Source organism: Oncorhynchus mykiss, chromosome 24 (genome assembly GCF_057628025.1).
Source record: "Oncorhynchus mykiss isolate SJ-2025 chromosome 24, ASM5762802v1, whole genome shotgun sequence".
Lineage (NCBI taxonomy): Eukaryota > Metazoa > Chordata > Actinopteri > Salmoniformes > Salmonidae > Oncorhynchus > Oncorhynchus mykiss.
The window spans coordinates 18,102,356-18,174,444 of record NC_143045.1 but is presented as its reverse complement, the minus strand read 5'-3'; the positions used below and the strand labels follow the sequence as shown (position 1 = coordinate 18,174,444).

Below are 72,089 nucleotides of genomic sequence, written 5' to 3'. Positions count from 1 at the left end.
TCCTCACTTCCTCTCATTAGGGCTGGCTCTCGTTATAACAAATGCTAAAGTAAAAATAGACTTCCTATCGCTCTCTCCCCCAGTGTACTTGCTGTGAGGCTAGGGAGAGGGGGTGTGTGTCAGCTCATCATCAACATGTACAGAAGAGACTTGGAGAAGAAGCAGCTTGCATGGTGGTGATAAACTTGGAAACCTACACTGGAATGTTGGGTAGTACTTTACATGAGCCCTCTGCCATAAGGGCAGGCTACATTATATTTTAAACTGGGTGGTTAGAGCCCTGATTGCTGATTGGCTAACAGCCATGGTATATCAGACCGTATACCACGGGTATGACAAAACATTTATTTCTACTGCTCTAATTACGTTGATAACCAGTTTATAATAGCAATAAGGCACTTTGGGGGTTTGTGGTAAATGGCCAATATACCATGACTAAGGGCTGTGTCCAGGAACTCTGCGATGCGTTGTGCATAAGAACAGATCTTACCTGTGGTATATTGGCCATATACCACACCCCTCCATGCCTTATTGCTTAACTATACACATATTATTATTATTATTATTATTATATAGGGCTACTTAAGTCATTGGCTTTACATAGGAGTGTTAAAGTACCATGTTCCTGAATATTGAATGATGAACTCACCGTTTGCCTTTATCTACAATGTATAAGGATGTATTAATATTTGATGTCATTAGTGACAATAGCTAATGATGTGTGTGTGTATGTCTCTCTCTGTGTGTCTGCATATGTCTTTGTGCGTGTGTGTGTGGTCTCCAGGTGTAAAAAGGCCAGCTTCCCCAGGGATCTTCCAAACATCTCCCTTATCTTCATTTTTGTCAATGAGGCGTTGTCAGTAATCCTCCGCTCCGTCCACTCAGCTGTCAATCACACACCGGCTCACCTCCTCAAAGAGATCATCTTGGTGGACGACTACAGCGATGACGGTGAGGAGAAATACACACACACACACACTGCCATACGCACACACACACGCACACACACACACACACACACACACACACACACACACACACACACACACCTGAAAGTGCATGTGAACACATACACACACATCCAATATACATATTCATACAATATACATTTTGTTTATGCATTTAATTTCATTATATTCTATGCTTTATAAAGACATCCTTGTCCAACATGCTGTTTTGCTGCACAGACAGGACAGTCAGATCAAGGCAAGAGAAGATGTCTGTTTGACAAAATCCATCCAAGGAGAGGGACAATTGTGAATAGAGTAAGCAGTGAGCAGAGAGAGAGGTGGTTAGAGAGAGGAAGAGAGACAATTATAGGCACAGAAAGGTGGATTTAGAAAGGAAGAGGGAGAGATGTGGGTAGAGGGAGAGAGTGAAAGGGTGGAAGAGTTTAGTAGAAAGTGAGGGGCAGAGAGTGAAAGAGAAAAAGGAGAGAAAAATGGTTCAATTTCCCCCACGTTCCTGGCACGGCAGGATGGCAGAGGGCCAGCAATCCATCATGGAGGGGGGGACATAAGATATTGCAGTGGTTGAGATTGAGAGGCATGCAAACAAATAACACACACCCTCTTACTGTCTGCATAAGTCTTCTCTCAGCCACACATGCACTGCACATCCGTCAGCACATCGAGAAGGGCGTTCCTGCATGTGGACATACCTGCATCTGCAGGAACGTCTTTTTATACTATTTGTAAATGTTTAAGCTAGGACAGGCTGGAGGCAGGGGCGCTCCAGTATAGTAGGTAGCATTAATGCACAATAATGTTGGATCCCAGCCGCCGATAAACCCCACAGAAGGGGCAGGGGCGACAATGGTAGCTAGCTAGCCGTACACCGGTAGACAGTGACCTTCACCCCCGCCTATCAGGCACTGTTTTTCCACAGTTCAGGTAACGACGGCAAGGGCAGGTGTTCAGCAGGCGGGACCGAAGGACACTGTGTGCTAGCTTAGCCAGCAAGTCTGGTACTCATGAGGCGGGGGCAACACCGTGTGCTAGCTAACTAGCAAGATAGCACACGGTGTCACTAACTAGTAAGCTAGCTAGTTAGCTAGCACACAGTGTCCCTCCATCCTCCCACCTGATGTGCTAGCGGTAGGCGAGGGCGACTCCGATAGACAGTGTCCTTCGCCCCCGACTGTCAGGCACGGTTTTCTCCGGAACACAGCAGGAGGGAGGTGGGGGCGACACTGTGTGCTAGCTAACTGGCAAGCTAGCACACGGTGTCGCTAACAAGCGAGCTAGTTAGCTGGCACATGGTGTCGCCCCAGCCTCCCGCCTGCTGGGGAGGCAAGGTCAATCGGTAGACAGTGTCCATCGCCCTCACCTGTCGGGCACTATTTCCTCGCAGTTCTGCTAACGACGGTGAGGGCAGGTGTTCGGCAGGCGGGAGTGAATGACACAGTCTAAACTCAGATAATACTTTCATTTCCATTTTTACCCACATTTAAAAATATCACAAGAATGAAGATGTCGTGCTCGTTCATGTAGGAGCCAATGGACTCCATTTGCATACTATTGAGCAGATCTGCCAGTGTGTGTTTGAGTGAAGGCTGTGGGGGTTCTGAGAGTGTGTCCAGGGGGAAAAAGCTCATAGCACAGAAGCCAATAGCTCAGGAAGCACCCAACTCTCCCTGGTGTTGTTGTGAGACTGTTAGAAAGCACTGCAATGCTGGGGCCCATGAAAACAGATACATCTCTTCTCTGTGTGTGTGTGTGTGCACATGCGCTTAAGTGTTTTTCTGAAAGTGTTTGTGGGTGTGCTTCTGTGTGTGTCTGCTTGCTTATGTTTGTCTGTGTGTGTTGCTCAGTTATATTTGGTTGTGTCCCAGAACAACTGAAAGGGCCGTTGGAGGATTATGTAAACAAGCGTTACCCAGGTATGGTGAAAATCGTGAGGAACCAGAAGCGAGAGGGACTGATCCGTGCCCGCATCGAGGGCTGGAAGGCAGCCAGTAGCGAGGTGACGGGTTTCTTCGATGCCCACGTTGAGTTCACACCCTCCTGGTGAGTGTATGTGTGGGTTTCAACTCGATGGTTTAATAAACTTTGACTTAAAGGGGGGGATCAGAAGGAATACTTCAGCAGTTGGTCAAGCAGCAATGTGAGATTTTCCAGCTGAAAGAATTGCATACTACTTCTAGCCATCTAGAATATCTGCAATACCATATTTGTAATAATAGTCTAAAGATCTGAATTGCCATAAGCTTTTATCAACTGACAGTATTAAAAGTAGGCCTAGTATTCAAGTACAGTCACGGTGTTGGTATGTTCCTTATGCATACACTAGAGTTGACCAGGGCCCACAAATACACAGAAAAACTACACTACACAGGGAGCTGCTTCTGACTCAACTTGACTCAACTCAACTCAGAAGAACTAGGGGGACTGCCTTGGAGGCTTAGGGAGGCAGAGGGAGAGAGAAGGAGACAGTAGATCTTAAGAAACCTCCGGCCCCATCTTTCTGTCTCTATGTCAGGGCTGAGCCGGTTCTGATCAGAATCAAAGAGGACCACAAGAGGATCATCCTGCCCTCCATCGATAACATCAAGCACGAGACTTTTGAGCTGGAGCGCTACGAGAACTCTGGCCATGGCTACAATTGGGAGCTGTGGTGCATGTACATCAACCCCCCCAAACAGTGGTGGGATGACGGGGACACCTCCGCACCCATTAGGTAGGCTACACACACATATATACACACACACAGGCATGCGTACACACACATACATACATACACACAACTAAATAAACACTTGAATTTAGAGAACCCAATTGCCAAAATAAGGAAAACAGAATCACCCTTCCCCCCTCAGAACTCCTGCAATGATTGGTTGCTCCTTTGTGGTCAACCGGGAGTACTTTGGGCACCTGGGGCTGCTGGACTCTGGCATGGACGTCTACGGAGGAGAGAACATCGAACTGGGAATCAAGGTTTGTGTGGCACCCATTTCTCTGTGAAGGCTGAGCATAATTGGGCTCTGGTCAAAAGTAGTGCACAATAAAGGGAATAGGGTGACATTTAGGATGCAGATTTGTATGTTAGGGTGGCGAGAGGCAGGGTGACTAGTTTGTGAATAGTGCATTCTGTATCCTGTATTGTCTTTTGTCCGATTTCAGCAAGTATGTAATTGTGGTTCTTTGAGTAGAGCTAAGCATTGGGTTGTTTGTTCGTGTGTTTGTCTACTTGCTTTCTTAATTATTTGTGTTAGGCCTGCAGAACATTTGTTGTGTGTGAAGGTATGTGCTCTGTTCTCATACTATTTCTCCACCAACATGCACTACCAGGTGTGGCTGTGTGGGGGCAGTATGGAGGTGCTGCCCTGCTCCAGAGTGGCTCACATCGCCAGGATGAAGAAGCCCTACCACAGCAACATAGCTTCCAGCACGCGGCGTAATGCCCTGCGTGTGGCCGAGGTCTGGATGGACCAGTATAAGTCCCAAGTCTACCTGGCCTGGAACATTCCAATGGAGGTTAGTTTCTCCTACATACTGATTTGAAGTCATTTTGGGGGGGGGGGCATATGAACATGTATGTTCAGATAGAACTCCAGGTCAGGGAGTCAGGTGAAGTTGAACCCTATACACTGATCTATGATCAGTTTTGCGTACATACATTACCATCCAAAAGTTTGCGGTCACTTAGAAATGTCCTTGTTTTTAAAAAAAAGCAATTTTTTTGTCCATTATAAAATAACATCAAATTGGTCAGAAATACAGTGTAGACATTGTTAATGTTGTAAATGACTATTGTATCTGGAAACGGCTGATTTTAATGGAATATCTACATAGGCGTACATAGGCCTATTATCAGCAACCATCACTCCTGTGTTCCAATAGCACATTGTGTTAGCTAATCCAAGTTTATCATTCTAAAAGGCTAATTGATCATTAGAAAACCATTTTGCAATTCTGTTAGCACAGCTTTAAACTGTTGTTCTGATTAAAGAAGCAATAAAACTGGCATTCTTTAGACTAGTTGAGTATCTGGAGCATTAGCATTTGTGGGTTTGATTACAGACGCCTCACAAGTCCTCAACTGGCAGCTTCATTAAATAGTACCCGCAAAACACCCGTCTCAATGTCAACAGTGAAGAGGCGACTCCGGGATGCTGGCCTTCTGGGCAGAGTTCCTCTGTCCAGTGTCTGTGTTCTTTTGCCCATCTTAATATTTTATTTTTATTGGCCAGTCTGAGATATGAATTTTTCTTTGCAACTCTGCCTAGGTCAGCTTCCTGGAGTCGCATCTTCACTGTTGACGTTGAGACTGGTGTTTTGTGTATACTATTTAATGAAGTTGCCAGTTGAGGACTTGTGAGGTGTCTGTTTCTCAAACTAGACACTCCAATGTACTTGTCTTCTTGCTCAGTTGTGCACCGGGGCCTCCCACTCCTCTTTCTATTAGGGCCAGTTTGCGCTGTTCTGTGAAGGGAGTAGTACACAGCGTTGTACGAGATCTTCAGTTTCTTGGCAATTTCTCGCATGGAATAGCCTTCATTTCTCAGAACAAGAATAGACTGACGAGTTTCAGAAGAAAGGTCTTTGTTTCTGGCCATTTCGAGCCTGTAATCAAACCCACAAATGCTGATGCTCCAGATACTCAACTAGTCTATAGAAGGCCAGTTTTATTGCTTCTTTAATCAGGACAACCGTTTTCAGCTGTGCTAACATAATTGAAAAAGGTTTTTCTAATGAACAATTAAAATTATAAACTTGGATTAGCTTACACAACGTGCCATTGGAACACAGGAGTGATGGTTGCTGATAATGGGCCTCCGTACGCATGTAGATATTCCATAAAGAAATTGGCCGTTTCCAGCTACAATAGTCATTTACAACAATAACAATGTCTACACTGTATTTCTGACAAATTTTGTTATCTTAATGGACAAAAAATGTGCTTTTCTTTCAAAAACAAGGACATTTTTAAGTGACACCAAACTTTTGAACGGTAGTGTGTTCAGATAAAACACCTACTTCCCTACCTAGATTTTCACTAGTCTATTTCAATTAATCTCTTCATTATCCTAACTACATTATGCAGTATATGTACACCATCCATTTCATTGCTAATGTTACATATTTGTAATTGTGTGCGTCTCAAATGGCACCCCATTCCCCATATAGTGCACTACTTTTGACCAGAGCCCTACGGTGTTAGCCTCGCGGGCCACCTGGCATTCCTTACAGCGAACCATTATTGTAAACTTGCGAGATCAGGATGGCTCACGAGGCTACTTTGGGGTGCCATTTGGGACACAATCTGTAATCAACCACTCCCTGTTCCAGAACCATGGGATAGACTATGGGGACATTTCTCAGAGGGTAGCCTTGAGGAAGTCTCTGCATTGTAAGAACTTTGAGTGGTACCTGGACAACGTCTATCCAGAGATGAGGAGGTACAACAACACTCTCTTTTATGGGGAGGTGAGTTTTACTAGCAACAGGGCCTATATACAAAATTTTACTAAACACTCATCAAACACTCATAAGATGCTTTTAGCAGCCAAGTAGCCTTTTCCCCCCCATAAAAAGTTTCCCACCCTTTTTTCTCTTTGTCTTTTTCTCTCTCTACCCCCTCCATCCCCCTCTCGCTCTCTCTCTTTCTCTCTCCCTCCCTCCCTGTAGATTCGTAGTAGCAAAGCGACCCATCTGTGTATGGACCAGGGAGAGAAGGTAAACCACACGGCCACCCTGCACCCCTGTCACGGAATGGGACCTCAGGTAACCGATTAAACTAGGTTTACAGTATGTCCCAAATGGCACCTTATTCCCTACTTAGTGCACTACATTTGACCAAAAGTATTGCGCTATATAGGAAATAGGGTGCTATTTGGGACATTCTAGGTTCACTAGAGAGGCACTATGCCTGCCAGCTGTGAGAGCAAAATCTGCAGGGGAACTTTTTTTAAAACCAGAATGTAGTCCTTTGCCCCTGTCGCATACAAATGTAGGGGATATCATGACAGGTTCTACAGTCAAAATAAAATATGCAGACAAAATGTCTCAATCATATCAGGTTAATGCATTTTTTTTAAGACCCACTTTGAATGAGAGTGGATATAATATCATATCACAAATAATTTCAATTGATTTCAAAAAATAGAAACAACTTGCTCTGCAGGAAACGCAATACAACAACTAGCAGTCGAAACAATCTACCAGACTTCAGTTTAGCCACTTTTTAGCCATGTACTACTTACTGTAACTTGTCTCTCTGTGTGTTCTTCCCAGTTGAGTTGAGGAGGACACACCTAGTTGTTGTTGATAGTCCTTTACCATTCACCACTTAATTTGGTCTCCCTGTGTCTCTCCTACCAGTTGTGTTAGTACATCAAAGAGGGAGAGTTCTTCCCGGGTGCTCTGGCCAGTACAGGGGAGAACACATATAGTGTTGTTGATAACCCTTGACCAGCCATTCACAGTCGTGTCTCCCTGTTCCTCCCAGTTGGGTCGGTACACCAAGGAGGGCCATTTTTTCCTCGGCGCTCTGGGCAGTACAGGGGACGAAACACGCTGTCTGATGGACGACCAGGTCTCCAATTTCCCTCAGCTCCTCAACTGTGACAAAGTCTCCAACACCAGGCTGACCACATGGCACTTCTCTCAGGTCAGACTCACTTTTACATTGTTTTTTATTTTTTACATTTTGTCATTTTTAAAATTCCTTTCATTTAAGTTTCTTATACCGTGTTACTTACTTACTTATTTACTTATTTATTCCCTGTAGAGCATAGGGCCGCAGCATGCCCCTGCCATGCCAGACCTGTGCAGGTTAACCCTGTGTAGTAACACTGTAATAACACCACATTGTAAGGACCTGTGAAGTTGAAAATAAAAAAATGATAGAAGCTGCCTGGAGGTGACTGTTGATCATAAAGCATCTAAGAGTAGGAGTGCTGATCTAGAATCAGATCCCCCACTGTCCATTCATTATAATGTAAAAGGCTAAACTGATTTTAGATGAGCACTTTTAGTCTGAGAAGCTTAATGAATACTCTGAGGTCCCATGAAGGTAGTAGCCTACTCAATTGAGAACATTCTATTTCCTCTGTCCTTCAGAACGAGTCGATCATCAACAGAGCCACGGGTCGCTGTCTGGAGGTGATACAGGCTAATGTTTACTTCGGACACTCGCTGGTGCTTCAGACCTGCTCCGGACAGAGGTGGAACATCAAAAACACAATGAAGCAGTAGCCACAGCATGATGCAGAATTCTTCTTTGGCCAAGATAGTGTTATTGTACTGAATTGTATCAGATGTCATACTGTATTATTACAATTATTCACTTGGTGTTAACAGTTGGACTTTTCCAAGATTGTCTTCCAATAAACTGCTGGTCTGATGGTATTTTTTACATTTATTTTTTTAAAGTTGTGTATTCAAATACCACATGGGGTGATTAAGTTGACACAATATTAACCCATCACAGCCTACAACAGATTTATTCAACTTCAATGTTTTGATTTCTTGAAAGGGTTTTTGCCGTTCCTTTTCAGCAACGTATTAAGATATTTCCAAAATGAAAAGAAACAAATATGAAAAGTGCATTAAGACCAAACTGTTTTGTGACTGATTCAGGATTCAGCACAACTATCTCTGACACACAGTGCTGTGTGTTCTTCTTTTTTTTTCTTTTTTTTCCCACCTTTATTTAACCAGGTAGGCCAGTTGAGAACAAGTTCTCATTTACAACTGCGACCTTTGTTACTACTATTTATTTACTGTTGTTAAAATATATATATTTTCACTGTCAATGAGAGCATCCAAAAATCATTTTTAATTGATTTCAAAAGAGAGGAGGCAGCCATTAAAAACAAGGAGGCAGTCGAGGCCCATATTCATAAAGCGTCTCAGAACAGGAGTGCTGACCTAGGATCAGTTTAGTCTTATTTAGATCATAACGAAGATTGCATGGACAGAGGGACTTGATCCCAGATCAGCACTTCTATTTTGGTCTAGGATCAGTTCTAACTTTTAGATCATGAATAAAAATTAGGGAGCTAGCGAGCTGAAGGAGTGCTCTCGACTGCCTATTTTATTTGAAATGCCATTTTTTTGTTTTATTTATTTGACACCAATTTAAACATCAACCACCCGCTTGTGATGGCCCGACCACGGAGTCACGCCAGAGCTACCTATCCCCGTTGATCCCCGGTAAGCAAGGCCGCTGCCCTCCGGTACACACACCAACAAGGTTCACACACTCATACTTCCATGTTAATGCACACACCTATTGAGGTTACTGAACAATTAGGCTTGCGCCTAGGGCCCCTACTCAGCGAGTATAGTGCAACAGTAGGCTGTGTAATCAGTTCCATAACAGTTGTCTGACCTAGTAACTAGGATCAGTTTAGCCTTTTATATTACCTGGACAGGGATCGGCACTCCTACGCCGAGATGCTTTGTAAATATGGGCGCTGATCTATAATTTACAACCAGGTTTACAGCATACTGATGTACTGGCTTATACCTCCATTTTGTGGTCTCCTAAACAACACTAGTCGTATCTGATGGAAGACAATGAGATACAGCAACATTTACAAAAAAAAGAGATGTTTATTGCATAAATGCTTTCCATTTACTTTTGTACCGATTTCAGTATTTACAGATACAATATTCAGGCTATTATTAATAATACAACTTAAATCTGGACTAAAAAGCACTTTAAATGGAGATTTTCCATTGATCTTGCTATTTAGTCCAGCACAAGGCTTAATGTGTGTCCGGGAAACTGCCCCTACATGTTTTAATGGTGTGCATGCACAGTTTACATGTGTATATGTATGTACTGTATTCCAGTGCTTAATTTGTAAATCGGGAGGTGCCGGAACAAAAAGTGAGCGTGAGAGGGGGTGACCTGGGGAGTTCTGAGGTACCGGAACGCATTAGTAAAGAAATCACCTTTATAATAAAGCATTGCATGCATATCATCGCATTTGCGTAGTAGCATAGAGCAGTAGAGTAGAGGCACTTACAGAAGTTGCACACATATTTTTAGGGTCCATGACTGGAGACTTTGGCAGAATCTTTTTTAATAATACCGCACAAATTATCGAAATGGCAGGCTACTGACACTGACAAACTGAGATCAATAAAAACGACATGGTCTTGAATCCATCAATAGCCTAGGCATAGGTGTGTAGATACATATTGTAGGCAACAGTAATGAGGAAGAAATTATAGTCCTAAAAATGATTTCCAGTTTCACTGACTCACCCAATGATGCGCAACGCGTGTAGCCTCTCTCTCTTTTGTAGAACATTATTTGGAAAATTATAAAATATGTTTGTAACCTACAGCATAGGTTGCTCCCCAACCTCGATTGTATTTGACATATTACGAAAGGCCTGTTTGGTCTGCGTACTGTTTTTTCACTGACATTTTGGCGCGCGTTCCCGACTGTAGGCTGCTGCAGTTCCTTCAGAACCCTTCGCGCGGCTATGATTCTATAAGGAAATACACGATGATGTGCAACGGAGAGATGAGAGTTCCAGGCTCATGTCTTATTTTAATATTTTTTTATATTTTTATTTTTTAATTTTTACCCCTTTTTCTCCCCAATTATCGAATTGTTGTAGTAGCTACTATCTTGTCTCATCACTATAACTCCCGTAGGGGCTCGGGAGAGACGAAGGTTGAAAGTCATGCGTCCTCCGATACACAACCCAACCAGCCGCACTGCTTCTTAACACAGCGCGCGCATCCAACCTGGAAGCCAGCCGCACCAATGTGTCGGAGGCTACACCGTGCACCTGGCAACCTTGGTTAGCATGCACTGCGCCCGGCCCGCCACAGGAGTCGCTGGTGCGCGATGAGACAAGGACATCCCTACCGACCAAGCCCTCCCTAGCCTGGGCGCAAACCCAGGGACTCTGATGGCACAGCTGGCGCTGCAGTACAGCACCCTTAACCACTTGCGCCACCCGGGAGGCCCTAGGCTCATGTCTATCAGAACTGAGAGGGAGAGAGATCATATAAAGTGAATCTCATTCCAGTTATGTGAGAGATGATGGCGCGCTTCTCACACACGGCGTTGGGCTCAAACAAAGGTTACAATGTTGCTCAAACCATAAACCCGGCCGGCTCAACCCAAATCAACACTTAGAATATTAGGCAAGGCGTGAAAATCTACTTTTTCACATTACGTTTTTTTGTGAGGGTAGGAGAATTAACGAAGAAGCAACTCGAATGAACTTTCATTCGAATTTTTACATTGTACTTATTTTCATGCCACAATAGGTACCAGATCAGGCCAAATAGTTTCCGGGAAAAAACAGTCCAAAATGGAGAGGTGTTCCGGCAGGATCCGGCTCAAATTAAGCACTGTGTATATCTATGTATTTTATGTACAGTGTCCATACAGCACATACATGTGCAATTCAAACACCATGCTACTGAAGTGAGACTGTTAGTTTTCCAGTCTCATTCACCATCAGTTTTAATGATCAAGACATGCACTGATTCTGTGATGGCAGGTACAGCTCCATCCCCTGTAACAGTATTGTACACCCAGGCCAGAGCCTTTCATGTGGGCTAACATGTATTTATTTATTCATCAACACAAGGTTCAGACTATACCCTGATATTACAGTGTATAGTGGGGTTAGGGCAGGGTAGTGTCCCAAATGACACACTATTCCCTCTATAGTGCACTACTTTGACTAGAGCCCCATGGACCCTGGTCAATATTAGTGCACAACATGTGTATTAGGGTGCCATTAATGAAGCAGACAAGGGTGACAGCTCAAAACAGCTAAATAAGGAACAAACTCAAGTTTGACAGAATACATTATATAATGAATGAGGTGAGAATTTGCACTCAGTAAGCTTAAATTGGTGGTCTCAACAATATTAAATCCAGTGTAGCCTACTGTATTTGCAAGATGATATTGCACACAAATCAGTGCTTTTACTTTGACATCATAAAACAAACTTGGAAACCTCACAGAGGAGCCATCCGTCCAAACATGATGATAAAATGAATGGGGACGTTCATCGATCATACTTTAATGCTAACCTCTTCAAGGTGAAAAGAAAGGAGATTTTCTGCCATGGGCAAGACATACAGAATTCCAATAAAAGACTCCTATCTATGTCCCACAAACAGTGCAGTTAATCGAACCAACAATAATTTAGGTAGAACATTCATTATTTCATAAAACCTTCTATACAGATAGAATAGGGAAGAATCATAATATTATTTTTCAACATTTCATGTTTTGATGATCATACATCTCAATACAAGGCATCGATTATTCACCTGACATTCAGGTGCATCCGGTTTCCATTGATCATCCTTGAGATGTTTCTACAACTTGATTGGATTCCACCTGTGGTAAATTCAATTGATTGGACATGATTTGGAACACAAGGTCCCACAGTTAACAGTGCATGTCAGAGCAAAAACCAAGCAATGAGCTAAAAGCAATTATCTGTTGAGCGCCAAGACAGGATTGTGTCGATGCACAGATCTGGGGAAGGGTGTCTGTTAAGGGAATTTTTATCAATGATGACTAATTATGTATACATTTCAATCAGGACTGACTAATCAGAATACTATTATGTTACTGTATATGTGCTAATCAGAATACTATTATGTTACTGTATATGTACTAATCAGAATAATATTATGTTACTGTATATGTACTAATCAGAATACTATTATGTTACTGTATATGTATGAATTTTCTTTTTAATCCTAATACTGAATATAATGTGTGTAAATATAATTAAGAATTAGAACAATGACTGTCTGTGCCATGGTAGAAATGAATGAACTTATAGCCAGTCTGGCTAGAAGGCTTATCTACCCAAGCATGACCTTGGCTCGGTCATATATTATCTTAAATAGGGAGAGACATGTGAGAACCATACAGCCATTGTACTACAGCGGAGATGACATGGGCTAGTACTGAAACTAATGACGTCATTTTTAGTTTAAAACCTGTGGTAAAATGTGTAATGGGCAGTACTCACGAGAATAAATGCAGCTGGTTGATTTCAAAGGCTGGTCTCTGTCCATTTTATACCAATAAGGGTCTTACAACCTCTTATGAATTGACAGAGTGATTAATTTTAATTGGTGATTAAAACAGAGGAATTTAATTCCTGTAACAGTGTCACAACATTTCTGTAGCATTAATGGCCCCAAGAACACAGTGGCCTCCATCATTCTTAAATGGAAGAAGTTTGGAACCACCTAGACTCTTCCTAGAGCTGGCCGCTCGGCCAAAAGGAGCAATCAGGGGAGAAGGGCATTGGTCAGGAAGGTGACCAATAACCTGACGGTCTCTCTGACAGAGCTCCAGAGTTCCAGCTTAGAGTTTGCCAAAAGGCACCTAAAGGACTCTCAGACAATGACAAACAAGATTTCTCTGGTCTGATGTAATCAAAATTTAACTATTTGGCCTGAATGCCAAGTGTCACGTCTGGGGGTAACCTGGTATCATCCCTACAGTGAAGCATGGTGGTGGCAGCATCATGCTGTGGGGATGTTTTTCAGCGGCAGGGACTGGGAGACTAGTCAGGATCAAGGGAAAGATGAATCGAGCAATGCGCAGAGAGATCCTTGAAGAAAACCTGCTCCAGTGTGCTCAGGACCTCAGACTGGGGTGAAGGTTTACCTTCCAACAGGACAATGACCCTAAGAACACAGCCAAGACAACACAGGAGTGGCTTGGGGAGTCATTGAATGTCCTTGAGTGGCCCAGCCAGAGCCGGGACTTGAACCCGATCAAACATCTCTGGAGAGACCTGAAAATAGCTGTGCAGCGACGCTCCCCATCCAACCTGACAGAGAGGGCCTGCAGAAAAGAATGGGAGAAACTCTCCAAATACAGGTGTGCCAAGCTTTTAGCGTCAAACCCAAGACTACGCGAGGCTGTAATCGCTGCTAAAGGTGCTTCAACAAAGTACTAAATAAAGGGTCTGAATACTTATGTAAATGTTTTTAATACATTTGCAAAAAAAATAAATACATGTTTTTGCTTTGTCATTATGGGGTCGTGTGTATATTGATGAGGAAAAAACAAAACAATTGAATCAATTTTAGAATAAGTCTGTAACGTAACAAAATGTGAAAAAAGTCAAAGGGTCTGAATACTTTCCGAATGCACCTGATGCCTCCTACCTACACAAATGACTCATCATACAAAAAGATTTTGCAAGACTAGCCACATCCTCTAATTATCTGACTCCATCTGCACCTTTGTTTAAGAAACTCAATATCTTGTCTATTTACGACATTAATGTACGCCAATTATGCACTTTCATCTTCAAATACTCATACCTCCCAGAAAGTTTATGTAAACCCTTCAATGGATTCTTCCAGGTAATTCTGAAATCCATCTATTTAACACAAGCCACTACAATAATAATAATCCACCCTCCTCACATAGTAAATTCTCTATCAGATACAGAGGTACTATACTCTGGAATTCTTATCTTCACATTGCCATCAACTTCAAGCGAAGAATGGGGGTCAGCCTGATGAACCAAACTATCCAATAATCCCCTCTAAGTAGCCTCACTCTCTTTCTTTCTCTCTCACACACACACACACACACACACACACACACACACACACACACACACACACACACACACACATTTTCTTGTATACTGAGTTGATCATGTACAATCATAATTAATATGCTTTGTTTAACTGATTGAACAAACTTATATTTTTGTACTTATATTTGTGGTGTGGTTTTCATATAAGCCCTTTTGGCCTTCCAACCTTGGACCAGAGCTAGGGGAGCACACGGTTACAAAAAATATCAGAATTTTTGAGCCAACCTCTAGATGGGGCTCTTACACCAGTCTGTGATTCTACTCTCCGTTCTGCTCATGGGGATAGGTGGAAATGATTGTACAGCGCAAAAGGGTGGGTGAAGGAACCCAACAACATGCACAAAGGATGGACTGTTCCTACTGAAAATACACATTTGTAACGGAAAACAACAACAACCATTTAGTGTTCTTCAGTCAGTACATCTCTATTGAGTTCTATGGCTTTGGCCAGAGGGTGAGGGGAACATAGAGAGCTTTGTGTCTGTCTGTCTATCTGCCTGCCTGTGTATTGTGATTTGGAAGGCAGCAGCCTCTGGTTTCACAGTGCTCTCTCCTTCCCTCCACCTCTAAATCTGCAGGAGTAGAGTGTACCAACAATCATGCACATACAGAGTAGAACACCGTCACCCTATACACGTAGACAACAACAACATGGGTTACATACATATTTACATATCGACGTAGACTTGATCACATGCAGTACTGTAGCTATTACAAGCAGTCTTCAGCAAAACTGTAGGTGGTTAATATATTACCATGAGTGTCAATACAATACAGGAGTTCAGGCATACCTACCTCAAGAGGAATTAGATCATAGGTACAGTACAGCCCAGACATTTCACAGCTATGGTCTTTCAAACACTGTTCTGTTTAGCACTGGGAATGTACACAGATACAGTAACAGTGAGGAATTTGGGCACAGGAATACCCACTGATTTCACTCCGGAACTCTGGATGAAAGCTTTTAGAAGAGCTTAAACAACAGCCTTACAGCAGACGGCACCATCATGCCTGTCGCATCCAGAGCTTTGCTGTATGCTCCAGCGGTGAGCTGGCTTCCACCCGCCCTCAGGAAACTAGAATAACAGGCCAATTATTGTGTGTGTGTGTTTGTGTGTGTGGACGTACGTGCGTAGATGCGTGCATAAGAGTGTATGTGTGTAGCCAGACTGCAGGGGTGTGCCCTGTAACTAATCAGGCTCTCTGCACTGCAGGAGGCACAGCTCCATTCTCTCTCACACAGATCCAATTGAGGGTATGTCTCAATCCACAAGGATGCTGCCTTGTACAAATACAATGAGGGCATGTCTCAATCCACCATGATTCTGCCTTCTGAGGCAAGAAGTTCAAATTGAATTCCAAGGTACCTTCATATGAAGACTCTGGGTAGGGAAGAGAGGAAGAGTACTGAACTCCTGTACTTGTGTCTTTATTGCATTAGGGAACAGAGACAGCAGAGTAAGCGAAAGTCAGCCCTTGAATGTCCCTGCCAGAGTAATGGGGTTATGAGGGGTCTCGCTGGACTCCTCATGCTGGCTTCTCAGTGTCGGTGGACGTCAGACTGTCATCCACTCAGAAAAATCTGATGGTTTATCATTCAGTGTTTTCTGTTTTTTTTGTCACCATCAGTGAGGCATTTTGAAGTTTTTTTTTTATTTCTAAAGAAACAGGAAATGACCTCACCCACTTTCATCATGCACATGCAGGTTAGTTTTTCCCGCTCACAGTGGGCGTGGCTGGGTGAGGCTACTCCAGGCCGTTCCGCAGCATCTGATTGGCCGCGATGAGCATTACGCTGATGATGAAGGCCATGGCAAAGGCGCAGATCAGACTCTTCCTCACACACGTCTGCCGGTTCTTATTTTTAGAATGGACTGATAGAAGAGAGAAAAGGGGGAAGGGAGAAAGAAAGATAAAGGTGCATAGAGGTTTATTACCAAAATCCATTTCAAGCTGGCACATCACATTCTTGCCATTTGCCATTCTCTGTTGTAAGAAAATAAAAAAGAGAAAGCCTAATACCAAGTCATTTTCAGCAGTGTTGATGGGGAGAAATTACTATTAAACAAACTGCACCAGGCTCTCTTCTGAATCACCTGATTTAGGTTGGAGAAATTAGTTATTTGTGTTGGAAAATGAATGAGGGAGGGATGGAAGAAAGGAAAGGAGAGAGTGAGTGGTAGGGAGAGTGTGACTGGCAGAAAGAATGCAGAGGTGAGATTAATCCTATGCAGCAGCTGAGGCTCTGCTCTCTGTCACATGATGTGTTTGTGTTTGTATCTGCAGCGCAGTGGGACCCGAGATGTAAATAGAACTGACACAAATGTATAGTACATATGGACAGATATGCACGCACACACACTTGAAAGCCATGCCAACTTTAGGCCGTGATATCATTATCCGGTTCAGTCTCCCACCGGCATAGAATGGTAAGTCAGCAAGTCTCCCTCCCCTGGCCAATCAGTGACCTGGAAACAGCGGACTGGGTTATGGGGCTCTGGTAACCGTGGTAATTAGGTGGGCTGGGCCAATGACCTGCAGATACAGAGTCCTGTGTAGCCCGCCCCCGACTCGCTTTACATTTCACTCTCTCACTCTCACAAGCTATTTATAACTCTGATGTCATAAAGCACTGAAATCATCACTACTAACACAAAAGTAAACTTGTTTAATCTAAATGAGCTAAAATGTATTAATTTGCACCTAATAAAGCTCCTTATAAACCATATCCAGCCCTACTATCTGTTGCCACTCCTACAGCATGAGAGGCCATGCCTCTTTTGTTTCTGCAGCATCACACAGCCTTTCCAGTTTCACAAGGAGCATTGTGTATCAGACTGTCACAGAAGGAGATTAAGAAACAATGACCTCTGAGTGGCTCTAACCTGAAAGGCTACAGAACCAACATCTTACTGGGGAAGGTGTGAGTAGTTATACTCAAAGGATATCAGGGGAAATGCTTAAATGTTTGTTTTGTTACTATTCATCTGAACTCTGGTCTCCTGCTCCTGACATTCAACTGTTGTATTATCTTCACTACAGACATAATAAGGTCGTTCCACAGTGCCTTTTGAAAAGGGTCGTTCCAGGGTTGTTCCACGGTGCCTTTTGAAAAGGGTCGTTCCAGGGTTGTTCCACGGTGCCTTTTGAAAAGGGTCGTTCCAGGGTCGTTCCACGGTGCCTTTTGAAAAGGGTCGTTCCAGGGTCGTTCCACAGTGCCTTTTGAAAAGGGTTGTTCCAGGGTCGTTCCACAGTGCCTTTTGAAAAGGGTCGTTCCAGGGTCGTTCCACAGTGCCTTTTGAAAAGGGTCGTTCCAGGGTCGTTCCACAGTGCCTTTTGAAAAGGGTCGTTCCAGGGTCGTTCCACAGTGCCTTTTGAAAAGGGTCGTTCCAGGGTTGTCCCACGGTGCCTTTTGAAAAGCGAAACTTAGTCCAAAAATACTCTGAATTTCTAACATTCTGTCAAAAAGAGTACATGTTTGACTTCATAAAAACCATGTTTCCCCTCAAGAGATTACATTTAAAATTAGACTTTACAAGCATTTCGCTACACCACAAACATTTTGCTACACCCGCAATAACATCTGCTAAATATGTGTACGTGACCAATAAAATGTTATTTGATTATAATAAGTGCCTATTAAATGCCAAATAAAGTCACAAGGTTGACCGTAACAGGTTGACGATTCCATCCTAAATCAGCCATAAATCCCATTGTGAATGGGGGAATGGAAGCTTGTGTGCAACAGGGAGTGGTAATTGAATGCAAGCTGAACTAAAACAATTCAATTGCTAAAACATTTCCAGCTTGTCTATCTATGGGTAACAGGGTTGACGTGTTCTGCTCTTGATAGAAGATTTTGGCACTTTAGCAAGCCTTTATTCATATAGAAAATCTGATTTATTGAATTCTCCATGTGGTCTATATTAAATGGCACTTCAATTAATATAGCAGGCTTTTAAAATTCAATATTGGTGCAAAATGTCTTCGTAAAATATCAAAGGGACACAAAAGGCACTCTTTTTGTGGAACAACCCAATAACAAACAAAAAATAAAGATTCATATCAACCTAAACACCCTTCTCTGCTGCTGCGGTATTCAAAACTTCCTAAAAGACACATTTTTGCAGAGCCAGGCTATGCATATTTAATCACTGTTAGTCATAGCCCAGGGGACCACATGACTTCCTACACCATAAACACCTTCAATCAATAAATCAGCAGGTGGAGTCTATGACAGTAATGGATCCTGATAGCTGAGTCAGATCCGTCCTGACAGGAGGATGGGCGTGCAGCACGCTCTGCTCCGCCAATGACAGCTAGCCTCTCTCTCTCTCTCTCTCTCTCTTTCTTTCTCCATAGACTACAGAATCTACTCTACTCACTTCCTTCAAAGTCTGCCTGACAGTGTCCCGAGTTCTCGTTGAGGCTCTCCTCCTCGTTGATGATGATGTTCTCGATGTCCTTCATGGTCAGATGGTCTCTGAAGGCGTGGAACAGGATGTGTTTCAGCTCCTCAAGGGTGATGCGCTGCATGTCAAACTGTAGGGGGGAGGGAAGTGGAGGAAAGGGGAGGAAAAGAGTAGTGAGGTAGAGAGGGAAAGGAAACAACAAACTTTCCTTTGCTACATAGACACTGGGGGACTGGAATGTAGGTTCCCAAATCAATTGTACATTTGTTATTATTATTTTCAGTTTTTACAAAAGGTATAAAATAGTATTGATTACTCTACAGAGATACCTTTTGTCTGATGGATGCAAATCATGCAACTATTTCTGTAACTATTTTCATACTTCAATACAGTGCCGTTTAAGATGATGGAGGATGATTCTTTTTTTTAATGAGCATGGCCTTATTTCTATTACAGCATATTGGATGACTGTCATTCATATTCCATTCCCCCAGTTCAATGTAACATCGATAGGTTTAGGCTACTACATGATACTCTAATTTCCCCTGTACCCATCATGAGGTTGCTACAACCTAGACTATGAATAAAAGTTTACAACGTAAGTGCACACAGGCCGATAGAAAAATTGCTCCAGTGACACATTCAATACCGCCTTGCACATTCTTGCCTGCATCTAGCTGATCTAGGGTAAAATCATTAGTCCAACAGTTGCAAACAAGAGTTTCTATTGGACAAATTCAGGTATGTTAATCCCCGTTTCGTTCTGTTTGCTTCCGTTTAAGAAATGTTTTTCAACAGAATCGGCGGAATGAACTCACCCCTGATCACACGTAAACACAGTAATGACGATAGATGGAATATGAAAATGAATTTCATTGTTATGTTATTGAAAGTTAAATGACAACGTTATAACGAAAACATTGTAACTTGAAGAGTTTTCACAATATGTTCCTGTTTTTTGCATACTGTACTGTACGTTGTGTGGAAAACGTCCAGATCAAAGCTAAGGTTTTTGTAAAGATGAAATGTGAAGTTAGTTGTCTAAATTGGATCTGAGTAAAATCCAGACCGTGCCTTGTAACTAGTTACACCCAGAGAACTTGTCCTAAAGGCAGAAACGCCCATTTCTGAACCGAGAATTAACATCAAGGTCTGAGTAGTCAGCAACCCCAAAACGCAACACGAGGTTGAAGAAGACAAAGGAACCTTTTAGCAATCTATGCTATGGATGAGTAGCTGTGTCTAAGAGGGTGGATTCAAGCAGGACCACCTGGTTATTCTCTCCAAGGAATCGTGTGTCTACACTGCTTTCATTCCCACGCTGGAACCACCAACAGTTGAAATCGGAAGTTTACATACACTTAGGTGGGATCATTAAAACTAGTTTTTCAACACATCCACAAATTTCTTGTTAACAAACTACAGTTTTGGCAAGTCGGTTAGGACATCTACTTTGTCCATGATACAAGTAATTTTTCCAACAATTGTTAACAGACTATTTCACTTATAATTCACTGTATCACAATTCCAGTGGGTCAGAAGTTTACATACACTAAGTTGACTGTGCCTTTAAACAGCTTGGAAAATTCCAGAAAATTATGTCATGGCGTTAGAATCTTCTCATAGGCTAATTGACATCATTGAGTCAATTGGAGGTGTACCTGTGGATGTATTTCAAGGCCTACCTTCAAACTCAGTGCCTTTTTCTTGACATCATGGAAAAATCAAAAGAAATCAGCCAAAACCTCAGAAAAAAATTTGTAGACCTCCACAAGTCTAGTTCATTCTTGGGAGCAATTTCCAAATGCCTGAAGGTACCACGTTCATCTGTACAAACAATAGTACACAAGTATAAACACCATGGGACCACGCAGCCGCCATAGTGCTCAGAAAGGAGACTCGTTCTTTCTCCTAGAGATGAACATACGTTGGTGCGAAAAGTGCAAATCAATCCTAGAACAACAGCAAAGGACCTTGTGAAGATGCCGGAGGAAACAGGTACAAAAGTATCTATATCCACAGTAAAACGAGTCCTATATCGACATAACCTGAAAGGCCGCTCAGCAAGGAAGAAGCCACTGCTCCAAAACCGCCATAAAAAAGCCAGACTACGGTTTGCAACTGCACATGGGGACAAAGATCGTAAATGTCCTCTGGTCTGATGAAACAAAAAATATAACTGTTTGGCCATAATGACCATCGTTATGTTTGGAGGAAAAAGAGGGAGGCTAGCAAGCTGAAGAACACCATCCCAACCGTGAAGCACGGGGGTGGCAGCATCATGTTGTGGGGGTGCTTTGCTGCAGGAGGGACTGGTGCACTTCACAATATAGATGGTATCATGAGGCAGGAAAATTATGTGGATATATTGAAGCAACATCTCAAAACATCAGTCAGGAAGCTAAAGATTGGTCGCAAATGGGTCTTCCAAATGGACAATGACCCCAAGCATACTTCCAAAGATGTGGCAAAATAGCTTAAGGGCAACAAAGTCAAGGTATTGGAGTGGCCATCACAAAGCCCTGATCTCAATCCCATAGAAAATGTTTGGCAGAACTGAAAAAGTGTGTGTGAGCAAGGCAGGCCTACAAACCTCACTCAGTTACACCAGCTCTACCAGGAGGAATGGGCCAAAATTCACCCAACTTATTGTGGGAAGCTTGTGGAAGGCTACCTGAAATGTTTGAACAATTTAAACAATTTAAAGGCAATGCTACCAAATACTAATTGAGTGTATGTAAACTTCTGACCCACTTGGAATGTGGTGAAAGAAATAAAAGCTGAAATAAATCATGCTCTATTATTCTGACATTTCACATTCTTAAAATAAAGTGGTGCTCCTAACTGACCTAAAACAGGGAATTTTTACTAGGATTAAATGTCAGGAATTGTGAAAAACTGAGTTTTAATGTATTTGGCGAAAGTGTATGTAAACTTCCAACTTCAACTGTATTACATTTTGAGTTTGCATACCAATATTACACTTTATATACACAGAGTGTATAAAACACTTGATCTTCCCATGACAAAGACTGACCAGGTGATTCCAGGTGGAAGCTATGATCCCTTATTGATGTCACTTGTAAAATCATATTCAATTAGTGTAGATGAAGGGGAGACAGACTAAAGAAGGATTTTCAAGCCTTGAGACAATTGAGACATGGATTGTGTATGTGTGCCATTCAGAGGGTGAATAGGCAAGACAAATTATTTATGTGCCTATAGTAGTAGGTGTCAGGCGCACTGGTCTGTGTCAAGAACTGCAATGCTGCTCTTCTTTAATGTTCTGTGTGTATCAATAATTATTTTCTTCATAATGTTGATAATTATGAAATTATAAAAAATATTAATGACATTCCACCCATGAGGCCATTAGTGGGCGATTTTGTCCAATGACTGCAGGAAAGGGCTACCACTTTAACAACAATGAACAATTCTCCAAGATGATAATGTTTCTATGAATGTTCTGCCTAATCTCTCTCTCTCTCTCTCTCTCTCTCTCTCTCTCTCTCTCTCTCTCTCTTTCTCAGTCTACTAATTACATTTTCAATAGTGTTCTTCTGTAATGAATTAAATGGGGTGCCACACACCAGGTGAGAATGAACGTATAGACTCGAGATTACACTTTAGTGCTTTCAACTATTTTTATGAGACATATTCAGTAGCATGAAAAAAAACAGTATATTTTATGAAAGTTGTACACTGTAAAAAATAAAAAAAATAAAAAAAATCCATCTTAACCAATTGCTTAATCAGCGTTATTCTGTGAGTGGACTTCAAAAGGACAGGAATTTGAGCTAATGTGCTAGTTTGCTTGATTTTTCAGAATTGTTTGTTTCAATACCTGTGTTTTTGCATGTACTTTGATCAGTTGATTAACCTTATGCCACACAAACATAAATAACATCCATTTTTCTAAACTAATCCAATCTGTTTGTGGTTGGACTTACTGCACCCGTTGCTGAGATGGCTATTCCAGTTGATATGATTTAGGTAGTCTCAATAATCAGTCTTCCCTTCCCTGGCAATTCTGAATGCAGGATGCTGTCCCAGAATTTTGGGAAACCAATCGTAGTGTTCCAATGGATAGCAACTGTCGACAAGTCCGACACCTCAGACAAGCTCATGTTTGAAACATATGAAAGCCAGTGAGGACAGTAGGAAAAATTGTTAGCTAGCCACTTAATATAACTTGTTTTCTTTAAATGTATTGGATATATTAGGAATATAATAAAATCAGCAAACAATTCGAGAGCACTTGGTGCTTAGTAACTTTGGTTAGTAGCTTTGACTGCATGCACAGTGCATTCATAGCCATTCAGTGGCTAACCACACTACAAACATAATTTTACCAGATTCCTGTGAAGCAATTGTAATGACAGTCCACCACAACATACTGTACCTGAGCGTTTCCTGATTAGCAAGGGGTCGTCTTTGTTTAATCTAATTTCATATTAAAAACACAGTTTGAGATCATTGAGGGGATTTCACCAGTGGTTAGAAGGGGCAATTAGGCTTCCTGGGAAAATGTTGTCCAACAGTAACCAAGAGGGGCAGGGCTTAGCGAAGGGTCAATTGTTGAATATCCTCACTCTGTCTGGATTTCAATTGGAATGACACATCACTTTGCAAGTCAGCATAATGTGACTTGCAGGCTTGATGTGGCCTGTAAACCAGGAGTTTCAGATCACTGTGTTAGGGTGTAACTAGGCCCTCAAAGAAAGGCCTTATGGTATATGTAATGTATTGTCATAAAGAGTTTCATTTTAAAGATAATATATTCACTTAGACACTCACTTGGTGAAGGCTACAGTACTGAAAACCATTGAATACAACAACCATGGCTTTGTCGTTAACAAATAGTAATGGGTGGTAACTATGGTAACTATAATTCCCACGAATGACAAGGCACTCTGGGAAATATGCAAATAAGGTAGAATAAATTATCAAGTTGACAATGATGCAGTATACTGTAGTCTCTGTCCCAATATCCACACTTGAATCATACAACTTATAATGTAATCATTCAATCTTAGACTGATTCAATGTATTGGGCTTGCATTTCTAAGTGTGTGCTAGTACTGTATATAAAGTGAACCGATGACATTGCTGAAGTATTGGTAATATATTAGTATGAGGAGCATGCAACAGAAAGAGGAGTAGGACAAAGACACCTTTATAAGGAAAGTGGAGCTCCCCAACCTTTAAACCACTTGACAGAAAGAGCTTGATAATTTCAAATACTTTGTTTCACATTACCGATCAGGTATATTCACACAACATGGGCAGTGTTCCAATCCACCTGGTCCAAGATACTGCATTTGGACAACACGAGTTGTATTGTAAGTCCATATTACCATTCATGAGCAGCACCAGTCTCTCTCTCTCTCTCTCTCTCTCTCTCTCTCTCTCTCTCTCTCTCTCTCTCTCTCTCTCTCTCTGTATTTATATGCTTCCTGGCAGAGTGAGTGACCTTTGAGAGTGAGTGGTTACAAGGAAGGAAGAAGCAGAGGGGAGGGAAGGAGACCGGACCCTGAGTAAATTCCTTAAAGACAGGCTCTGTAGGATGTATATGACGGGCTAAATACTGAACCCATTTCAATGAGTCAAGAAGTCAGACAGTCGACCATGGTGTGCTAATGACAATCCATGTCTGTTGTAGCATCCATAGTAAATCAAATGGCATTTAATTGAGATGGTGGGAGATAGAGAAAGAGGGAGAGAAAGACAAAGAAAAAAAAAATATAGAGAGCGAGGCAGAGACAAAGAGAGACAGAGACAGAGCAAGAGAGGGGTGGGGATGGGGTTATATGCACTATGACCAGTGAAAAGATATTAGCACTCTCTGACTGAATCCACTGTCTGAGGCAGACTAACTATGTCGATGTAGTCTGACCACTTTGCACATCAATCCACTTAAAGGCAATTTGTGACACATTAACCTGATTCCTCCTGCTGGTCTGAACACCACGGGTCCAATACAGCCAGACTAGACAGAGTGAAGTTCACCCTGCACCCCCACGTGTACTGCTTCTACCTTATGCAAGGCACAGGAAGAAGCATCAATGAAGCACCAGGATATAATAGGGAATATTCTCACATTTTCTCACCAAACACAACTATATTTTCCATATTCTTCCGTCAACATGTTTTCTCTACCTGTCTCCTCTTTTCCCTCCATTGCAATGTTATCTCTAACCTTCAAACTGCAGATGTTTGAGTGAGAGCAGATATGGAAGCTGTGCATTTGAATCCCTCAGCCCCTGAGTTCTTCTGTTTCTTTATTCTGCCCTTTCCCCAATGACGTGACCTACTGAATGTCTGAGATAATGTCATTGTAAGTGAGTCTCCACAGCTAGTGGTGCTGGCGAGGCTACGTGTTTAATTGTCTTCTTGCCGTTCCCTGTGTTCTCATGTAGCAGCAATAGCTGTATCACAGTGACTGTTCTGGTACTCCCTGCATTACCCCGGTGATGGTCTCTCTCTGCTGTATATTTCTGCTGGGACACAGACACTGACAAGAATGCAAAGCAGTTGCAGCTTAAATATGAGCACCTGAGGAGAGTTGGCTGCCACAACAAAGTGCATTCTCATCATCACAGGCAGCAGGATAGTACAGCTTGGGACCCTAAGTAGGCCAACAGGGGTTTGGCAGTAGTTTAGTTGAGAAAACAAACAAACATTGAATCTGCCGGCTGCGTAAATGTGTATTGTCAAATCAAATCAAATCAAACTGTATTTGTCACATGCGCCGAATACAATAAGTGTAGACCTTACCGTAAAATGCTTGCTTACTTACAAGCCCTTATCCAACAATGCAGTTCAAGAGGAGTTAAGAAAATATTTACAGAATAAACTAAATAAAAAAATAAAATGTATAAAGTAACACAATAAAATAACAATAGCGAGGCTATATACAGGATGTACTGGTACCGAGTCAGTGTGTGGGGTACAGGTTAATTGAGGTAATTTGTACATGTAGGTAGGGATGAAGTGACTATGAATAGATAATAAACAGCGAGTAGCAGCAGTGTACAAAACAAATGGAGGGGATCAATGTAAATAGTCTGGTGGCCATTGGATTAATTGTTCAGCAGTCTTATGGCTTGGGGGTAGAAGCTGTTAAGGAGCCTTTTGGTCCTAGACTTGGTGCTCCGGCACCGCTTGCCGTGCGGTAGCAGAGACAACAGCCTATGACTTGGGTGACTGGAGTCTCTGACAATTTTATGGGCTTTCCTCTGACACTGCCTACTATATACAGTAGGTCCTGGATTGCAGGAATCTTGGCCCCTGTGATGTACTGAGCTGTACACAGTACCCTCTGTAACGCCTTACGGTCAGATGCCGAGCAGTTGCCATACCAGGCGGTGATGCAACCGGTCAACAAAGGTTGGTGGAAACTACATATAATCTTAAATAAGTTTGTCTTACATGTTAAAACAAAGTCTAGGCAAGACTCAGCATCATAATGGGTTACACCTGAAGGCTTTAAGTAAAGTATTACCATTTAACAAGCCACTAGAAAGGCTCCCAATCCTCAGGGATCAAACTGTTTCTTATCTAACTTCCAGAACCCAATACACAGGGGGACACTGCATCACTGTTCCATTATCACCATGGTTACCCAACCATCTCTGTGCCATTATTACCACGGTTACCCAACCATCAGTTTGCCATTATCACCACGGTTACCCAAATATAGGAACCCTGTAAGCTGCTAATATTCCAAAGGGTTATGACAACACCTATTAGAAAAATAACATTGTTTTACAGCTCAGTAATACATTATGTTAACATGGCCGTCGAAGTAGTAGTATTATTTTCGTATTTTATTAGGATTCCCAATTAGCCGCTGCCAAAGCAACGCCTTCTCGTCCTGGGCTCCAAACAGAAAATAAAACAACAAATGAAATACACAATATACACTACCATTTAATAGTTTGGGGTCACTAAGTAATGTCAATTTTTTCAAAAGAAAGCTTATTTTTTGTCCATTTGTGCAGTCCGGTCAACATCAGAGGCGTCTCATCCTTAATATTTTAGAGAGAAATCACATGGCTGGCATGAACTTTCTTGACATATTCAGAGAGAGAGAAAGGGAGATCTGCACAGAGGGGAGGCCTGCGATGGCTCAACCTGGTTATTAATACATCTGGACACTTTGTAATGTGATGTAACCGACTGGGTTCAAACTTGGGTCTTATGCACACCCATGAGCTTTTCTTTACAACCCTACAGGAACCTCACTTCACCCCTAGGACCAGCAATGCTTCCTGACATTCTGGAGTTGTTGCCCTAATAGCCCTATTATGGATCATTCTGGACCGTCAATAGTGTCCAGTGTTGTATCGGCTTGTCATCGTACACTCTGCGCCCCTGGTGGATCATGGACCCAATGTCTGTTTCACACCCTGTATGGAATCTGGCCAATGGCCCAATTAGGCGCTGTCAACACTTTTAGAGACACACACACACACACACTGTCAACACCCTCTGCTGTAGTCTAATGATTTGTTGAGACATAGCTGTCACAATTCATTTTCTTGTGCGCCGTTGTTGTTGTTAGCGCAAGCTAATGTTACATTTTTTTTGTCCATTGACAGGTCGGTGAGCTGCGAGCAGGTGTTAAAAAGCACGGTTTGGTGGGTCATGTTTTGGAGGACGCACGACTCGACCTTTGCCTCCTGAGCCCGTCGGGGAGTTGCAGCGATAAGACAAGATCGAAAAAGGGCGTAAAATACTACAAAAATGAACAATTGCCACAGTAGTTACAGTATAATTTATTTCCTAGCTAACAGCACTGTCTAGAGTTCATTCTCAGTTGCCTTGGATAGTGTGTGCAGTGTGGCACCCCATTTCATTCATTACAGAAGAACACTAGTGAACATTTTATTAGTACTTCACTACTTGAGCCTTTAATTTACAGTACACATAAAAGCATCTGTAATTTATCACTCTGTTGTCATGTAGAGATGTAGAGTCTCCTCTCTTTCTATGACCACTTCAACCTGTCAACTCTGTTTTTTTCCCATCAATTAGCAGCTTTGTTAACAAAACAACACTGAGATCCAGGAATTTCAATTAGCCGGGCCAATAAATCTTTATGACGCATGATTAGAATTTTAAGCATGATTGGATGATTATTAGATTACCCTGAGTCTTGTTTTGGGCTCCCGAGTGGCACAGAGGTCTAAGGCACTGCAGACCCTAGTTCAATCCTGGGCTGTATCACAACCGGCTGTGATCGGGAGTCCCATAGGGCGGCACACAATTGGCCCAGCGTTGTCCGGGTCAGGGAGGGTTTGGCCAGGGTAGGCCGTCATTGTAAAATAAGAATTTGTTCTTAACTGACTTGCCTAGTTAATTAAAGGTTAAATAAAATACAATTAAAGTCTGTGAGATAACAAAATGTTATTGATTTTAAGCTGTAATTTATTTAATGAGAGCGAGAGAGAGAGAGAGAGAGAGAGAGAGACAGAACACACTGTGGTTTCCTTCTCTCCCCTGCCAGAAAAAGTGTAAGAAAAATAAATATTACATCTCAAGCTGAATGCTTTTTAAAAATTAAAAATTAATTTATTTATTTTTTTACCCCTTTTTCTCCCCAATTTCGTGGTATCCAATTGTTTTAGTAGCTACTATCTTGTCTCATCGCTACAACTCCCGTACGGGCTCGGGAGAGACGAAGGTTGAAAGTCATGCGTCCTCCGATACACAACCCAACCAAGCCGCACTGCTTCTTAACACAGTGCGCATCCAACCCGGAAGCTAGCCACACCAATGTGTCGGAGGAAACACCGTGCACCTGGCAACCTTGGTTAGCGCGCACTGCGCCCAGCCCGCCACAGGAGTCGCTGGTGCACGATGAGACAAGGATATCCCTACCGGCCAAGCCCTCCCTAACCCGGACGACGCTAGGCCAATTGTGCGTCGCCCCACGGACCTCCCGGTCGCGGTCGGTTATGACATAGCCTGGGCGCGAACCCAGGGTCTCTGGTGGCACAGCAGTACAGCGCCCTTAACCACTGCGCCACCTGGGAGGGGCAAGCTGAGTGCTTTTGGGTATGTGATAGTACTGCTTCTCAGCAGGAGGCGGAAGTTCTATCAAACATTGGAACCTCTGATCTGAGCAATGAGAGAAGGAACATACAAAATACAGTACAAAATACAGTACAATACTACACACCATGTTTCCACTTCTTCAGACTGTACTCTTTCTTCACAGAAAACTGTTTTCATGTTAACTTTGTAAAATATTTTTTTCTGGGTGTGCGCCAGCTCATGTTTTTTATTGAACTTTATATATAACATTAACAGAACTAAGTCACATCTAAAGTAAAAAAATAAACTTCATAGAGGCAATCAGAAGGTGAATGTTGAAAGACAATGCATCTTTTATGGCACATGTTGAGGAGTTTCTTGTGTCTGTCTCAAAGGATCATTAGTTAAATGATACTCACTCAGAGTATCAGACTCACCGTTTCACACACAGTTACACAGCTACATATCAACCTCTTGCAGAGCTCACACAAAGTGACTATGATTATTCAGCATCTGACTGTGTGAAATTGACTCTTCCATCAGTAGTAGCTAAAGGCTTCCCACACATTCTCTACCTCATGCTAATATCTTCTTTCATTAATTAATATTACAGTCCGTTCCCTATGGCTGTCGGTGTTTCGGAAAGTTAACTGTTTAAGTTCATACAGAGGTTATTATCTGTACAATGTGCTCCAAAAAAAGTGTGGGAAAATGACAAGAGGGAATCTTGATTGCCACTTTGCCACAACCAGGGACTGTTGTAATGTCTCAGATGTGTATGTGTGTTGGTGTGTGTCTGCCTCTCTTTTCTCAGATGAACCGTAATGATGACAGTTAGCAGGGTGTGAAGTGATTAAGACAAATTGAGTCATTTTCACAGCAATAAGAAGCCTGTAATCCAGACTACCGACCTTTAACACTAGCTGGAACCAAGGAATGAGAGGAGCACATTACACCACCGTTACTGAAAGTGGATTAGACTAATTTAAAGGAGGATGATTATGGATATGGAGATAATGAGGGGTTATGTGTGTGTGTGTGTGTGTGTGTGTGTGTGTGTGTGTGTGTGTGTGTGTGTAGTCGATTAGCTGGCTATTTCTGCTGTGACGCTGTGTCTCTTCCTTCATTGGTATGCAGGGACACGTCGTTTGACACGAAGGAATATTACTAATATTTTTCTCTCCTCTCTTTTTTCTCTCTCCTTAGGCAGAGCATGTGGGAGGACGCCCCCACAGTGCAGTAACATCCCCAGCGCGGCACCGGCCGTGTCATTAACTGTTACTGTGTGTCAGGCAGTACTGGAGAGAGAGTTAGAGAGAGGGGGGACTGGGGACATCAGGGACTGAATTAACAAATAGGCTTTGTTCCAAATGGCACCCTGTTCTCTGGTCAAAAGTAGTACACTAGAGGGAATGTGGTGCCCTTAGGAACACAACCATAGTCTTAGAGTAGGAGTGTTGATATACTGTAGGATCAGTTTGGACTGTAGATCAGCACTGTCCACTCTCTCTCTCTTTATACCCAGCATCATTTAAACTCTTTCTCTTTATACCCAGCATCATTTATACTCTCTCTCTTTATACCCAGCATCATTTATACTCTCTCTTTATACCCAGAATCCTTTATACTCTCTCTCTCTTTATACCCAGAATCCTTTATACTCTCTCTCTCTTTATACCCAGCATTATTTATACTCTCTCTCTTTATACCCAGCATCATTTATACTCTCTCTCTTTATACCCAGCATCATTTAAACTCTTTCTCTTTATACCCAGCATCATTTAAACTCTTTATCTTTATACCCAGCATCATTTAAACTATTTCTCTTTATACCCAGCATCATTTAAACTCTCTCTCTTTATACCCAGCATCCTTTATACTCTCTCTCTTTATACCCAGCATCATTTAAACTCTTTCTCTTTATACCCAGCATCATTTAAACTCTCTCTCTTTATACCCAGCATCCTTTATACTCTCTCTTTATACCCAGCATCCTTTATACTCTCTCTCTTTATACCCAGAATCCTTTATACTCTCTCTCTCTTTTACCCAGCATCCTTTATACTCTCTCTTTATACCCAGCATCCTTTATACTCTCTCTCTCTTTATACCCAGAATCCTTTATACTCTCTCTCTTTATACCCAGAATCCTTTATACTCTCTCTCTCTTTATACCCAGAATAATATATACTCTCTCTCTCTTTATATCCAGAGTCCTTTATACTCTCTCTCTTTATACCAGCACCCTTTATACTCTCTCTTTTTATACCAGCACCCTTTATACTCTCTCTCTTTATATCCAGAATCCTTTATACTCTCTCTCTTTATACCCAGCACCCTTTATACTCTCTCTCTTTATATCCAGAATCCTTTATACTCTCTCTCTTTATACCAGCACCCTTTATACTCTCTCTTTATACCCAGCACCCTTTATACTCTCTCTCTTTATACCCAGAATCCTTTATACTATCTCTGTTTATACCCAGAATCCTTTATACTCTCTCTCTTTATATCCAGAATCCTTTATACTCTCTCTCTTTATACCCAGCACCCTTTATACTCTCTCTCTTTATACCCAGCACCCTTTATTCTCTCTCTCTTTATACCCAGCACCCTTTATACTCTCTCTCTCTTTATATCCAGAATCCTTTATACTCTCTCTCTTTATACCAGCATCATTTCACAGATGTATAGTCAGAGATGGTCTAAGGTTGAGATATTGATATACTAAGTGCTTCGCTCGGACTGTGTTTGACCTAAAGGGAGCCATCTGCTGTGCTTAACTAATTAGCGTTGGATCCTAAAGGGTCATAGTTTACTGTTGGCTAACAAACTTTTTTTGAACTTCAAAACCCAAGCTGTATACTTTCCCCGACCTGTACCTCAGAGACTATCTGTACCTCAGAGACTATCTGTACCTCAGAGACTATCTGTACCACAGAGACTATCTGTACCTCAGAGACTATCTGTACCACAAAGACTATCTGTACCTCAGAGACTATCTGTACCTCAGAGACTATGTGTACCTCAGAGACTATGTGTACCTCAGAGACTATGTGTACCACAGAGACTATCTGTACCTCAGAGACTATCTGTACCTCAGAGACTATCTGTACCTCAGAGACTATCTGTACCACAGAGACTATCTGTACCACAGAGACTATCTGTACCACAGAGACTATCTGCACCTTACAAACTACTTGGACTGAGTCACCACACATCCAACCCATACACACACACACACACGCACGCACGCACGCACGCACACACACACACACACACACACACACACACACACACACACACACACACACACACACACACACACACACACACACACACACACACACACACACAGTCAATTGTCACGTCTACTTCCGCTCCCCCGCTCCGGTGCTCGACATCACCGGTTTACTAACCACCAGTCTTGGCAACCCATCATTATGCACACCTGGGCTACCCTCATTACACACACCTGCTCCTCATCATGAGGCACACCTGGACTCCATCACTAACCTGATTACTCCCCCTTTATCTAGCACTGTAATTTGATCACTGTTGTCAGAAATAATTTTCTGCATAGCAGGAAATGCAAATTGTAGCGCATTCAAGGTTTTTTACGTTTGTAATTTCCACAAAAATATCATACTTGATTTGTCCGCACAAAAAATGGATCAACCCTTTAAAAAATGTCCATTAATTATAATCCACATAATAATTCACATTTCCTGTTGCTGCAGGATAATTTTCCTGCTGTGAGAAGCATGGTCAAATTAAGATAATGCATCTGTACTATTTATTCAAGTGCTCGATCAAAACACTTATTGATATCGATTATTGTACTGCAATGTTGAAGGAGCTAGCACGTAAGCATTTCACTGCACCTTTTATACCTGCTGTAAACTGTGTATGTGACAAAAACAATTTGATTTGATTTAGTGAGTCAGTCAGTCTCTACAGAAACGTTCAAGAGGAAAGTAAAGACTTTACAGTATTTTTTGAACCAGTAGTCTCATTTCAGTTGTCATTCTAGCCTGAGAGATCTAGAGGATGTCTTTACTGATGCACAATATCAGAGCATGTTTTGGCACTTTATGTTCATCTAAGTTTCCCGGAGCAAATAGTTTTATGAGTCTGTCTTTCTTCCCAAAGGTTGTAGGCTACCTTTAGTACCCTTCTTCATGTGAAGAAATAGGGAATAAATGAATGTAATATCGAAAAGGAAAACTCTGAGCCACTGATGTTCAGGTTTTCAAATTATACCAGAGAGAATATGGCAGACAGGCAGACTAACAAAGAATAGCTGAGGGCACTTGTGGAGTTCTTCTCATAACATGGAAATGAGAAGTCAGAAATATGTATACCATTACTGACATTCAATTTCCTGTCCATTAGTACATCACTATCAGTGCTGTGAGAGAAGCCTGTTAAATAATGTTACTTATGTCCTATAAAAAATCATAACCCAGAGAAGCAATTCGTTAATAATTAACTCACCCAGTTAAAACGTCCACTGTGTAACTGATGATATAAAAAAACTATTTCCGTCGCTTGGTTTCCCTGTCTGTCTGTCTGTCTGTCTGTCTGTCTGTCTGTCTGTCTGTCTGTCTGTCTGTCTGTCTGTCTGTCTGTCTGTCTGTCTCCCTCTGTTTGTCTCCCTCTGTCTGTCTGTCTGTCTGTCTGTCTGTCTGTCTGTCTGTCTGTCTGTCTGTCTGTATGTCTGTCTGTCTGTCTGTCTCCCTCTCTCCCTGTCTCCCTCTCTCCCTTTCTGTCTCCCTTTCTGTCTCCCTCTCTCCCTTTCTGTCTCCCTCTCTCCCTCTCTCCCTCTCTGTCTGTCTGTCTGTCTCCCTCTCTCCCTCTCTCCCTCTCTGTCTGTCTGTCTGTCTGTCTGTCTGTCTGTCTGTCTGTCTGTCTGTCTGTCTGTCTGCCTGTCTGTCTGTCTGTCTGTCTGTCTGTCTCTCTCTCTCTCTCTCTCTCTCTCTCTCTCTCTCCTCTCTCTCTCTTCAGAAAGATTATTGTGGTCCATGTATAATTCATCATATTTGATTTGCTTAAAAAAGAGATGCCCCTGCACAAATGGAGGGAAAATGAAAGATTAACGGAAGTGATTTATTGATGAGAGTAAAATGTATTAGGCTTCAGACAGAGTGCTAGCTAATGCACAACACATTGCACAACACATCTTAAACTGTCTGAATATGGCTGGGATCAGAATAAGAAAACCTAGCTATAGGCTTAGATTAGATACAGCTCAAGATTCTTATTTCAAGGGAAAACAGTCTGTGTCAAAACATCAGCAAATCTAAAAACAATGTATAGTTTCAGAATGTGTTAAAACCCATAATGGATTGTCAGTCCTTGCATCCATAGTTCAATCCTAGCTCAATTATTTGGAAAGTGGTACATTTCTCCAGTCTCATCCCTCAGCTTTATAGACATTAGGCTGCAACACAATTCACAACAATGGCTGACGGAAAACAGTTGGTCTACATATCTGTGCGATAGTGAAACTCACTACACATGTAAACTGTGCTCATGTGTAGTGAGTTTCACTTACTGCCTTGTACATACCTAGGGTACAAAACAGTAAACCTCAATGATAAAAACAAAACTGTAAATAAACAACATTAAATAGATTCTACTAATTAGATTTGACATTTCTTATTTAGATGATGTGAAAAGTACTAGTTGATGAGGTTCTGAGCTTGGAATTGATATAATCATAGGATGAATCATCACAGCCAGAGACAATTAAATCAGCAGCTTGAATCTGCTGCTGAGTTCCAGAAAGCTACAAAGAATAATCTCACAACTCCCAAGTCACGTAAAAAAGGGGCATTTTGGTAATTGTTTGTGCGTTTCAGAGATTCGTATCGTACAAGGGAAAAAGGAAATGCATTTACTTAGTAAGAGTTTTTAACCTTTCTGAATGTAATAATAAGCATTGATACAGACTGGTGTGGAAGAGGAAGAAGAAGAGGAAGAAGAAGAAGAAGAAGTATGTGAGGTTGTGTGAATAATAATTAGAAAGGTTCAACCTCTCAATCATGGTCTCACCCCATGCTGTGCTCTGTCAATCCTTCTCTAGGCAGGTCCTAATCAGTCATCTCACCTGGCTGTCAATTATCTCAGCTACAGGAAAGGGTTTTGTTATGTTAGGCACAAGCCAGACAAAAATTACATTAGTCTTTGCTCAACTTGCCTTCGGAAGAAAGTAAAAAAAATATATATATATTTATATATATACTTTACTTCACAGTATCTGGATGTGCAGGACACAGACATTCTGTTTAACATTCAGCAGGTTAGTAAGAGTACTGCTGGCTACCCCTGAGCCCATTTATTAACATCGGACAGATCAGGTAACTTGACCTGTCCCACCGGGCACAGAAAACAATTCAATGTCTATTCCACATTGGTTTAAAGTAATTTAATTGAAATGACATGGAAACAACGTTGATTCAACCAGTGTGTGCCAGTAGGGTGCTCGTAATTATTCAAAACAGGTAGGAGTTTACAGAATAACGGAAAACTGAAGTCAAGGGCCCATATTTGTAAAGTATCTCAGAGTAGGAGTGCTGTGCCCCCTTGTCCATGTCATCTCATTCATTATGACCTAATAGACAAAACAAATCCTAGATCAGCACTCATGCTCTGAGAATAGTTTTTTAGATGGGCCCAGGAGGTGAGATGGTCTGAAACGAGAAGTGTTAAGGTGACATTGTCGGGTAGGCTACTGTAAACTGAACTGTTCCAGGGGTAATACATGGATCTCTTTAAGATTGAAGCATTATGGAAACTTTATGAGGCCAAGGTCCGTGTGTTCCTATTTAATCCGAATCTGGCTTGATCTGTATTCAAGGATTATTACCTTTTCAGAACAGCCAAAACTCTGGTGCAAGAGAAAGGGCAACCTTTTACATTTTTAAAAGTAATGAAATGAACTCTCAATCATGCTGATTCTGAATTCATCACAGTAAATATTGCTCTCTCTCTCTCTCTCTCTAAGAATTCAATTGACTAACATAAATGCCTGAAGTTACCCATTACAGTTTTTCTCAAATGCTAAAACACTAAAACCCATTGGCTGAACAAATTTCTCAGTTGCCTGGACTCATTTAGCTAATTATGCAGTCTGTTGTCAATACCTTAAACCATTTCACATGGTAAAACACAATTTGCAGATCTCACTTAGGCTTTTTAGCAAAACTCTAAACACATTCTCATTCTCAAAACACATTCTGCACTCTAATGCACATGTCATCCATACTGGTAAACACAAGTGGCAACAATCAAATACAAATAGAGAACATATGTCATTGATTGAACACAACCACTCAAAGTTGATTTAACCTGTTTCAAATGATGCGACACAACCAATATAAGCCAGTTCAGAGAGCAAACAGGTTGTTGAAGGTGCGAAGGAGAAAGTCTGAGAATGAATACTGTAGTACAGTGCATTGTAGGCTGTATACTGTACAATAGACAAATTGTATGGTCCTGAACATTGTGCTTTCCATTTATTAACAGTACTGACTGCTCAATAGATTTTGACTGGTTGCAGATTCATATCAACAAAGAACAAGAATTACAGTATCACAGTGACAAAGGACAAGTTTGTGAGATGCAGGGTACAGTACTGTAAAAATTGGGGTACAAGGAGGACGAAGAACAAAAAACTAAATTGCAAAGAGCAAAGCAGAGTAGTAATTTCTGATCAATTTTGAGCTACTATGATAGAACATGTTTTCGTTCATCAAAAGACAATTACGGAAAAATATGAATATTTTTTTTTTATTAAAAATGTACTTCTCCCTGAGAATTGTATGTTTTGAACAATGTGTTTTCTATTTTTCGGTGCATTGTTTACTGACTGATTGGGAGTGTATATCATTTTGCTCACTTTGTTTATGATTTAAGAGCAGCGTTTGATTTTGAACACAGGTAAAACTGTTTTGAGGCGAATGTTTCATTTTGCAAGGGGAGTCAGAGGTTATGTAAATAGTGCTTGAAGATGAGTTTTTTTGTTTAATGTTTTCAGGAAATGGAGCAAGGTTTCAGAAATTGTGTTTTAGCAATTTACAAAAACTGTAAACATTTTAATATTTTAGGATGTATAACAGTCCAGAAAAATGTCATGCCTAAATAATAAGCATATTTTGAGAGAGAAAGAGAGGGAGAGGGAGAGGGAGAGGGAGTGGGAGAGAGGGAGAGGGAGAGATAGAGAGAGAGAAAGAGAGAGAGAGAGAGAGAGAGAGAGAGAGGGAAAGAGAGAGAGAAAGAGAGAGAGAGAGAGAGAGAGAGAGAGAGAGAGAGAGAGAGAGAGAGAGGGAGATGGAGAGGGAGAGGGAGAGAGAGAGGGAGAGAGACATTGACTGACTGAGTGTGGGCTGTAAGAATAATGCAATGGTAATGTCTCTTACACAGATTCAGTTCACTGAGGCTGTATGAAAGCAGCTTTCATATACAGCTTTTAAAAGGCAGTAGCTCATACAAAGGTTTGGTGATAATGACTAGAATGGTCTCCTTAATTAAGGTTTCACATGATATAAAGCCCAGAGAGAAAGGCCAGATTTTGAGATCATTAAAGAGACTGCATATTGTGCATATGTAGCAAATGGGGACCTGTAAAGGTCCAGAGTTTGATTGTCGGAATGAGATGGATTGGGGGGAAAGAGATACAGCTAAGCAAGCACAGTGACGTCCTTTCAAATGGTCAGCTCAACCACTGGGTTCGTTTTGGAGTTCGCTTGGGGAGTACGCTTGGGGAGTGAATGTCGTAGATGGGGATCTGTGAAACTTACAGCATGAAAATGCTGTTATAGAGGCCATTTCCTTAGTTAGTAACAAATATAAACAAATAATTTGTCATTTCTTTGGCATGGTCAGAATTAACTGCCAAGGGCTGGTTGAATGCAGAGGGGAGATGTAGTTTATTTGCGTTTCTGTCTTGCTTCGGTGTACTGGGGTGATGTCGATGTAAATGTGTCAACATATTTGAGGTATTGGCAGCTGCATAGGCTATTCTCACTGAGCGTGGCACCATACTGTTAACATTTTATCCACAACTCTCAGTCCATCGCCGTTGTAATCTACTGGGAAGCCAAAATGTTACCAAACTGGAGATTTAAACAATGATGGAGGATTCTCCAATTCTGGTTTATTGACACCACCACTTGTCATCGCAGGGCCTACAGAACTAGTTCCCAGCTGCGCCTCACAAAATGACATTTTAAAATGTGCCAATTAGGATTATAATTTTGATTACATTTTGCGCATAGGCTGCAGTTGTTTTAACGGAATAGCCTGAAATGTTTTTCAGTTCAGATTTACAACGCAACGTAGGCATAGAAACAATGTTGGCACTTCAGAGAATAGATTTCTCCAATAACAGAGCATGAGAGACCAGAGGCTGCTGTGTTGAATCACAATAATTTCCCGTCACGAACTCCACAAACTCCTGTCACGAACTCAAGTACCTCACATCAAATCAAATCAACTTGTATTTGTCACATACACATGCTTAGCAGATGTTATTGCGGGTGTAGAGAAATGCTTGTGTTTCTAGCTCCAACATTGCAGTAATATCTAACAATTCATACACACAATACACACAAACCTAAAAGTCAAATAATGGAATTAAGGAATATATAAATATTAGGATGAGCAATGTTGGAGTGGTATAGACTAAAATACAGTAGAATAGAATACAGTATATGATGAGTAAAGCAACAAATATGTAAACATTATTAAAGTGACTAATGTTCCATAATCAAAGTGGCCAGTGATTTCAAGTCTATGTGTATGGGGCAGCAGCCTCTAAGGTGCAGGGTTACGTAACCGGGTGGAAGTCTTCTGCGCCTCCACCTGTTATTTCGGCCTATTGCTTATGAAGTTTTTTATTTTGTTTTATTTTTATTTTGTTTCTAAGTGTTTGTGTCAACACCTGCTACCAACTAACCAGCTAGTTATCTAGGTTGCAATGGAACCCGCTTCTCCTGGAATAGCTAACGGACGTTTCCAGCGCTGTAGAAACCGTGTATATTACGCTTTGTAAACGGCAATATTGACATTCTGGAGTTCCGATGTGGCAGTTGTTTGCTTGTGGAGGATTACAGGAATGAGGTGGCAATAGCGAGCACATTTCTATTCTGCATGAATTTATGGGGAAAACGCTTTCTCGTTCTCAACTCCTGTCGCCGCTCGGGCCTGACGTATACTGCAACGTGGAGTGTCTGCGAGAGGTTTGGAGCAGACTGACATAAGGAATAGCTTCACTGCACTCAATGACATCGTTGTCGAGTTCGCTGTCTCTGGATCTGACGGGGCACTGCCTGCTGTGGGAGGTCTGCCTGCTGTGGGAGGTCTGGACGTATCGCCGGGAGCAGAGGGCGCATGCTATCCTGCTTCTTGTGTGCCTCAACTAAATCTTGTAATAAATCATGTGGAAATTGAGACCGTTCCCTCGCCCATACCCGGGCGCGAACCAGGGACCCTCTACACACATCAACAACAGTCACCCACGAAGCATCGTTACCCATCGCTCCACAAAAGCTGCGGCCCTTGCAGAGCAAGGGGAACTACTACTTCAAGGTCTCAGAGCAAGTGACGTCACCGATTGAAACGCTATTTAGCGCGAACCACCGCTAACTAAGCTAGCGTTTCACATCCGTTACATGAGCAAGTTGTAATTGAGCAAGTGTCATGGTCAAAACATGTTGATACAGCAGTAGCAAAGATGGAGAAGTCCATAATAAAGCACAGCTCTGCATTTTTAACAAGACTATCAGATCCTACAGGTTCTAGTTTTGTCGCACTTGGACTACTGTTCAGTCGTGTGGTCAGGTGCCACAAAGAGGGACATCGGAATGTAAATGTATACTGAGAGCTAACATCAATAATATGCATGTACATCTCTCTTGGCTCAAAGTGGAGGAGAGATTGACTTCATTACTACTTGTTTTTGTAAGAAGTGTTGACAAGCTGAATGCACAGAGGTGTCTGTTTAAACTACTAGCACACAGCTCAGACACTCATACATACCCCACAAGACATGCCACCAGAGGTCTCTTCACAATCCCAAAGTCAAGAACCGACTATGAGAGGCACACAGTACTACATAGAGCCATGGCTACATGGACCTCTATTCCACATCAGGTAACTGATGCAAGCAGTAGAATGAGATTTAAGAAACAGATAACAACACACTTTATGGAATAGCAAAAACTGCGGAGAGACACACATGCACATACACATATACAAATGATAAGACACGCACTCTACACACGTACACATGAATGTTGTATTGTAAATATGTGATAGTGGAGTAGTGGCCTGAGGGAACACACTGTATTGGGTAGTGTTATGTAAAATGTTTAATTGTATATAACTGCCCTAATGTTTCTGGACCCCAGGAAGAGTAGGAAGAGTAGTAATGGGGATCCTTAATAAATACAAATACTAAATAACCTATAGGCCTTGTGTTTTTATTTAGTATTTTATTTTATTTTAATGTAAGTGTACACACGTTACATAGCCTACATGCCAATCGCCAAATGCAGAGGTAAAAAGGAGAATGCTTAATTAGTGAATATTAAGGTTATGTGAGAGGTTCTAGACCTACAGTCAGTGTCCGGATTTCAGCTTCTATTTAACCCATCTGAACAGTAGGCTACAGTTCCCTTGACTTGTCATAGACCTATTTGAAGTCCCTGTCTTGTGACTGTTGAATTTATATAGTGCCTCACAATCAATGCACATAACATAACTGCTATCATCCTCTTTCACCATTTCACCAAATCCTCCACAAACATGACTGTTCTGGCCCTCCCTTCTATTTATTTTCAACTCTCCATTTCACAGCTTTTCTCTTATTGAATCAAACTCCGACATTGTCCTTTTTGCCTCTGTGGATCAACCTGAACTTTTCTGTTGTTCCCAAAAGCATTTGGCGATTGGCGTGTAAGCTTTTTAGCGTGGGTACAGTTAGGCCCTAAAGCCTACGCACTAATGCCAGTTAGCCTAAAATAATTAAAGAAAAACTTCAATGTAGCCTATAGATAGATATAGATGTAGATATACATTGCACAAAATGTACACATTTATGGATTTTATTAAGGTATTGTTTTCCCTTTATTCAGCCTGCCCTCCACCCACCTGCCCTTCATCCACACAATATTTAATATCCCTAAACCCACCTGCAGGGACAGCGTGTTATGAGTCAACCCGGACATCGCTATTCTGTTGACAGTCTTTTGTATTCTGCAGTACTAATAAGAAACAGAGTAAAGGAGTGACATATAAAGCTCTCATAACACAAGTGTACTTTGTAGCCTTGCTATATTTGGGTGCTGGTCAGAGGCAGGGAGATGAAGATGGAGAGAGAGAGGAAGATGGAGAGTAATGCCTTTTATGCACTCAGGAATACTTAAAAGTTGGAGACTCTTACTTAAAGTAGAGAATATCAAAGCAATGACACTCAAGTCCCAAACCACATGAAAAGCTGATGAGATGTGACTGTAATTGTGGTATCATTAGAGAAACCCTGGGAATGCGAGAGACAGATGATTAACATTACCATCGACACGGACGTGAGACGTTTGCTGTTGTCTAATTACATGCACATATTCACCCCAATGGGATCATTCGGTACATTAAGAACTTCTACAAGAGCAGAGATGAGTGAGTAGGTAGGTGAGCGCCATGACAGAATGCTAAATAATTTCTTACTGAAGCAACCAACCTCTACAACTGGGAAGGATGTGAGTGTGACATCACCACCCTAACATTAGTAGATTGACTTGCTCTACCCAGCAAACCATAAACTTGAACTTAGTATTCGGTTAGATTGGATGACACAGTATATGTCATAAGGTTTTGTAATCAACTGCAAAAAATAAAGTTGACTGTTTAGCTTTCAGTTAACAGAAAAACAGGACACTGGGCTTAAGAACTCCTCTGCTGAGGCACCAGTTGCAGAACCCCTGAAGACCTCTAAAGTCTGAAGTGTCTTAATTAAGTTAGCTGCCTTGTGCCTTCTTCAGCCTGCTTCTTAGAGTGACTGAGCTGAAGAGCCTTGTGCTTGGTGACACACGCACACACACGCACACACACGCACACACAAACACCAGCCTAGTGTCTCTCAGAGAGACTGAGCCGAGAAGCCCTGCGCCTGCTTGGTGACACACATGGCCCTTGATGGAGAAAGACCCTGAAGCAACATGCCACAGAGAATAAATACTTAAAAGCACCGTCCTCATCCTCCCCTCCGAAGCATCAGAGATTTATGAAACGCCAGCAGAAGCATTGACAGCCAGGAACTTTCATAAGGTTACTCTCCTCGTCTCCTGGCTAATGCTTTCAGTGTCACAGAATTGTTGTGCGTCTGGCCCGTCATCCTGATTCATGTTTTATGGAACAGGTTGGCTATTCAAACGTATTCAGATTTCACCTCGGATGTGTTCTGCCAAGAGGCACAGTCATAACGCTGTGGTGTGAAAGCTTTGCCGGTCTTGTTTGCTGATTGTGTTTGTATCAGTTTGTTACTTTGTTCTTGTTCATCATAGCCTCTGTCTAGTTTTCTTTCCATTAATCAATCAAATAAATGTATTTTATAAAGCTCTTTTTACATCAACAAAGTGCTTAACAGATAGACTAGATACCCACTCTGCACAAACTGGTTGAATCAACATTGTTTCCAAGTAATTTCAACAACAAAAAATGTATGTGATTACGTTGAATGAACATGGAAAACAGATTGGATTTGCAAAGGTCAACAACATAAAGGACGTTTGGGAATGTACGTATTTTTTTCACCCAACTTTTAACCTAAATCCAATAACATGTTTCAAATATTTGTTGATTTCATGTTGAATTCACATTAGTTATAAAAAAAATAAAGAGAGTTGCACACTCTCTATGTAAACTCCCAGTCATTTATTTATTCACCAATGTTTCGGCATCACTGGCCCTGTATATATACACTCTCTCTATACATATACACAGAGAGAGAGAGAGAGAGAGAGAGAGAGAGAGAGAGAGAGAGAGAGAGAGAGAGTATGCGACTCTTTATTTTTATAGCTTATTGTTTATTTGGCTTTAGTCAGCACATCTACATAAAATAATTTGTGCGTCAGCTCATGTTTTTTATTCAAATTCACATAGGTTGACAACTCAATCAAATATAAATCAAAACTGGATGTTGAAATGACGTCTGTGTCCAGCGGGTATAGAGTACTATGTTCATTAAGGTTAAGTGTTGGCACTATATTTACTGTAACTGAAACACATCCATATGGAATGGAAGTTGGGCTCGTGCCCATATGGTTATTGTTTGCATTTACCAAGAACGATAAACTGCACTTTTACTCTTTGATTGGCAAAGAACAACATTGCCGGTTGTTTTTGATGCAGTCTTAACTTAGCTTAGGTACCAGTCTCTTTAGCTAAGCCGCTCCCTGTACTCCATGTCATGTGCCAAAGAGTGGCAAATCAATTTATAACATTTTTGACATGCGTTTTTCTGGATTTTTTTGTTGTTATATTGTCTCTCACTGTTCAAATAAACCTACCATTACAATTATAGACTGATCATTTCTTAGTCAGTGGGCAAACGTACAAAATCAGCAGGGGATCAAATACTTTTTTCCCTCACTGTACCTCAGGAAACTGGACATTAAAATGTAAAACTGTAGGCTACAATACATCGACCACGGAGAATGAGGCGGGATTATCAGGATGGAATAACATTAAGATATTATTTTCTGAATAGCAAACAGAGATGCTGTATATGGTGTATCATCACAAACAAGATTAGATTAGCAAGATTATCAACCAAGCGCCTCTGGATATTCATTTATCAAACAATCAAAAATGTGAGTATGTATATGAGGGAACCAATTCCTCGAAAGACACAAGACCAACTCCAACCCCCCTCTTTGGAGGACAACTATAGACACAGGAGTAGCTAGAAATCATCTGAGCAACTCCAATTCCCTGATTTCCCCCCACTTCTCAGAAAGATACAGCCACGCGCTCTGGTCTCCATCCTCCCGCCTCATATCAGCAAGTCAAGGTCAAGCTCATCTCAGCCAAACAGGGTTGGCACGGAGACCACTGTGTCTGCACCTGCAGCACCAGAGAGCATGTCCTCACAGTGAAAACCAAGAGCTCCTGCTCCCCAGAGACAGACTGGGTCACAGCCATGATAGCATCAGAGAGAGAACCATGCCAAGTGTGCTCCACAGAGCCAAATGTCCCTCTCTTTCTCTCTCTCTCTCCGTCCTGGACTGTTCTCTCTCTCTCCCTGAGTGTGGTTCTCTCTCTCTCTAAGTGTTGTTCTTTCACTTGCTCTCGTTGTCTTTCTCTCCCTTTCACTCTTTGATTAATTCGCTTTCACCCCCTACTTCTGTTACTCGCTCGAATCTTCTCACCCTGTCACTTTAACTCTCTACTCTGACTCTGACTCCCTCGCTAGCTATCATCCTCCCCCTCCATTTCAGTGCAGGAACATCTGGCCAAACGGCGCATGGATTATGTCCTGCCACCATCTCCAAGGCAGGAGGCACTGCCACCAGACAAGACAACATCTGGCCATCAGGAACTGTCACACTACACTCTGCCTCTACACACTACACTCTGCCTCTACACACTGACACACTGCACTCTGCCTCTACACACTACACACTGACACACTACACTCTGCCTCTACACACTGAAACACTACACTCTGCCTCTACACACTGACACACTGCACTCTGCCTCTACACACTGACACACTGCACTCTGCCTCTACACACTACACACTGACACACTACACTCTGCCTCTACACACTACACACTGAAACACTACACTCTGCCTCTACACACTGACACACTGCACTCTGCCTCTACACACTACACTCTACCCCTTCACACTACACACTGACACACTACACTCTGCCTCTACACACTGACACACTACACTCTGCCTCTACACACTACACTCTACCCCTTCACACTACACACTGACACACTACACTCTGCCTCTACACACTACACTCTGCCTCTACACTCTGTCGCTACACACTACACACTGACACACTACACTCTGCCTCTACACACTGACACACTGCACTCTGCCTCTACACACTACACTCTACCCCTTCACACTACACACTGACACACTACACTCTGCCTCTACACACTGACACACTGCACTCTGCCTCTACACACTACACTCTACCCCTTCACACTACACACTGACACACTACACTCTGCCTCTACACACTACACTCTACCCCTTCACACTACACACTGACACACTACACTCTGCCTCTACACACTACACTCTACCCCTTCACACTACACACTGACACACTACACTCTACCCCTTCACACTACACACTGACACACTGCACTCTGCCTCTACACACTACACTCTGCCTCTACATACTACACTCTGCCTCTACACACTGACACACTACACTCTGTCGCTACACACTACACACTGACACACTGCACTCTGCCTCTACACACTACACTCTGCCTCTACTCACTACACTCTGCCTCTACACACGGACACACTGCACTCTGCCTCTACACACTACACACTGACACACAACACTGCCTCTACACACTGACACAGAACACTGCCTCTACACACTACACTCTGCCTCTACACACTACACTCTCCCCTTCACACTACACTCTGCCTCTACACACTACACTCTGCCTCTACACACTACACACTGAAACACTACACTCTGTCTCTTTGATTTCATTGCCAGCTATTGCACAGCCTGGCCATGACTGCAGCTATTGCAGGCCAGTGCTTGGTAAAGGAAAGGTGATAGAAGATAGAGGTTAAAAGAGAGAAGTCCTTACCTGCCAGAATATACTGTCTATTGTGCTCCCCAGGAAGCCCTCCCTGGTTTCAGAAGACAGGAGCTTGGGTCCCAGGATCGTCATGAACTCATCGAAGTCTACCTGCCCGTCTCCTAGACACAGTATGACATGTCTTATTCACAAAGTTTAATTGCAAATCAGTAAGAAGGACAATAACTATATGTTCATTTGAGTCTGTGTTCTTTCCATTCTATACCTATTCTCTCTCCTGCCTCCTCTTCTTCATTTCCCTGCAGAAGAGGTTGTGTGCTGCCCATGCAGGATAACTCAATCTGCCCCTTCACTCTTCTTCTCCTCCCTCTCCCCTGACAGGGGTGACCTCCTTAAGGCACGCTGGCACTGTCACATTTGATGCCATCGATTGCCCCTCTCTGTGCCCATGCATATGCAGAGTGGCATCCTGCCTCATCACTGGGGACAGTCAGCCAGAGTAGACAGTGCAGTCAGGGCCCCTGAGCTATCATGATGGATGGATGGATGGATGGATGGACAGATGGATGGATGGATGGATGGACAGATGGATGGATGGATGGATGGACAGATGGATGGATGGATGGATGGATGGATGGATGGATGGATGGATGGATGGATGGATGGATGGATGGATGGACAGATGGATGGATGGATGGACAGATGGATGGATGGCTGGACAGATGGACGGATGGATGGATGGATGGATGGATGGATGGATGGATGGATGGATGGACAGATGGATGGACAGATGGATGGACAGATGGATGGACAGATGGATGGATGTGATTTAAACCATAAACACTTCCTAACAAAAGCAGCTGATGACAGGCATCATGTATGATGAACATTACACCACTATAAAAAGCAAATGCAGCAATTGCAATGCTGATATCTCGAACAAAGACCACAAGCTCATAAGCAATCCACCAAGGGCATTCTGCTGAGCTGCATAACAATCTGAGGGATCGTTCTGAAAGTAGGACAGATTATCAGATCAACTCAATGAGTCAATCCATATTTTATAGTGATCAGCTGGACTTTTGCAGCTGCTGCTCAGAGAGAAAGAATCAATGGCCATCCGTGAATGTGTCACGTGTCTCTAATTCACACAGCTGCTAGCTTGGCAAAGACGCAATAAACACCCTCAAATCCCATTTATCTGGCAATGTTCTTGGCTATGGATGCCTCCTCCGTTTGATCACCCTGGTCTTTTGTGTTGTGTCCACAGACATGAAAATGAGATGAGATTGAAGCCAATTGCTTTTCACAGAACGCAAATGTACGTTTTTAAAACATCTCTCACTGTAATAATAGAGACTTAATAGCAACAGCAATCCAGTCCACCCTTCTTATCTTGGCTAGCGAGTTTATCTCCTTCTGAAGGAATGTCTTCACTCAGTCACAGCGAGTGAAATCAACTGACGATTTCAAAGGCATCGCAGATGAGAAATGGTCCTCCAGTCCTCCCCCTCTACCAAACCAACAGGGATCAACAGGGACTCATACATTGATTGCTGTCACACCTCAGAATGTACAAGCACTATCTATAACAAATATGAGAGATAGGTGCTCCTCGCTGTTCTAACCTGCCATAGCAGGAGACGAAAGCAGTATTTCAAACAACCCTTCAATTTGATAGCAGGTATACTTTAACAGGAGGAGAAATTGTTTTGCTATGCATTCTTATTCTTCAAGTGGAGAGGCAATAGGAAGCAGTCCACATCCTTGAGCATTCAGTTATCCCCTTTCTATCATTCTCTGCACCATTCCAACACACTACAGTTTTTATTGCAATTCTGCCAAACAAAACAAAACAAACAAACAGCAAACATTTGAGTGGAGAATGCAAGTTAAAAAAAAGACTAATGGGTGAAAAACTTGAATATTTTTCAGTTATGTAGTGTTTTGAAACATAAGGCCAGCAAATGCCATATGTTACATAATGTGTGTGGCTATTACTGTGGACACATCTAATGTTTCCACAGAAGGTGATGGCTTTCAATTGAAGAGTTGATTTCCAAAATGCTATAACCACCAATTCCTTACGTGTTTTTTAATCAGAAGTGATTGCTTATGGGTACCTTCATGTGTACCCATGTGTGAAAATGAAAATGTGTTTTTTGCAAAACACTAGCTTATTTCCATTGTTTAGCTGGAATGGAATGGTCATATCCTGTATATTTGACTGTGATATGTGGTTGTCTCACCCAGCTATCTTAAGATGAATGCACTAATACTGTAAGTCACTCTGGATAAGAGCATCTGCTAAATGACAAAAACGTCAAATTTAAATGTTTTACTTACAGATCTCATATTACTGTATTGAAAACATTTGTAAAATGTCTTGTTAAATATGAATGTCACAAATATAGCATTTGTACAGTTCTTTATAAAAAGTAATTATTTGTTACATTTGACTGTGTACTTATTTCTCTGAGATTTCTTTGAAACCATCAAGTGATAGATTTTAAACAAACACATGTTTGTCATTGAACAACCCCTTGCCATGATTAGATAGTGAGAAAACACACAAATCTCTTTCATAAGATCTTTAAACAATTAAAGCTAATCTACCAACATTTTTGCAAATGTAGAGTGCCTTTCGGAAAGTATTCAGACCCCTGGACTTTTTCCACATTTTGCTATGTTACAGCCTTATTCTAAAATGGATTAGATTGTCTTTTTCACCTCATCAATCTAAACACAATAGCCGATAATGGAGAAAAAAATATAAATATAACTTTTACATAAGTATTGAGACCCTTTGCTCAGTACTTTGTTGAAGCACCTTGTCAGCAATTCTTCTTCTTGGGTAAGAAATGCAACAAACTTGGCACACCTGTATTAGGGGAGTTTATCCCATTCTTCTCTGCAGATCCTCTCAAGCTCTTTCAGGTTGAATGGGGAGCGTTCTGTTCTCTCCATGATTTTCGATCGGGTTCAAGTCCAGGCTCTGGCTGACCCACTCAAGGACATTCAGTGATGCTGCCACCACCATGCTTCACCGTAGGGATGGTGCCAGGTTTCCTCCAGATGTGACTGTTGGCATTCAGGCCAAAGAGTTCAATCTTGGTTACATCAGACCAGAGAATCTTGTTTCTCATGGACTGAGAGTCTTTTGGTGCCTTTTGGCAAACTCTAAGCGGACTGTCATGTGCCTTTTACTGAGGAGTAGCTTCCATCTGGCCACTACCATAAAGGCCTGATTGGTGGAGTGCTGCAGAGACGGTTGTCCTTCTGGAAGTTTATCCCATCTCCACAAAGGAAGTCTGGAGTGACCATCGGGTTCTTGGTCACCTCCCTGACCAGGGAGTCTTGGTGGTTCCAAACTTCTTTGATTTAAGAATGATGGAGGCCACTGTGTTCTTGGGGACCTCCAATGCTGCTGAAATGTTTTGTTACCCTTCCCCAGATCTGTGCCACGACACAATCCTGTCTCGGAGCTCTACGGACAATTCTTTTGACCTCATGGCTTGGATTTAGCTCTGACATGCACTGTCAACTGTGGGACCTTACATAGACAGGTGAATTTACCACAGGTGGACTCCAATCAAGTTGTAGAAACATCTCAAGGATGATAAATGGATACAGGATGCACCTGAGCTCAATTTTGAGTTTTGTAGCAAAGGGTCTGAAAACTTATATAAATAAGGTATTTCTGTTTTTGGTTTTTAATACATTAGCAAAAATGTCTAAAAACCTGTTTTTGCTTTGTCATTATGTGGTATTGTATGTTGATTGCTGAGGATTTTTTTATTTAATCCATTTTAGAATAAAGCTGTAACGTAACAAAATGTGGATAAAGTCAATGGGTCTGAATACTTTCTGAAGGCACTGTAGATCTTCTCTGTCAGGTAGGGACTGGCTTCAGTACAGAAACCACAGGCACCCTATGTGACCTACTGTAATCACATGTGTGTGTGTGTGCGTGCATGGTGCGTGCGCGTTTGTGCGTGAATGTGTTAGCATAAATATGTGCAATACGGTGTATTAAGATGAAATGGAGCAAGGGACCACAGCCAACACGTTACACATCTACAGCTTAGAGGTAGATATTGCTACAGTGGGACTATAGGATGTGTTAAATGCTCCTCCGGTGTGTGTTTGGATAGTAGGATCCTTCATGCTTATTTAAAGTGTAAAAGTCATGATTTGAATGTATGGTGCGAATGAGTGCACATTTCTGTGTGCATATAATGTACTGCATGTACATGAAAATGTGTGTGCATAATGGTGAATGAGTACTCATGTAAATGTATTGATTATGCTTGTGATTATGTAATCATAGGTAGGCCCATGTGTATGAATGTGTAAAAAAGGAAGAACGGGATATATTTATGTATATGTGTGTGTCTGATGGTGTGTCTATGACCCTGTCCCTGTCTTTGTGTGTACGTGATCATGGTGTGAAAACAGGAAGGAAGGGATCTGTTTATGTTTAATTATGTGTGTGTGCGAGTAACAGGTCCCATTCCTGTCTCTCACTGGACTCGAACATAGGACCTTCTGTTACACGTGCAACTGCACGTGTCTGTGTACTATAAATGTGTGAAATGTGTACTGAATGTGACTCACCATCCATGTCTAGTCTCTGCATGATGATGGCCAGCTCCACCTCACTGGGCATGTATCCCAGAGACCTCATGGCCATGCCCAGCTCCTGCTTGGAGATGAACCCGTTCCCATCCCGGTCCAACACCCTGAATGCCTCCCGGATCTCTGTCAACACAAACACACACAAGGAGAAGGGAGAGGAGAGGGAGCATCCATCATGGTTAGGGATTCTTTTAGCTCTGTGCCTTAGCTCAAGAACAATGCAAATGACATCTGCAATAACCAACCGGGTAGGCAACTTTTATGGTGGTGTCAAATAAGCTTGCCCTGTGTGTACGACAAGCCACTGTACTGTGTCTGTGTTACTCCTTACCTTCAGTTTTTAACATACCCGTTAACGCTGAGCCTAAAAGTCAGCAGGCTCCGCTATGCTTTTATGAATTCATATTTTATTAGTGTGTCTACAGAGAGGAGAGGTCTTATGACTGGGAGGCAGTAAGCAGGAAGAAAGAGACAGAGAGAGAGAGAGAACTAGAGAGAGAGACAGAGAGAGAAAGAGAGAGAGGAATAGAGAGAGAGAGGGGAAAGAGAGAAAGGCAGCCACGGGTATTTTTAATTAAAGGTAGAATTTCAGATCTCTAAAGAACACTATGTTTGCATGGTATGCTTCAGCACACTACTGAATACTGGATCATTTGAGGATGGGTACTACTGGAATACATGGCTTTAACTCACCAGGACCAGGGAGAGAAAGAGGGAGTCACCCAAGACCCAGTCTAACTCAAACATGAATCAAGTCCAAATGTGTTCCAGATATGGGATGCAATGTCATACACTTTTTGAGAACATGTGCTAACAAGAACATGAATATTACGGGTCCAGTCTTGAAAAGACCATGCGATAAACAAAACATAGTGGTGGTAGAGTTCTTGGCTGAAACAATGAGAAAGAGCAAACAACAGGTTAACTTACACTTATTGTAGTCCAAAGATAACCCAAGCATGAAGTAAAGTTTCATCCTAGAGGTGACCTGCCCATGCTGCCAATCTTTAGCCTATCCTTGTTCAATCATCTGTCAATCATCTACTGAGAAGCTGTCATTCCTTCATAGCCAGTTAGGGGAGTAGGAGTGATTTGGTGCTCTGAGCTGCAAGGAGGACAATGGTGTGTAAATGTCATGGTTTTTCTCTGTATTTAAATCACCTTGTAAAATGAGAAACTATATTTCGGGTCATTAAAAGCACTCAGATGTTTACTGAGGGCTCAGGTTAGTCATTCTACCAGCCTCTGAACAGTCTTTTGTTATTCCCTGCTTCCCAAGACATCTGGCCCGAGCAAACACACTTAGCCATTTGCCTTCATAACGCAGTACAAAAGCTAGTTCCAACCAGACGCTTGTTTTAGAGAACACACACAGACACACACACAGCATAACACAACAAACAGAGAACAACACAAGCACAATAAAGGTGTATGGATTTATTTTGGTACACGGAAATGAGCGTCTCATGAATAAACCCACCAGGAGGAGCAGAGTGAGTGACTCAGGCCTTTGTAGAGTAGGTTCCTGTGTCTGAGGACTCGGGCCCATTTGAACACAACAACAACATTCAGACCACGTGTCATATATTCATACAGATCTTTTCTGCTATTTTGCTATTTCATGCTCCACTGCTCCCATATCCATTAGGGCCCTCTTCTGATGCTCTGAAAACCAAAGCTTTACCGCGGAGAACGATGACAAAGAATGGATGACAAAACACTACCAAAGGAACAGGAATACCTAAGGAAAATTTCAGACAGAGAAATAAATCAGAGTAGAAAAATACTTTAGAGCCACTTCAACAGCACCCTGCTTTGCAATCTAGGCCGAGTGCATCAGCACGCTCATGTTCAGTAGGGCACACCGTAGCAAAACTTTTTACAATGTAAAACTTCAATATTTGTTCAAATTGGACAACTTCAAGTAGTATCTCCTGGATGGAAAACATTTTCTCCCTACTAAACACTACTGATCTCTACCTTTCCAGTGTTTATAATGAGTTCTATTTGCTATGTGATATAAAGTTAGTGCTGTCTGTGCTGTATGTCTCTGTAAATGATAATCTCATACACACATCTTGCGTGACCTTTCAGAGACAGCAGCAGAAGCAGTAGCAGCACAGATCGACAGAGGCAAGACTACCTGGTACGCAAAGATCTCTACCCAGACCAACATCTATTCTACACGCTGCAGCGCTCAGAGCACCACACACACACACATACCAACCACACACAAATCAGACAGTCCACATCACGCAGAACAAGACACAAAGGGAAACCATATCCCCTCTCCAACAGGCTGAGAGTTTAACAATGTGTAGCTGTACTAAAGCTGACTGACGACAACGTGCTGTATGTGGTGAGTCAGATAGTTCAACTCAGTGCAGTTACACTGTATCACGTTAATGGCCATAGATAAAGACACTTACAGGTAGGAACACCAAATTGCCTCAGTAAATATCCCCATGGTGGAAATGGTGAGCATGCTAAATGGTAGCTTTGTGTAAGCTATTATGGATAAACTAATAAGCCAAGGAGATGATTGCTAATCATTACTGTAGTGTAGTGTGCATATATGATCAATAACTTTGTCTTTATTTCTGCTGACAGAGGTGAAGTATATGCGTATTTGTCCATTACATTGATTGACCTTATGAGGACCTCCCAATAAGAACTATATACATTACCCAATTCATTACATTTACCCAATACATTACCGCTGTCCCAAAACAGAAAGCCATGCAGTGCAAACTGCCAATATTGGTGTAGCATAATAACACCACTCTGACTTTGACAGAGTAGGTGGCTATTAGCCATTTATGGTGCACTCTACATCCAATTTGCCATAGACACCTCAAAGGAAAACTTTCAAAATACAGAAATCATCATTGTATGATACATTTTGCATCATAAGATGATGATTTCTGTATTTTCAAAGTTACATATCTTGAAAACCTGATTGCGGACAAGCAAAGCATTTTGGGACTATGTCAACAATGGACTACTGAAACAAATACCAAAATATAGTTTTAGGGTGGAAGTTTCCTTTAATGTGACATCATTGGATTATTACAGTATTTGTAGTTGAAGCGTCTAGTGTAGTTCACTGTGAGCACTGTGATGATGTTAATAATAATAATATCGATCAAGCCTGGGCTGGGCTCCACCTCCGGCCTGGCCAGTGGAGTGATTAGTCTCAGAACGACGTACAGAACACACACAAGACAAACACAGACTCATAAACACAGACTCAGCTACTGCCTCTAATTAATGTCAAAAACAGAGAGGGCAAAAGCCCATGAATCGAATTCTACTGGTGTGATAAGTGATGTTAGGAAAATGTAGTCATAGTTAAGAAGGTTCATAGTTTATAAAGACAACGGTTTGTTGGCTCCAGCGACAGGAGCAACTGGTGTTTTGACTGGTCCAACCTCACTGATTCATGTCAAAACTGTGTTTAGGCTCAGAATACTGTCTTACTACTTATCCCATTACTCTCTCTAGCCTAGTGTTTATAGTGCCCGTATCAAACACCCAAACCCCAGCCTTCCTCAAAGTCCCTCTATGCCCCTCACCAGCCAAATCCACAGTCCCAGTCCTAATCTCTATCCCCTCTCACCCAAACCAACTAACCAAGCCCAACCCAACCCAAACCAACATAACCCAACCCAACCCAACATAACCCAACCAAGCCCAACCCAACCCAACCCAACATAACCCAACCAAACCCAAACCAACCTAGCCCCAGTAGTACTAGCCCAAGCCCTGAGGGGACTCACCGTTTAGCTCCTCCTCAGAGATGCTGGCCAGCTGGTCACAGTCGTTATCCTCAGACAGAGAGTGACTCAGATAGTTCCCCTTGTACAGCAGCCCTGCCGTCACATGGTGGAACGGCATATTGTCCCTGAGAGAGAGAGAAAAAGGGTGGGGGGATTAGTTTAAGAACAGTTAGATCAGAACATGAGAGAGAGAGAGCGAGAGAAATCTAATGTTATGTGTCACATGCTTCATTAAACAACAGGTGTAGACTAACAGTGAAACGCTTACTTACGGGCCCCTCCCAACAATGCAGAGAGATAAATAGATAATAGAAAAATAATAACACGAGGAATAAATACAGAATGAGTAACGGTAACGTGGGTAACTGAGATAGATATGTACATATAGGTAGGGATAAAGTGACTAGGCAACAGGATAGATAATAAACAGAAGCAGCAGTGTATGTGATGAGTCAAAAGAGTTAGTGCCAAAAAGGGTCAATGCAGATTTCAAAGATTTTATTGAGTTACAGTTCATAAGGAAATCAGTCAATTGAAATAAATTCATCATGGCCCTAATCTATGGATTTCACGACTGTGAATACAGATATGCATCTGTTGGTCACAGACACCTTAAAAAAAAGTAGGGGTGTGGATCAGAAAACCAGTTAGTATCTGGTGTGACCACCATTTGCCTCATGCAGCGCGACACATCTCCTTCGCATATAGTTGATCAGGCTGTTGATTGCGGCCTGTGGAATGTTGTCCCACTTTTCTTCAATGGCTGTGCGAAGTTGCTGGATATTGTTGGGAACTGGAACAAGCTGTCATACATCATCCAGAGCATCCCAAACATGCTCAACGGGTGACATGTCTGGTGAGTACGCAGGCCATGGAAGAACAGGGACATTTTCAGCTTCCATTATTTGTGTACAGATCCTTGTGACATAGGGATGTGCACTATCATGCTGAAACGTGAGTTGATGGCGACGGAAGAATGGCACGACAACGTGCTTGTCACGGTATCTCTGTGCATTCAAATTGCCATAGATAAATTGCAATTGTATTCGTAGTCCGTAGCTTATGCCTGCTCATACCATGACTCCAATGCCACGATGGCGCACTCTGTTCACAATGTTGACATCAGCAAACTACTCGTCCATACAACGCCCTATACATGGTCTGAGATTGTGAGGCCGGTTGGACGTACTGACAATTGAACGCTCCCTCAAAACTTGAGACATCTGTGGCATTGTGTTGTATGACAAAACTGCACGTTTTAGAGTGGCCTTTTATTGTCCCCAGCAAAAGGTGCACCTGTGTAATGATCATGCTGTTTAATCAGCTTCTTGTTACGCTACAACTGTCAGGTGGATGGATTATCTTTGAAAAAGAGAAATGCTCATTAACAAGGATGTAAAAAATGTGTGCACAACATTTTAGAGAAATAAGCTTTTTGTGTGTATGAAAACTTTCGGGGATATTTTATTTCAGCTCGTGAAACATGGAACCAACACTTTACATGTGCGTTTATAGTTTTGTTCAGTATATTTAACTAACTATATAGCAGTTTTATGGCTTGAGGTATAAGCTGTTCAGGGTCCTTTTGGTTTCAGGGCCTTCCTCTGACACCGCCTGGCATAGAGTTCCTAGATGGCAGGGAGCTTGGCCCCTGTGATGTACTGGGTCGTACGCACTACCCTCTGTAACGCTTTGTAGTCTAATGCCAAGCAGTTGCCATACCAAGCAGTGATGCAGCCAGTCAAGATCTTCTCAATGATGCAGCTGTAGAATGTTCTGAGTATTTTGAGGGACCATGCCAAATATTTTCAGCCTCCTGAGGGGCTTGTTGTGCCTTCTTCACGACTGATTTGGTGTGTGTGGACTCTGATAATTCCTTAGTAATGTAGTCACCTAAGACCTTGAAGCTCTCGACCCGCTCCACTACAGCACCATCGATATGGATGGGGGCGTGCTCGGCCCTCCGTTTCCTGTAGTTCACGATAAGCTCCTTTGTCTTGCTGAAGTGAGTATGTGGACACGTCTTCAAATGAGTGGATTTGGCTACTTCAGCCACACCCATTGCTGACAGGTGTAAAAAAAATCAATCACAAAGCCATGCAATCTCCATAGACAAGCATTTGCAATAGAATATATCTGCCCCGGTACACTGTAAGTGCTGTTATTGTGAAGTGGAAACATCTAGGAGCAACAATGGCTCAGCCGTGAAGTGGTAGGCTACACAATCTTGCAGAACGGAACGCATGGTGTTGAAGCACGTAGAGCGTAAAAATCGTCTATCCTCGGTTGCAACACTCACTACTGAGTTCCAAACTGCCTCTGGAAGCATTGTCAGCACAAGGGGTTTCCATGGTCGAGCAGTTGCATACAAGCCTAAGATCACCATATGCAATGCCAAGTGTCGAATGGAGTGGTGTAAAGCTCGCCACCATTGGACTCTGGGGCAGTGGAAACACATTCTCTGGAGTGATGAATCACGCTTTACCATCTGCCAGTCAGACGGACGAATCTGGGTTTGGCGGATGCCAGGAGAACGCTACAATGAATAGTGCCAAATGTAGAGTTTGGTGGAGAAGGAATGGGTCTGGGGCTGTTTTTCATGGTTTGGGCTAGGCCCCTTAGTTCCGTTGAAGGAAAATCTTAACGCTACAGCATACAATGACATTCTTGACGATTCTGTGGCAAAAGTTGGGGAAGACCCTTTTCTGTTTCAACATGACAATGCCATTGTGCACAAAGCAAGGTCCATACAGAAACGGTTTGTCGAGATCTGTGTGGAAGAACTTTACTGGCCTGCACAGAGCCCTGACCTCAACCCCATCAAAAACCTTTGAGATGAATTGGAACGCCGACTATAAGCCAGACCTAATCGCCCAACATCGGTGCCTGACCTCACTAATGCTCTTGTGGCTGAATGGAAGCAAGTCCCTGCAACAATGTTCCAACATCTAGTGGAAAACCTTCCCAGAAGAGTGGAGGCTGTTATACAGTAGCATCAAAGGGGGGACCAAGTCCATATTAATGCCCATCCATTTTTATGAGATGTTTGACTACAAGGTGTCCACATACTTGGTCATGTAGTGTATATGGCAATTACAAATCAAAACTGGAGGGTTTTCACAGATAAAAATGTATATACTGTAGTATGTATAAGCTGGAAGTAGAAGCCTAAGTGTTGTTGTCCATTAGTTTACTCCAATTAGGGGAGGGGTGGTAGGGTTAGGGGTAAATAATAAATAAGGAAAACATATTTAATAATACATTTTTTTTTTAAATAATATATATTTACAAAAATATATATACAGTGCATTCGGAAAGTATTCAGGCCTCTTCCCTTTTTCCCCATTTTGTAACAGACCTATTAAAAAATGTATTAAATTATATTGTCTCCACATCAATCTATACACAATACCCTGCAATGACAAAGCGTAAAACAGGTTTTTAGAAAATTTCAAAAGGTTTAGAGACCTTATTCACAAAAGTATTCAGACCCTTTGCTATTCGACTCAAAATTGAGCTCAGGTGCATCGTGTTTCCATTGTTCATCCTTGAGATGCTTCTACAACTTGATTGGAGACCACCTGTGGTAAATTCATTGATTGGACATGATTTGGAAAGGCACACACCTGTCTATATAAAGTCTCACAGTTGACAGTGCATGTCAGAGCAAAAACCAAGCCATGAGGTGGAAGGAATTGTCCGTAGAGCTCCAAGACAGGATTGTGTCGATGCACAGACCTGGGGAAGGGTACCAAAACATTTCAGCAGCATTGAAGGTCCCCAAAATCACAGTGGCCTCCATCATTCTTAAATCAAAGACGTTTGGAACCACCAAGACTCTTCCTAGAGCTGGCCGTCTGTCCAAAATCAGCAATCGGGAGAGAAGGGCCTTGGTCAAGGAGGTGACCAAGAACACGATGGTCACTATGGCAGAGCTCCAGAGTTCCTCTGTGGAGATAGGCGATCCACCCAAAAGGACAACCATCTCTGCAGCACTCCACCAATCAGGCCTTTATTGTAGAGTAGCCAGGCGGAAGCCACTCCTCAGTAAAAAGCACATGATAGCCTGCTTGGAATTTGCCAAAAGGCACTTAAAGGACTCTCAGACCATTAGAAACAAGATTATCTGGTCTGATGAAACCAAAATTGAACTCTTACCTTAATGCCAACAGTCACGTCTGGAGGAAATCTGGTCAATCCCTAAGGTAAAGCATGGTGGTGGGAGCATCATGCTGGGGAGGATGTTATTCAGCGGCAGGGACTGGGAGACTGGTCAGCTTCGAGGGAAAGATGAACGGAGCCAAGTACAGAGAAATCCTTGATGAAAACCTGCTCCAGAGCGCTCAGGACCTCAGACTGGGGCAAAGGTTCACCTTCCAACATGACCCTAAGCACACAGCCAAGACAACGCAGGAGTGGCTTCGGGACAAGTCTCTGAATGTCCTTGAGTGACTCAGCCAGAGCCCGGACCCAATCGAACATCTCTGGATAGACCTGAAAATAGCTGTGCATAGACACTCCAAATCCAACCTTACAGAGCTTGAGAGGATCTGCAAGGAAGAATGGGAGAAACTCCCAAAATACAGGTGTGCCAAGCTTGTAGCGTCATGCCCAAGAAGACTCAAGGCTGTAATCGCTGCCAATGGGTGGATGCCTCTTGAAATTGAAACATTTTTTTTCCCACCTTTATTTAACCAAGTAGGCCAGTTGAGAACAAGTTCTCATTTACAACTGCGACCTGGCCAAGATAAAGCAAAGCAGTGCAACACAAACAACAACAGAGTTACACATGGAATAAACAAACGTACAGTCAATAACACAATAGGAAAATGTCTATACAGTGCCTTGCGAAAGTATTCGGACCCCTTGAACTTTGCGACCTTTTGCCACATTTCAGGCTTCAAACATAAAGATATAAAACTGTATTTTTTGTGAAGAATCAACAACAAGTGGGACACAATCATGAAGTGGAACAACATTTATTGGATATTGCAAACTTTTTTAACAAATCAAAAACGGAAAAATTGGGCCTGCAAAATTATTCAGCCCCCTTAAGTTAATACTTTGTAGCGCCACCTTTTGCTGCGATTACAGCTGTAAGTCGCTTGGGGTATGTCTCTATCAGTTTTGCACATCGAGAGACTGACATTTTTTCCCATTCCTCCTTGCAAAACAGCTCAAGCTCAGTGAGGTTGGATGGAGAGCATTTGTGAACAGCAGTTTTCAGTTCTTTCCACAGATTCTTGATTGGATTCAGGTCTGGACTTTGACTTGGCTATTCTAACACCTGGATATGTTTATTTTTGAACCATTCCATTGTAGATTTTGCTTTATGTTTTGGATCATTGTCTTGTTGGAAGACAAATCTCCGTCCAAGTCTCAGGTCTTTTGCAGACTCCATCAGGTTTTCTTCCAGAATGGTCCTGTATTTGTCTCCATCCATCTTCCCATCAATTTTAACCATCTTCCCTGTCCCTGCTGAAGAAAAGCAGGCCCAAACCATGATGCTGCCACCACCATGTTTGACAGTGGGGATGATGTGTTCAGCTGTGTTGCTTTTACGCCAAACATAACGTTTTGCATTGTTGCCAAAAAGTTCAATTTTGGTTTCATCTGACCAGAGCACCTTCTTCCACATGTTTGGTGTGTCTCCCAGGTGGCTTGTGGCAAACTTTAAACAACACTTTTTATGGATATCTTTAAGAAATGGCTTTCTTCTTGCCACTCTTCCATAAAGGCCAGATTTGTGCAATATACGACTGATTGCTGTCCTATGGACAGAGTCTCCCACCTCAGCTGTAGATCTCTGCAGTTCATCCAGAGTGATCATGGGCCTCTTGGCTGCATCTCTGATCAGTCTTCTCCTTGTATGAGCTGAAAGTTTAGAGGGACGGCCAGGTCTTGGTAGATTTGCAGTGGTCTGATACTCCTTCCATTTCAATATTATCGCTTGCACAGTGCTCCTTGGGATGTTTAAAGCTTGGGAAATCTTTTTGTATCCAAATCCGGCTTTAAACTTCTTCACAACAGTATCTCGGACCTGCCTGGTGTGTTCCTTGTTCTTCATGATGCTCTCTGCGCTTTTAACGGACCTCTGAGACTATCACAGTGCAGGTGCATTTATACAGAGACTTGATTACACACAGGTGGATTGTATTTATCATCATTAGTCATTTAGGTCAACATTGGATCATTCAGAGATCCTCACTGAACTTCTGGAGAGAGTTTGCTGCACTGAAAGTAAAGGGGCTGAATAATTTTGCACGCCCAATTTGTCAGTTTTTGATTTGTTAAAAAAGTTTGAAATATCCAATAAATGTCGTTCCACTTCATGATTGTGTCCCACTTGTTGTTGATTCTTCACAAAAAAATACAGTTTTATATCTTTATGTTTGAAGCCTGAAATGTGGCAAAAGGTCGCAAAGTTCAAGGGGGCCGAATACTTTCGCAAGGCACTGTATATAGTGTGTGCAATTTAGGTAAGATTAGGGAGGTAATACATAGGCCGCAAAGTAATTACAATTTAGCAAATAAACACTGGAGTGATAGATGTGCAGAAGATTAATGTTCAAGTAGATACTGGGGTGCAAAGGAGCAAATAAAAAATTTAAAAATAACAATATTGGGTTGAGGTAGTTGGATGGGCTATTTACAGATGGGCTATGTACAGGTGCAGTGACAGCTGATGCTTAAAGTTAGTGAGGGAGATATGAGCCTCCAGCTTCAGTGATTTTTGCACTTCGTTCGAATGAGGAGTTGAAAGAATGAGGCTATGTGTGATGTAGAAAAATATATTTTAAATCTCATAGGCCAACGGGTAAGGTAGTGTGCACATTTTCAACTGAACACTCCCCCAACCACCACTCTCAATAGAGGGATATTTGTCATGCTTTGACTTGCAACCACTCTCCAACTTTTGGGGAACTAATTTTGGGATTCAGAGATGCATCACAAAAACTAATTGGTGAAGGAAGTTGCGCAGTTGCGCACATCATTAACCAGGGCCTGGAAAACGGCTGAAACATTAGTAAGTCCAAACGGCATGAACCTTTACTCATAATGTCCATTAGGAGTGTTGAACGCTGTCTTCCACTCATCTCGCTGTCTGATGCGCATCATATTGTACGCATTCCGTAAATCCAATTTAGAGAAAACCGTAGCTCCCTGGAGTCTCTCAAAAGCTGATGACATAAGAGGAAGGGAGTAACGGTTCTTGATGGTAATGTTATTTCAACCCTGGTAATCGATACAGGGACGTAATCCCCCATCCTTCTTCCCAACAAAGAAAAAACCCGCTCCTGCACGTGAAGTGGACGGCCTAATAACATCAGCCGCCAGCGCCTCCTCAATGTAACTGTTCATGGCTACAGTATCTGGATCTAAGAGAGAACACAGCCCTCCTCTCAGAGGAGTGGTACCAGACAGGAGGTCGATGGCACAATCGTAGGGCCTGTGAGGAGGTAGTTGGCTGGCCCTTTGTTTGCTGAGGACCTGACCCAAATCACAGTAATCCCAAGGTACGCGGGAAAGGTCAGGCTTGTCAAACCCAGCCAGAGGAACAGGAAGATCGGAAGTCTCCAGAAGAGCAGGACCGGAAAGGTGTGGAGAGAGTACCTGAAGGTGAACTGGCATGACGGATTCCATCCCAGAACTCTTCCCGAAGGCCAGTCAATTTGAGGATTATGGGTGGAAAGCCACGGATGTCCAAGAACCATGGGAAGTTCAGGAGAGTCCACCAGATGTAACTGGATAAGCTCCACATGGTCATCCAGAACTCGTAGCTGAATAGGCATGGTGAGTTGCTTCACCTTCCCAGACCCTAGGTGTTGACCATCCAGCGCAGTGACCGACAACGGAGTGTCCAGCTCAGTGAGCGGCAGCCTCTGTTGGTGAGCTAATGTGCAATCCAAAAAGCAGCCAGTATCCCCAGAGTCTATGAAAGCAGGAATGTCCAACTGTTCATTGTCCCAACGCAGGTTGGCCGGAAGCAAGGTGCGTACCGTATCGGCCGCAGGAGACTGTATCTGACTCTCCAGAGCGGCAAGTCTGGTGCCTCCCTATTGCATCGGCTCCTCTGAAGGATTTGAAGGAGAACCATAGCCGAATTGAGAACCCTGACGAGGTACAGGACAAGCAGGCCCAGCATACGGCAGTGTAACAAATTAAGAATCGACTCCCTCAGCGGGGCACGAAACACTGGAACCAACTCGGAACCTGTCCGTCCTCTCATGACGACGTTCCCGAAACCGGTTGTCAATCCGGATGGCCAGAACGATAAGCTCCTCCAGAGTGTCAGGGTTGTCCCGGGAAGCAAGTTCGTCCTTGAGAACCTTGATGAGTCCGTTCAGAAAGACTGAGTGAAGTGCCTCTATATTCCAACCGCTCTCAGCGGCGAGCTTCCGAAAGTCAATGGCGTAGTCAGCTCCGCTCCGGCTGCCCGGCCAAAGTGCAATGAGTCTTTGAGCAGCAGTCCTACCACTGATGGGGTGATCAAAAACCCTTCTCATCTCCTGAGTGAAGCTTTGCCAATTGAAACAAATGTCTGATTGCTGCTCCCAGATGGCCGTGGCCGAGGCCAGAGCCCGTCCTGAGAGCAAGGAGATGACATATGCCACTCTGGAACGCTCAGTGGGAAACGTTGACGCTTACAGCTCGAAGGCCAGCGAACATTGGAGCAGGAACCCACGACACCTCCCAGATTGCCCCTCATAGAGCTCCGGTGCTGGGAGATGAGGCTCCCGAGGGGAGGAAGACGATGAGTTGGTTGGAAGTGGAGGGTTAGAAACCACCACAGGTTCAGCAACAGTTGCTCCTGTCTGTCCCCTCTGTAGAGTGAACACAAGAGTTCCTAAATCCTCCGACATAGTCTTCAGCCGTGAGTGAGAGCCGACCGTAAGTGGTGGAGCTCGGAATGTCCCTCGGACAACAGAGAAATCTCTGCTGGGTCCATTTTGAGGCTCAGGTCTACTGTGACATTAGTGCTAGTATGAACTCAGACGCAGGCACAGAGAAACACAGCAGGCAGAGGTGAGGGCTAATCCAGAATATTTACTTAAGGTCTTCTTAGCAAAACAACAAAGCAAGGGCACACGAGAACACTGAACAAACATGAGACTTGAGAAACTGGCCCAGTCCACAGAGGAACCTAAATAGTCATCCAGCGAGTGATCCCAATAACCCCAATCAGGGTCACCTGGATACTAGAAGTAACCCAAGGGTGCTCTCCAGTGGCAGTTTGTCAGTAAACGGGAAAGTGAGTGTACCATTGATTGCTACTGTCCAAGAGATCACTTTTTGTGAGATTTTAAGATTGATTCATTAAGAATCAAAGAAAGCGAATTGGAACAATCAAAGAATAAAAAACAGTACTCTGTCACTGCTAATAAAGTCTTGTCCATTTTCCCGTAATTCTATAACTAGGCTAACTCATTTGTCTTGTGGCATTATTTCTCTGTGAATGTAACATACTACTGCGCTCTGATCTCTGAAATACTGATGCACCCCACATGAACAGTATTCATACAATTCTTGAAATGTTTTACTTATCGTAGGGCCACATTGGGTGCTAGTTTCAATTTATCTTGGGTATTAAATATCGATCAATGGCATCCCCTTGTGCAAAGAAATATAATTAGTTCACTTTGGTGTTTATATACAGTATATTGTAACTCTATGGTCCTACTTTGCATTAGGATTTGTCTCACGTTTCTCACACTTTAAGAGCTACTCTGTTTAAAAGGCTTGTGTAACCCAGAGCTTTGCAGCAGACATGGAGTAGAATACAGAGCAGAGAGAGGATAACTAGAGAGGTCATTCCTACTGTTGGGGTCTCCTCCAGACCCAGGGGTAGGTTAGTGATTCTCTTCCCACAGCCCCTATATCTCTGCGGGTGTAGCACTGTGAGTCTGGCAAGTGAGAGTATAGGTTAGTAAATCTATGACCATGGATAAAATGACCATGGATAAAACAGAACTACATGTAACTGAAACAAGATGTGTGTATGAGTCCAGAGAGACAGCGCAGTGTTGGGCCAACTAAACCATCCGCTACTGTATTGTATGCCTTGTTCTAACAGCAGGACAGTGTTGAACAAACATAAGTGGGAAACAGTGTACTCGCTCGTACGCACACACACACACAGAGTTGTGCTGCAGACACTGCAGTAGATCGACCAGAAGTGGCAATAAACCCCACTACCTATTTTATTTGTTTATGATTCAAATGCATAATGTTACCCCATTAGTTAATATATAGGCGTACAATAGAGAAAGCAGAGGTGGTCTGACAGTGTACTGTATATAACTATTTGTTATTTGTCATATACCCATTACTAATGGCAAACTCATTACTAATGGTGTGCTTTGAAACCAACCTGTGAGAGACAGAGAGAGCGAGAAGCTACATTCCTCCAGATTGGAATATTATGCATCAGGGCCCACTGATTCACTAGACCACAAATTATACTGTATATTCTGGCTTGCCCTCAAGGAGTGGGTCAGAAGGCTATGCATATGCATATGTCCTGGAGGAGAGAGGGGGAGGAAAGGTGTGACCACTAGCCTGCCACCTACAGGGGGACCTAACCTCAGACCTAAGGGAGTGCTGGAAAGCATAACTATTTAACCTGTTGTCTCATTTAGGTTTGTGCCTGTGTCCAGAGGCTATTCATGACTAATCAACCTGTTACATCTCCCAAAACCGCACTAATGTCTTGAGGCATATAGAGGGGAGCAAGGCATGACCAATCAACCTGCTGTGTCAGTGAAGACCCCAACTGTGTTTGTGTGTGTGTCCTGTCCTACGGGAAGGCATGACTAATCAAACTCCAGCCTTACTACAGGCAGCAGCAGTGTTATGCATTAGCCTTCTGTGTGATGCCCGGGGATACCCGATGGCCATTCCTCACTTCCAACCCCACAGCACGCACACACACAAAGTCAATTGTATGATGGAGTTGGACATGGTATGGTATGATGTTGAAAATACTCTGAATTGGATCAGACCAACACAAAATGATCATAGGGTCACACTAAACAAAATTCCCAACAAACTTCTGAAAGATGCATTTCATGTGTCAAATATGATCAGATTTAAGTTGATTCTCACATATTGTACTGTAAGTTACAGTGCAGCAACAGCTGTACAGCACAATGCAAGACAGCCTATAGCCAAGGTCGTAACTGTTATATAGTTAAAGATGTATGGTGCTGAATATTCATCATGTAGTTTATATTGATAGTTCCTTCTGCTCATGAGAGCTCAAAAGACAAACCCTCAGCACACTGCTTTAAAACATCTCTAGTTATGACAACCCTTGACCGTTGTGTATACAGTATATATAGCCCCCCCAAAATATTATGTTTTTGTTGATCGATCCTACACATACTGTACAGTAAGCAATGATAGATGAGGTATCAATGAAAGCTGAACATTAAGGTTGTGGCTTGACACTGGCCAATGTGGCCATGCCTGATAATGAATCTAAGGTCATAACCTGTCCATATATAATTCAGTCCTTCAGCAGTCTCTATTGATGAGCCATGTCAACACATAACTAAAGCTTCAAGTTTTAATGTAATGTGCACAAGTACAGTGAAATGTCTTTCTTGCAAGCTCCAAACCCAACAATGCAGTAATTAATATCAATGTAGCACTAAAAATAACATTAGGTAGAACAAAAACACACGAGAAATAAAAATAAGAACATTAGAAAGTAAGAAGCTAGATACAGGGTCAGTTCCAATACAATATTTACAATGTGCAGGGATGCTGGAGTGATAGAGGTTGACATGTATAGGGGTATGATGACTAGGCATCAGAATGTATGATTAACAGAGTAACTAAACCCAGAGCCAGCATGATGCCTCCTTCACCATGACTAGTCTGGTGTAAATAAATACAGTATACAGTAGAAAGCCTTTAGCCAACTACTGAAGGTAAGGTGCAGTGAGGTGACAACAGTAGCACCTCTCATGCATTTACTCCAGTGGAGAAGTCTAAATGGAACAATGACATGTTATATTTCCTCATGAAACCTTATGTGAAGTGTAGTCTGGTTGGGTCGTTCCACCTCAAAAAGCACTAGAAAATAGGATTTCAACACTCACCATCTCAAATTGTTCTGAAATCGTATATATTGTTAGAACTAGAAAAGATTAGCATTCCTGCCACATTATTTTGTTGAAAAATAATTTGATCTCTGACACATTAAGCTAATTGATTGCAGTCAAACTGCCAATTTTAATTTAGACGATGTATATAATATTCAATAAATATAGTATTTAACATCGGATTTGGAAAACCCTTTTTTCTAACAATGAGTTAGACATGAGGATCCAAAGAAATGGTCTGAAGCCACCCACGGATGTCTGTAGTGACGCCTCAATCACTGAGATGCAGTGCCTTAGACCGCTGAACCAGGGTCTGTAGTGACGCCTCTATCACTGAGATGCAGTGCCATAGACCGCTGAACCAGGGTCTGTAGTGACGCCTCTATCACTGAGATGCAGTGCCATAGACTGCTGCGCCACTCGGGGGCCCAGAGTAAGATGGTTTGGGATGAGTTGGACCACAGAGTGAAGGAAAAACAGCCACTAAGTGATCAACCTTATGTGGGAACTCCTTCAAGACTGTTTGAAAAGCATTCCAGGTGAAGCTGGTTGAGAGAATGCCAAGAGTGTGCAAAGCTGACATCAAGGCAAAGGGTGGCTACTTTGAAGAATCTCCAATATAACATGTATTTGGATTTGTTTAACACTTTTTTGGTTACTACATGATTCCATATGTGTTATTTTATAGGTTTGATGTCTTAACTGTTATTCTACAGTGTAGAAAATAGTAAAAAATAAATAAAAACCCTGGAATGTGTAGGTGTGTCCACATTTTTGACTGGTACTGTAGGTACCATTGACTTGCATTGGATTTGTACCACAAATGCTAAAAAGTTTACATTTGAAACAGTTGCCAGGTAAACTAAACCAAAGCATTGGTTGCTGTCATACCTGGTCCATAGATGGCTTACAGGGTAAGAAAAGTAATATGTCCATTTGTAATTTGGATGAACGATCCCGTTAACATCCTAAAAAAATAATCACCTAATAGCAGAAACAGCACCATCTAGTGGTCTGAATTTGTAATATCAGGATGTTGGATGGGACATAAACCCAACTTCGATGACTAATTTCTCTGAACAGAGCAAAAAACAATCACCAAATTCACTGAGAATACATTAAATAGGATTAAAAAAAACAATACTCAGAGCCGCAGTTCCATACTACTTGTCAGACAGAGATGTGATAATATATAATGGGGTGGGATTGAAGTGGGTGACTTTGGACCATTTCTTTGGATCCTCATGTCTTTCTCATTGTTAGAAAAAAGTTTGGTCCAAATCTGATGTTAGGTACTATAATTGTTGAATATTATATGAATACTATAAATAAAAATGGCCAATTTGGGTGCAATCAATTAGCTTAATTTCTCAGAGATCAAATTATATTTCAACAAAATAACTTTTCCTGAATACTTATGTTATCGTTTTTTTATCGACAGATTTTATTTTAGAACAATATGACATGGTGGGTGTCATGGCTTGCTGAAATGGAACTTCCTCTTTAAGTAATCATCTGCTATGAGCTCTACAGTTTTAATCTGAACACTAAAAACCCATCAATGATGCCATTAAACATTAGCCACAGAAGGACAGATACTAAACTATGATTGAAGACAACTGATGTTAAAGTATGCCACCAATATTGATTACAACTCTGTTATAGTCAAGTGACAAAGGAAAGTAAAAAAGAGCGAAGATAACAAAACATATATTCTGGTCCCACATGGCAAGGGAAGTAATACTTCTGAAAATGAGAATACGAATCCCACAGCCATCCTAACTGCGAGCCCAGTCCACTACACAGGCTATATGATCAGAAGGTTGTTAGAGATACCAGTCTCACAGTCCCTGCTGTTCTGTTGCTTACCCATACTGATCCCCATACTCTGTGGTGGGGTACAGATGCAGCACAACAGGCTCCTTCACCGGGCTCTCCATCATGTCTCTGGGGGTAGGGGTTCCTGAACCCGGTAACTCTCCCTCTCCTTCTCCTCCTACCTCAGGTACAGGTTCCTCTGTCGGACTCTGAGGCTCCTGCTCCGTCACTTCCATCAGACGTTTCTGCAGGCAGACTCCTAGTCCCAAACACAGCTGCAGCAGCAGGCTGCCTGTCCCCGGACAACTGAGCCCGACTGCTGCCTCACGAATTTGGGCTTCTCCCAAAGCAGCACCATCAGTATCCGGAAATCCGTGGATAATATATGAGCCGTGGAAGAGGCAGTATAGTGGCTCTCTCTCACTCACTCACCCACTCACTGACTCTCTCACCCTCTCCCATTATCTTTCTCTGTCTCTATTTCCCTCTCTCTCTCTCTCTCTCTTTTACTCACTCACTCAAACACTCAGGCAAACATTCCTCCACATGTGGAAACAAGGTTGAAGACTCATTAGTGAGTCCTGACTCCCAATGACTGCAATAGCCTTTAGTCTGCGGCTGCGCTCCCGCTCATACCTAGCTAAGTGTATTCACAGTGCGTCGCGACAACAAATGTCGCAAAAGTCTACCTGGTGCGCGACATGTGTAAAATGAAAAAAAAAAAATGAAAAAGTGACATGCAAAAACGCGTAAAAAGCGGGCGTCACGGAAGACTCAGCGGTGACACAGGCAGAGGAGCACCGATAGCGCCTCACAGCCCCGCGGGAGGGACACTCAGCTCGCTGTTCTAATGAACACCCCCAGAACAACACAGCTATCCAGAATAATTTCTGGTATATTGTTAACCACACACTCATCATCAGTATGATAGAGGGTCAGTGTTGACATGGAATGATCTGATAATCATAATGCATTGGGATCAATTATTCATCTCCGTCAGTCACTGAAATGTCATGGCATTTTGATGGGTCTTTTCGTATTTACATTCATTCCATGGTAGGCCTGCCCTACAAGATCGAGATGATGATGCAGTTCTGTGATTAGTCTACAGTTTTTTTCTTTATCTACTCCACAATATCATTTTTTTTTTTTATATTTAGCGATTTTAGAATCAAGCCTATTCTCTATCATAATAAGACCTATAGAACAATGTATGATGGTCTGATGAAGACTGTTCTGTTAAGCCTACTCAGAGGATACATTCGATTACATTTGAAAGATATAGCACACATTTAAGCGATTTGAAAATTCAAACATCATACCGAAACTGTCAATCCATTCAAAATGATCGGCACTCCATCAAATAATGGTCAATCATGCTAGACAGAGGAACGTAGGCTATTAAATAACAACAGGTGCATAAGAACCAGTAAATACTAATGCAGTCAGAAATAGGCTATTTCCAATGGGTAGAGATAAGTTCAAATGTTACTGAATATGACTCTGAATATGTTATCTTGAATTCCAGATGTACCTTTCAGGGGAGCAGTGGGTTGTCTTTGAAAGCGATGAATCAAATCCGTAGTCGATAGGATCCCCGAATTAGACGAACTGGGATCCAGTTTAAATACCTCACCTGAATTCTCATAAATGATGGTTGTTTTTTAATTGTTGCAATAAGCTACAATGTGGAACAATTTTTCTACCACAACAAAAGGATGCGTTGGTTGATCGTCTTTCTGTTGACAAGTCCATGCGTAGTTTACTGGGAACATTCACTGCCCCAGTTCCAGCCGGCGCAATCAAACAGTTGCACTTTTGGACCAAGTCCCATCAATTTTCACAGCCCCTATCCGTCCACACCATATCCATATGCTACAGTGATATAGGTGCTCACCGCTCATAAAATGTTGTCTAAGTAACCCAAGCCGTTTGTTTCGTGTAACTGTCCTATAGCTGGCAGATTTATTGGTGCCAAACGCCTGGAGAGATTGATGATAGAGCCTTCAGCGTCGTTCAAGGCGAAGCTCCTACACAATCAATTTCTCAGGACGCTTTAGAGTTCGGTGTTTAACGTTTGTTTGCCTCTCCAAACCACCTTTCGGTGTCAATTCTAGGGTTTTCTACTGAAAAACAGGTCTTATCCTTGCGAAAACGGTTCAGTCATAATTTCTTCTTCCACAGGCTGTTGTTAACCAATGTGCCGCCCGCGCTCAACAAGGACAGACTGACCAGCGGAGAGTCATTACTCTGGTTTAGCACTGCTTATCCGTTAGGTCTGCGCGCCTTATTGAAATGTGGGCTCATTTGCATCCCAATCTGCAACCATTAGGGAACTTAACTATTCTTTTTTTTATTTTTTACTATTCATAGCCTACGCCCTTTTGAGTTTACAAAGGGCTAACATAGCCTATCAATTCTCATCCATACGTTTGAGTAAATGTATATGATATGGTCATTGGTCACCTAAATCCAGCTCATGCATGTTCTTCAATACTTCGTTTAATCTTCCCTTTGGCTGTTTTAGACTTTCAGGCTATTCATTTTCAGAAGATTAAATGCACGGTATATTTAACATTCCAGCGACTCCAGTTGTAACATTATAGCCTGCATGAATAAAGACTGCAATGGATTTCACAGTCACCAACAGAATGATTTTCATCTTCCCCACTAAACTGAACCGTGTCTCCCGAAATTCTCTAGACAGGCACTACTCCCTGGTTAACAGGGGCAGACACAAAGGCCCATTTTTCTTGCCAGATAATGATATTTTTTGTCCTAAAAACTCATGTTAGACAGGCCCCCTGATCAAAAAGAATGTACCCAGTTAACATCACATTCCCTATGGCTCTATAGCTGAGTGGTCCCACTATCAGTAATAAATTGGTTTCTATTAATATTTAATTAAAATATATCCCAGGGATTTCGTGTAGCTTCATAATGAAGATTACATAAAATGTGCGGCTAATTCCCATGTGTCTGGATTGGGAGAGAAAAGTTGCTTATGTCATAATAAAAGTCAGTTTTGATTTGTAACGTGTGAGAGGCCTGAAGTATAGAGGCAGCCAGCTTTAAGTTTGACATACTTTTCACATTTTTCATTTCATGGTAATTTAGACGGTTAAATTAGAAAGCATCTCTATCCTCTTCAGGTTCCACATAATTGTTCACTCCTGTGTGACTGAGAAAGACTCTTCATGAGTCTGCTGTGGACATTGCAATGTTAAGCTACAGTGGGGAATTGTAAAACTCATTTTTAACACCCACAAAGTTTTTGTATCCACAATCATTAGTTTCATGAATACCTTAACTTACAGTCGTTCATCACTGTAGGTGTTACAGAGACCATGTGGATCCAGGCAAAATGTGGCAAAATACCAGATAGAATTGTGAATCCTTTCTGGCTGCAGTGTTGTCTGTGCTGTGGGAATATTTGTAGTAAGCAACTGAAACTATTGACAGCTCATTCAAGCAAATTAAGCATACAGCAAAAGCTAATTAAGTATAATATTCAAGTACAGTGGAGATTGTTTTCCTTTTCAAGATTTTGCTAATTCACTCCTCATTATAACCTTTTCCTCTCTCTCTCTCTCTCTCTCTCTCTCTCTCTCTCTCTCTCTCTCTCTCTCTCTCTCACACACACACACACACACGCGCACGCGTAAATGAGAATCCCCCACACTTCTCACACCTTCCGTTAGCTCTTAGCTCAATTCCTCCACCAGCTGCCTCAGAAGGCTCATCTCATGAGAACTGTGTGTGTGTGTGTGTGTGTGTGTGTATGTGTGTGTGTGTGTGTGTGTGTGTGTGTGTGAGAGAATAATGTTTCTATCTACAGAAACAATTTTAGAACAATCTGAGATGGTTGGCGTCATGGCTTGCTGAAATAACAGAGTGACC

At 42.2% G+C, this 72,089-nt stretch overlaps 2 protein-coding genes across 4 annotated transcripts in view; one reads left to right on the top strand and one right to left on the bottom strand.

The window, feature by feature from the left end:
- LOC110503892 (polypeptide N-acetylgalactosaminyltransferase 17) overlaps positions 1-8,351 on the top strand; it is an 11,577-nt gene extending 3,226 nt beyond the window's left edge. Inside the window, exons 4-12 of one of the 2 annotated variants that reach the window (XM_021582513.3) lie at positions 785-951; positions 2,834-3,008; positions 3,481-3,678; positions 3,818-3,935; positions 4,290-4,475; positions 6,291-6,428; positions 6,630-6,725; positions 7,450-7,611; positions 8,064-8,351. In XM_021582513.3, coding sequence (XP_021438188.2) covers positions 785-951; positions 2,834-3,008; positions 3,481-3,678; positions 3,818-3,935; positions 4,290-4,475; positions 6,291-6,428; positions 6,630-6,725; positions 7,450-7,611; positions 8,064-8,198 — 1,375 coding nt within the window. In that variant the 3' untranslated portion in view covers positions 8,199-8,351. Of the gene's footprint in view, positions 1-784; positions 952-2,812; positions 3,009-3,480; positions 3,679-3,817; positions 3,936-4,289; positions 4,476-6,290; positions 6,429-6,629; positions 6,726-7,449; positions 7,612-8,063 lie in introns of both variants that reach the window. The other variant, XM_021582511.3, reaches the window with a different exon arrangement.
- A 5,585-nt stretch (positions 8,352-13,936) lies between these two features.
- Positions 13,937-70,425, bottom strand: LOC110503891 (calcium-binding protein 8). 2 transcript variants are annotated; one of them, XM_036961470.2, is made up of 6 exons: positions 69,724-70,425; positions 54,262-54,386; positions 50,462-50,605; positions 45,893-46,005; positions 18,962-19,118; positions 13,937-16,450 (listed from the first exon to the last, which is right to left on the bottom strand). In XM_036961470.2, the coding sequence occupies exons 2-6, from the start codon at positions 54,377-54,379 to the stop codon at positions 16,323-16,325; spliced, it is 660 nt and encodes a 219-aa protein (XP_036817365.1). In that variant the 5' UTR covers positions 54,380-54,386; positions 69,724-70,425; the 3' UTR covers positions 13,937-16,322. The 2 variants fall into 2 exon arrangements, with proteins under 2 accessions (XP_036817365.1, XP_021438185.1); XM_021582510.3 differs by lacking the exon at positions 69,724-70,425 and adding an exon at positions 68,241-69,030.
- Between the last annotated feature and the right edge of the window lie 1,664 nt (positions 70,426-72,089).

What these genes read in the sequence shown, in the direction of transcription:
- LOC110503891 (XM_021582510.3), bottom strand. Translation starts at nt 68,425, where the DNA reads ATGGAAGTGACGGAGCAGGAGCCTCAGAGTCCGACAGAGGAACCTGTA. An exon ending in GAGTATGGGGATCAGTATGG is followed by an intron (nt 54,387 to 68,240) that starts GTAAGCAACAGA and finishes TCTCTCTCTCAG; the next exon opens with GGACAATATGCCGTTCCACC. An exon ending in CTCTGAGGAGGAGCTAAACG is followed by an intron (nt 50,606 to 54,261) that starts GTGAGTCCCCTC and finishes TTGTGTTGACAG; the next exon opens with AGATCCGGGAGGCATTCAGG.